The sequence below is a fragment of the Lycium ferocissimum genome, chromosome 4 (assembly GCF_029784015.1).
Source record: "Lycium ferocissimum isolate CSIRO_LF1 chromosome 4, AGI_CSIRO_Lferr_CH_V1, whole genome shotgun sequence".
NCBI lineage: Eukaryota > Viridiplantae > Streptophyta > Magnoliopsida > Solanales > Solanaceae > Lycium > Lycium ferocissimum.
This window is the reverse complement of record NC_081345.1, coordinates 36,049,600-36,110,547: the sequence shown is the minus strand read 5'-3', so window position 1 is coordinate 36,110,547 and position 60,948 is coordinate 36,049,600. Positions and strand designations below refer to the sequence as shown.

The window sequence follows — 60,948 nt, the reverse complement described above, 5'->3', positions numbered from 1 at the left end:
TGCGATCTTATATTGTTCAAGCTATAGTTAAATAGATTATCCAAATTCAAAAGATTGCTAAAAAATCGCTGTTAAAAATATCAAATTACTAGAGTAAAGATTTAGGAAGAATGAAAGATATTGGCAAGCAAAAATTTATCTTGAAATAGAATAAAATTTCAGTATTATTTTTATGATTATCCTCTTAAAGAAAGCATGCCTTTTTCTCTAGTATTTAAAATAAAAAACAATTAATTCGAAAAAATAAATTATTGACCATGACTTTTTTTTTTTTTTTTCATACATGAAATATAAGTCGAGGACAAAGTTATTCATGAGAGATTGAAACTCTGAGATATCTCGAAGTAATCTTACTCATTTTTATCTTATATATGTTTGGTTCATAGGATAAGGATTTTAAAAATTACAGTATGATAATTGTCACTGTTTAATTATATATTTATTTAACCAAGAATAATATTTTTTTTCCTTATCACAAGGTATATTAACAACTTCCGCCTATTTTCCTAGTCACAAATAATGAATACTCTGAATTACAAACTAAAAAGTAGTAACAACAATCTATAAGGATGATCGACATTTCTTTTTTGTTTAGTTTAAATCTGCAAATATAAAGATTATTTTATACGATTAAGTTATCCAAAAAATATTCATGCATAAGTATCCTTAAAATATGTTAAAGTATTTTTTAAGAGCTAAGTTATTGAAAGGTAAATTTAACCAAAGAATTGAAAAGTTAGAAAACTCTAGAGGACTTTATCCCTATGTTTATCTACCTTAATTACAATTAGAGATGTTTATTTGGGATAATATTCCTTAATTCAATAAATTAGATATTTTCATCTCTTCAACACAAAAAAATTGCCACTTTCTTCATCAAAGCCAGGTAACCCTTCTCCCATTTCTCTTTCTTTTCCTTATTCCTTATACTATTCTTCCATAAAATCACACCCTTTTTAACCCTTTTTTCTGTATACAATTAACCAGTATTAACTCCATTAAACTTATATTTCCTATTCATTTCTTGATGTAAATCTTGCACATAATCAATGACCATGTGGGGTTTAAGCTATTTGCAAAATCTTTGGCCTTTTTCTGTATTAAACCCTGATGATTTGAGAATTTCAGATGGGTTAGTTAGGAAATTATCAATACCCGAAAACACAAAACAGTTTGTTTATGCAATTCAAGAACCTGAATCGAAAGCTGTTATATATGTATTATGTGTTCAGAATTTATCTGAAAGATCTGCTTTAGATGCCCAATGTTTAATTAGGGGAGTTAAACCTGATGCTGTAGTTGTTCAAGTGGGTAATTCAGTAGATTATGATAGTCCTCAAAAAGATGAGATTTTGTTGAGTAATAGTGATGATTTGGGTGAGGATTCGGTACCAACTTCGTCGATTGAGGTGTTAAAGAGGTGTTTTGTGCATAAACTTAGTAAGGAGAAGTATGAGAATGTCGCGGGACGAGTTGTTTTAAGAGAGATATTTGGGGTTGGGTTTGATGGGCATTTGCCTGCTGCGAAAAAAGCAGCTGAAGAGGTTGGCTCGGCTTTCTTGTTGCTCGAATCGCCTTTTGTTAAATGCAGCACGTCTAGTGAGTGTTCGAATGTGGGGGATGAGGGGTTTGGGGATAAGTTTGGAGTGTTTGGTTTAGAGGGTGGTAATAGTTTGGTTCCTTTAAGAACGGGATTGATGGTGTCAGCGAATTCACGTGCATTTTGTGTTACGAATGATGTTCAGTCTCAGATGGTGAGGCTGTTGTCGTCGCATTTGGTTAATTCAGGTTCCTTACAGAAGAATATTGAATCTGAGGATATTCAGCAACAATTGAATTATCAAGTACCGCAGTTTGCACAGACAGTTTATCCGTTGCTTGTTGATCTTTATGATATTTTTGTTGATATTCCATCTATAGGAAGAGCTCTAGCTTGTGCTCAAAAGATGTTTCATGATGTTTGTAATGGAGATGCTGTTAATACAGATCTCCTTTCTGAGGTTTATGTCTTCAAGATTGCAGTTGAAGGGTTAAGAACAGCTTTGAACAATGCTGGTCGGGTCCCACTTAGCAAAACGAGGAATCATACAACTGATTTTTCTGAGCTTTCTATTGAGGATAAGTCCCATGCCCTTCTGGCACAGGCCCTTCGAAGCCAGACCGAGAAGTTCAAATCAATAGTTGCAGTAGTAGATGCCAGTGGATTAGCTGGACTAAGGAAGCATTGGAGTGCTAATGTACCTGAGGAAGTTAAGGAAATTGTTGAGCAGCTGGTTACTGACTCTGAACACGATGGGGAAAATTCGAGCCGAAATGACAAAAAGGGGTTACTAGGTGTTAAGCCAGTGGTAGCTGTTGGGGCTGGTGCAACTGCAGTTTTAGGAGCCTCTTCGTTTTCTAAAGTTGTTCCTGCATCTACAATATTGAAAGTTGTTACCTTTAAAGTCCCTGCTTCGCTAAAGATCATGATGACTCAAACCCAAAAGGCCCTTGCTCTTGCATTTGGAAAGTCAAACGTAGTAGGCCCTGCTGGAATGGCAAGTTCTGGTGTCAAATCATCTGTCCTTAAGGCAACTGCTTCTGCCGAGAAAATCCGTGCAGTGGCTCATGGCGTTATAGCCTCTGCAGAGAAAACTAGCATCTCTGCCATGAGAACAGCGTTCTATGAAATTATGAGGAAACGCCGAGTACGACCTGTTGGCGTTCTTCCATGGGCTACCTTTGGGTGCAGTGTGGCTACTTGTGCAAGCTTGCTTGCGTATGGAGATGGAATAGAATGTGCTGCTGAATCTCTTCCAGCAGCTCCTTCAATTGCCAGTTTGGGTCGTGGCATCCAAAGTTTGCATCAGGCTTCTCAGGCAGTGAAACAAACAGAAAACTCCAGGATACAAAAGTCAATAGAGTCTCTTGTGTACAGATTTAAAAAGATAAGTGTCTCATAAAAGTGTTCAGTTTCTTGCTTAAGTACTTTAGTTCGAAATTGAGTCCTAAATTTTTTGTGAAAATAGATTTTAGCAAAGAGGTTGTGCAATTTATGATGCCTGGGTTTTGTCTATATCACATGTTATGTCAAGAAATTCCAATAAGATGTGATTGAAGTTTGGAAGATTTTTCACCATGTTGATTATACTCCTTTAGTAATTTGTATCTAACATGAATTCTGAAATTTGACATCATTAGTTGGTGTTACTGTTAAGTTCCTTTTTTCTTGTTCTAAATTCTGTTTGCTGCCTAAATACTTAGCAAGTCGAGTATTTTTATACCATGTAATTCTTTTGTCTCCAATTAAAAGGAGGTTTTAAAATCTCTATGGGATATTACGACCAATTTTTGAAGTGTAAGGTCTCTGTTGAGGGGTACTTAGGATCCAAAAAAATTGCACAAGGCTATCGTATTAAGTTTGTTGGAAACTTTGTGAACTGAGATAGGAACCTTGCTGTCATTGTTCAGTTATGAAGGGCGCTGAATGAGGGCTCAGGCAAGAACCAAAGTGAAGGGATGAAACTAAAGTGGAGGACAAAACAATACATTGAGGACAAATGGATTTATAGAAACCAAAAAAAAGCTCTAAAAGCCTAAAAGTCTGATAGAAAAAGCTTTCTTAAATAATAGGACATAAATAATGTATGGAAAACTTCTTGTAGGATTTTCTTCTTTGTAGTATACTTCTTGTAATGGGCTAGTTAATGCCCTTTTCGTTAATAATATTCTTAATTCATAATTTAAAAAAAAAAAAAAAAAAAAAAAGATATGGAAGACATCCCACACCTGGCTCTGATTGCATTAATCCTGCCAGCTAAGAGAAATTTGTCCCTTTAGTTTTTTCCACAATATCTTTTGAGCCGAGGGTCTTTCGGAAACAGCCTCCCTACCTTCCAAGGTGGGGGTAAGGTCTGGGTACACTTTACCCTCCCCATTCAATGGGGTATGTTGTTGTAGTTTTTTCCACAATTAATTGGATGGCGTGTCAAACTTGTCCAACTTTTCTTTTCTGTTTCCAGAAAAGCGAAACTTCTGGTATGTTATAGGTTTTCGACGTTAATTTTTTTTTTTTTTTGATGACATGGGAACCCGCAGCCGCTACCCGCCCGGGTGCGCACGGGAATAAACCAAGCTCTGTGCAATAGCTTGCAAACCACAAGTTTTCGACGTTAATTATGAAGCCATATGCTTTGAAGTTGGAGAAAACTACCAGCTTCTCAGTAACTAACCAAACAGAAGAAAAAAAAAATAATAATGGAAAAAGAGTTACCAGCCTCTTAGTAAGGTTGTCATTGCATACAACATCCATCACGTGAACCTTCACGGCGTTCTTCCTTTTGTGACTTCTTTCTGAGGTTCACACTCAGCCTCAGATTATGGATCATGAGTATATATATCTTTAGGTGGATGGGAACGCTAGAAACTCATGATCCAGAGAAGTAGTAGAAGAAACGTCGTTGGGCTACTATCATTGTGTGGGATCATTTTAAACAATTTTACAGCTCGGTGTCTCGCCTTGGATAACTTTACAGCACTACTGTTTTCTGACACACAAATTAAATGACCTAAAGCGAGATCCTGACATCATTCACTGCCCATTCCAGGGTTGGAATATTATAGCTATGTTGTACATAAAGTTGCTCTTTTACTGAAGAGCAGGTTAATTTTTTTTTTTTTCCTCCTCCATATTATATTCTAACTTTTCAGCCGCTCTACCTGCCAAGGTAGGAGTAAGGTCTGCGTACACTCTACCCTCCCCAGCCCCACTTGTGGGATTACACTGGATATGTTGTTGTTGTAGTGGTCTGGATATTATCTGGAGAAATCTAAGCTAAGATAGTCTCAAAATCCTGGAACAACATCAAGCAGCCTCCTCATGGCTGGAAAACTCATTCTAAAAGCTGGTAAGGTGGTTCCTTATCAAGGAAAACCATGTGCTGTTTTAGTTATTATCAGAGGTTAATATCTTTATTGCATAGGTTGAAGGCCAAATTGATTTTAGCTCATGGTAAGTATCTTGATGCGTTACTTTTCAGGAAAACTTATTGTTAATATTATTGTCATTTGACCGTCATCATCGTTTTTGATTGTATTCTTGTTGTTCAAGAAGTTTGACCACCTCTATATTTTCTTTCTTTAATTCACCCACTAGTAGGAGAGGCATTGACTGCCTAATGCAATTCCAGTAACAGCGGTTATTGGGGTTTTAACGTGAAATATAGACCTTCTAGGTGAGGTCCGTTCAGGAAGGCTCTCTATTGCTGCGGACAGTATCGTCTATTACCTGTTACTGTCATTTGTTGTCGGCGAGACAATTCGTCATTAAGCATAGCAATGTCTGATTCGAGGGACTACATATTTGACGAATATTGTTTTCTTGTTTTTTGGAAAACAATGGCAATAGCTGGGCCAACTTGCGAGGATCTCGACTGCACCAGATTATGCATTTAAGTCCTGGTTAATTGAGCTCACCAAAAATTAGATAGATGGGAAGAAATCACATTGCTTTTTTTCTTCAGCTGAGATTCAAATCCTGTTTTCTTATTTATCTTCATTTTAGTTTTTATCAACAAGTAAACTACATCTTTGGGTCCTTAGGAACGCCATAATATTTTGAAAAGTTTACCTTGTCAATTCTAGTTATTTAATTGTTCATCCTAGCGGTTGTTGCTGCTTGTCCGTTATAGGATGCCTTGAAATTTTGCAGGTGCAGCAGCAAACAAGTATTACTATTTTAGGCATCACCACATATTATAACGGAGGTGTAGTTTAAAGTGTTAAGAAAGTTCATCAATCTATTGTCTATTTGCATTAGAATTGATGCCACATGATGTCTACAGTTCTTTCCTTTATTGTGCATCAGTATAAATGCGGTCTTATACACTTAAGATGCCTTCTCGTCTTTCACCAACCAAACCTATGAATTGTAACATGTACCTAGATTGCAGATTTTTATACCTTTTCAGGGTTTTAGTAATCAGTTAATCACTTCACGGGTCTTTGCTTGGGAAACAAGAGAACGGCTTGAAGCCATCCTTGGGAAAGGCGCACTTGCTTTTGGAGGCTTCATCTCTAGCTCACGTTCTCCCGGAGCTGCAGTCGGGATTTGTAATTTTACGCCTATTAGTTCAGTGTTGTCATTGATCATCTGTATCATCTGACTTTCCAAATGCTGCAGAAGCACAAGTACCATTATTTTTCTCTTTGCATCGTATGTTAAACTTGCCTTTGCAAGGGTGTTTGTGTTGCAGGAGATGCCGCCCGTAAGGGCCCAGCTTCTTATTTCCTGTCAAAGGAGCCTCAACCAATGGAAGAGAAGAAAAAGTTTGCACAATAAGCGCACTAAGGTGGTCTAGGTCAAGAAATGGGATGATAACCATATGAAGCTAGAGCGCAAATACCAACAAAGACAAAAAACTCTCATCTGCCTAAGCTTTGGTTGGTATAGTTGCTCGGTAGCTGTGCTGGTGGGAGATAACAATATCCGGTGAAATAGTCACAGTTCACTCAACCTAGTTTGAACTCCACCGTTATTTTAAAAAAGGTTTACAGAGAACCAACTTGTATATTGGTTTGGAGTGGGTAGTGGCCAGTGCCCACCCTTAAGTTTGATCAATCATAACCCGCCCTTTTAACTTTTCTCCTTTTTTTAACTTTCGGAAAAGGGTCAAATTTGCCTTGTACTCTCACCTATAAGCTATATTTATCCTTCGTTATACTTTTTTGATACATTTGCTTGTCATTCAACTTTAGGGCCATATAGCCCCGATACTTTATTTTCGGGTCATATTTACCTTTGTCCGACATATGTAGATAATCCCAATTTAAGAACAAAAATAAAAACAATTCCCCCCCCCTCCAAACCTCCATTGTCCTCTCATGATTTTATTGAACAGTCTTCTTCATCATGGCAAAAAAGCTAGTCTTGTGTGGGTTCTCAACTTCTACTTGCCAAAGTGCTACATATCCCAAAAATTCCAAATTCCAAAACGGAATTGAAGAACAATGATACATAGATAAAACAGGTACACCACTATAGAGATGCTTCCAAACAGTCACCATTACACCACTGATCAGCAATTACACTCACTACAAACATATCCGATCAACTGCTTCAAGAACTCTCATCACAATTAACTTTTTGCAAGTAGTGAAATCAAAACAGTGATTACTGCGAGAAATAAGACATTGTTGGATGGTTCTTCTCCAGAATCAGAAATAATCATATTTTAGGAAAATGAGACAAGCCCATTTACATTTTAAGGTGCATTTTAGTTCCCAGATTATCATCCGATCAAAGGAATTAGAGAGTTGTGCGCAAGTCTACTCGTGGTTTGTTTTCGAATTTGATTGTGAACTCTTTTTGTTAGTCCTATAGTACCTATAGAAACATCCAACAGACAAAATACTGCTAGTGTCTCCCTTGTTAAATTTATCAAGGATCCAAAGCCTAGGTTTCTTTCGTACTTCCTATTTTCTCTTCCACCTCTGAGCATTCTAATCTATAAAGCCATGATGTCTTATGAGTCAATCTGTATTTGGGTTTATTTTTAATTTGAATTGGAGAAAAAATTTCCATGTAGGCGCCACGTAGGAAAATAAAGGTGGAGGCAAGGAAATTTAACAGAGGAAGGGTAAATATAACTTATTTGTGAGAGTACAAGGGCAAATCTGACCCTTTTCCGTTTTACTTTCAACCAAGAAAAATGAACATCACCTATTTTATTTATCTTCGTCTTATGCAAGTGCAAGTGCAAGTGCAAACTCTTTTGCCCCTACTAAACATTGGGGTATGCTTAAAGGCTTTCAGTTTTAAGTCCCCCTCTTCTCAATCCAAACTAAAAATTCTTTCCACCTCAATCTCTCTTTTGAATAAGCAAAGTTTATAAAACACCTTTATGAATTTAATTTAACTTGTTATGTAGAAGTATTTCTCTCCAACTAAAACAGGTAAGCCCTTCTTTTGAGGGGTCGGGTGGGCGACGGGGGATGGGGGAAGGAAGGGACACAGATACGTCATGGCTTGTTAACAATCAACACATCTTTGCCCGTTGTGACAAGCAACTTTGCTAGTGTGTCATGAGAAAAATGACATATCTTTTTTTTACCTTTCAAGACTTCAAATCAAGTTGCAACAGTATATGTTTAAAGCAATTTTACTACTTTGTATGTTTTCATTCTATATCTCTAGTAATCAAATGTGATAGTCGTCGTTATTCATTTTCACGGGAATGGTCGAAGGGTTGGAATGACAATCTTGGAACAAGTATTTTAACTCATATAGAAGCGACGCTAGGTGATTTTTATCTGTCTAAATTTTGGTGAATAAAGTTATTTTAATAATTGTACTACTAGAAAAGAACATATGGAGAACAGGTCAGCTACGCGATAACTAGGTTAAAGCCTTGAACACTATCGCTATAAAAAGTTAAAACTCAGTTTCTTGCCCTCAAACTTTTGTGGAACATCTAAGTTGATTAGTTATTACTGAAAATGCATATTAATTTATCAGAGTTAGATGATAAATATAAGACATACTATGTCTTGTTATTATTGATTTGGTGTAAATATCGGGTACATATAAAATTTTGACCTTAGTTTTGTATCTCTTCTAATTTAGGACGACCGAAGTGTCCCTCAAATCAATATAAAACAAAACTTTTGATTTTATTTTGCAAAAGAGAAAACGAAAGTCTCATTGCTGAGGTAGGATTTTTAATTTTTGGTTTTTAAATTCTAAAATGAAATTGTAGAGTTTTTGAGAAATTATTTATATATATATTAAAAAACTAATTTTTAAATATAAATATAAAATTTGCACTAACAGTAATGACTTCTATTGAACATAAAGTAAACGAAATTAGAGCCCGTTTGGCGCGGCATAAGTTCTTTTTTGACTTATAAATTATTTTTAGTTTTTTTGAGTGTTTGACTTGCCAGCTTATAAGCTATTTTGTGATTAAAATAAACCTAAAAATATAAGTTAGGATAACCCAACTTATTTTTTTAACTTGTAAGCTGAAACAAAACTATTTTTTTTTAAGCTAAGCCAAACGGGCCTGCAGTTCCAGAGTAATAATTTTGGAAAACGAAAAGGAAACGACAGGAGTGAGAGAACAAAAAGGGTATAGCACAACAAAAGCTGCAGAATGTACCATACTTTGTCACCTAAACTCTATTAAAATCAGTCCACAGTTAGCGGAACTTCCAAGGTAGCAGCAGCAAACACCAATTCAAAGCTGCTGCTTCACCTCAGTAAACTTGTGCAAAATCAACCATTTTGTGTATCTATACATACACACACACACACATATATATATATATAGAGAGAGAAGGTGATAAGGATGATGTTGCTCATCATTCAACTTTAGGGCCATATTTGCCCCAGTACTTTATTTTCGGGTCATATTTACCTTTCGTCCGACATATGTGGAATGTCCCAATTTAAATTAAAAATAAAAACAATTCCACAACCCCCACCCCCGCAAACCTCCATTGTCCTCCCCACTTATTTTATTGAACAGTCTTCTTCATCATGGCAAAAAAAGCTAGTCTTGTGTGGGTTCTTAACTTCCCTGCCAAAGTACTCATTATCCCAAAAATTCAAATTCCAAAACAGAGAATTGAAGAACAATGATACATAGATAAAACAGGTACACCACTATGAAATGCTTCCAAACGATCACCATTACACCAACGATCGGCAATTACACTCACTACAAACATATCCAGATCAATTGCTTTAAGAACTCTCTGTGATTAACTTTTTAGTAGTGAAATCAAAATGATGATTACTGCGAAAATAAGACAATGTTGGATGGTTCTTCTCGAACCGAAATAATCATATTTTAGGAAAATGAGACAAGCCACGTTTACATTTTAAGGTGCATTTTAGTTCCCGGATTATCATCCGATCAAAGGAATTAGAGAGTTGTACGTAAGTCTACACAAGTAGTTTGTTTCGAATTTGATTGTGAACTCTTTTTTGTTAGTCTATAGTACCTATAGAAACATCAGCACGAGACAAAATATTGCTAGTGTCTCACTTGATTAAATTTATCAGGATCCAAAGCCTAGGTTTCTTTTCGTACTTCCTATTTTCTCTTCCACCTCTGAGCATTCTAATCTATAAAGCCATGATGTCTTATCAATCAATCTGTATTTGGGTTTATTTTTAATTTGAATTGGGAGAAAAAAATTCCATGTAGGCGCCACGTAGGAAAATAAAGGTGGAGGCAAGGAGATTTAACAGAGGAAGGGTAAATATAACTTATTTGTGAGAGTACAAGGGCAAATCTGACCCTTTTCCGTTTTACTTTCAACCAAGAAAAATGAACATCAACTATTTTATTTATCTTCCTCTTATGCGACTGCAAATGCAAACTCTTTTGCCCCTACTAAACATTGGGGTATGCTTAAAGGCTTTTGATTTCCGTCCCCTCTTCCTCGATCAAACTAAAAATTCTTTCAACCTCAATCTCTCTTTTGAATAAGCAAAGTTTATAAAACACCTTTATGAATTTAATTTACGGAGAAGGACCTAAAATACCCTCGAACTATTGGAATTGGTGCAAAAATACCCTCCATTCACCTTTGAGCCAAAATACCCCTGTCATCCCATTTGAGCCCTCGAAATACCCACTGTGACAATCCACCTTATGGGTCTAATATCTTTACTTATTTCCTAACGACCCCATGTTGACACCCATTTTTTCCATCCTTTCGTCCAATTTACATCGTTAAGCTTCTATTTTATTAGATTATTAATTATATTTTTTATCACAACTTGTAGTCAAATTTCTTGATGATATCTATTACTATTATTACTTTTATTATTACTATTACTACTACTACTACTACTACTACTACTACTACTACTACTACTACTATTATTATTATTATTAATCTTGAACTTGGGCGTATTTTTCAAATATATTCTGGTCCAAACTTCTGTCATTTTGTTTTTGGCATATTAGATGAAAAGAGGAAAGTTTCGATTTCGAAATTAAGGCGGATATTAAGCTATGATTTTTATGATTACTAGTAAGAAATTAAGGTGAATGAATTAAGGAAAAGTGGAATTGAAAAGAGAGAAGAAAAGAAAATCAAACTAGAATAAATGAAGGAATATAAACGGCACAAAGAAAGGGATTTTGTGGCGGGAATTTCGGCGAGAATCGGGGAACGTTTGATTTTAAGGAAATTTAGAGATGACGGGGTCTTAGGAATTTTGAGTAAATAACAATGAGTTATGGATATTTTGTTTTGGGGGTAACTTTGATGCCTTTGGGGATTTTTAGTTGGAAAGGGATTATGAAGTTTTGGTAGAAACTTTAGAAAATGGGTGAAAATTTTTATTTGGTTTATTTGGGGAATATAGTAATTTCAAATAAATTTTCTCGATTTTCATAATGATAATAAAAGTAGAGGGACAAATTATTTTGGTAAATAGTTTTATCACTTGTAATAGTAAAGTAATCATAGAAACATAACAACAACTATAAGTGTGATGCTAATACAAAAATATGTTTAAATAAATATTTATAGAGAATACAAATAGGATTAACTCTGCAATTAAGCCAGAAGGAGAATAAATGCATGAGTGATTTTTTTTTCTAGTAAAACGAAAAGGTAGTAGTAATAATAATAACAATAATAATAATAATAATAATAATAATAGTAATAGAGATCATCAATTTATTTAACTATAGGTTGTGATAAAAAAATATAATTAATATTCTAATAAAATAGAAGCTCAACGATGTAAATTGGATGAAAGGATGGACAAAATTGGGCGTCAACATGAGACTATTAGAAATAAGGGTATATTAGACCCCATAGGTGGATGGCAGGAGTATTTGGGGGCTCAAAGGTGGATGACAGGGGTATTTGGGGGCTCAAAGGTGAATGGAGGGTATTTTTGCACCAATTTCAATGGTTCGAGGGTATTTTAGGCCCTTCTCCGTTTAATTTAACTTGTTATGTTGAAGTATTTCTCTTCAACTAAAACAGGTAAGCCCTTCTTTTGAGGGGTCGCGTGGGCGACGGGGGATGGGGGAAGGAAGGGACACAGATACGTCATGGCATGTTAACAATCAACATCTTTTGCCCGATTTTGTGACAAACAACTTTTACTTTAGTGTGTCATGAGAAAAGTAACCTTATCTTTTTTATCTTTCAAGACTTCAAATCAAGTTGCAACAGTATATGTTTAAAGCAATTTTACTACTTTGTATGTTTTCATTCTATATCTCTAGTAAACTCAAATGTGATAGTCGTCGTTATTCATTTTCACGGGAATGGTCGAAGGGTTGGAATGACAATCTTGGAACAAGTATTTTAACTCAAATAGAAGTGACGCTAGGTGATTTTTATCTGTCTAAATTTTGGTGAATAAATTTATTTTAATAATGGGAGAATAACATATATATACGTAAGAATAGGATATATTTACAAAATATAACGATATTTTTCAGTTTACAAAATATAACTATAGATTTCTTACAAAACATATACGAAATTTTTCCCTCAAGGCTTAAAATCTTCGCTTAATTTTTTGTGTATGATAAGCTTATGAAATGTGTATATCTCGCTCAGGCTTTAAAATTATGCTCAAAACTTTATGTATGAAATATGTATATCTCGCTTAAGGCTTAAAAAGTTTCGCTCAAAATTTTGTGTATGAAAATTATATCAAATATGTATATCTCACTCAAGCCTTAGAATTCTCACATTTGTTTTTATATGAAAAGCTGTGTAAACGGTATGAAATATGTATATACCTGTGTAATTTATATAAAGTTCATGTTAGCTTTTTGGAAATTTAAACAACTATAATAACATTGTATTCAACATTCATACAATATTCATACGAATTTAATACAACAACAACAACGTAGAAAACTTAATATAAAATTTTCATATAAACTCGGCATACAATTATCATACAACTTTAATACAAATTTGAATCTCCTTATCATACGGACCCCCACTTCCCTATTCTCCGTATCATACGGATCCCTTTTTCCAATTAACATTATATTTAAAAATTTCACCTGTTTTTGCCGCTTCGCACTAGTTGAAGAACACGGATCTAGAAAGCTGAGATGGAAAAAAATACCAATTTCACAATTTTGTCAAATTACGGTCATGCAAATTCTCACTAAATTCTCACGGTTGAAGAACACGGATCATTGATCCTTTCTAAAGAAGCGATAGAGAGAGAAAAGAAATTCACACATGGCCCATCTATCAAAATCACCTCCCATGTTTTAAGGGAAGGATGTGGATCTGTAAGAAACAAAGAATAGGAAAAAGTGGGTGGGGTGGGATGGAGATCTGTATGATATGGAGAATAGGGAAAAGGAGGAAAGGGTGGGGATGCGGAGAAACGAGAAGGGTGGATTTTGGATGTGTATGAAACAAAGAATTGGAAAAAGGGGGTAGGGTGGGGGATCTATTAATACAGAGAACGAAAAAAAGTGGGGAAGGGTGGGTTTTTTATTTTTGCAAATTCGTTATGTTTTGTAATTAAGTTGGTATGTTTTGTAAATAAGAAAAAGTATACTTATGTTTTGTAATATAGAGTCTTAAATAGGTATTATTATGTCATTTTCCCTTTAATAATTGTACTACTAGCAAAGAACATATGGAGAACAGGTCAGCTCTGCGATAACTAGGTTAAAGCCTTGAATACTATGGCTAGAAAAAGTTAAAACATCTAAGTTGATTAGTGATTATTGAAAATGCACATTAATTTATCAGAGTTAGATGATAAGTATAAGACATGCTATGTCTTGTTATTATTGATTTGGTGTGAATATTGGGTACATATAAAATTTTGACCTTAGTTTCTATCTCTTCTAATTTAGGACAACTGAAGTGTCCCTCAAATCAATAAAAATTATTGACCGAGTTTTTGAGAAATTATTTATATATATATTAAGAAACTAATTTTTAAACATAAATATAAAATTTGCACTAACAGTAATGACTTCTATTGAACTGAGGAGTAGGATTTTTATTTTTTGGGTTTTTTTTTGATTCTATATAAATTGTTTTTAGAGTTTTTGAGAAATTATTTATATATATATTGTGAAAAACTAATTTTTAAAAATATAAATACAAAATTTTTTTAGCACTAAAAGTAATGAATTGTGTTGAACCCGTAAACAGAAGTAGTTCCGAGTGATTTTGGAAAACAAAGGAAAAGGAAACAAGAGAGAGAGAGAGAGAGAACAAAAAAGGAAGGGCACAACAAAAGATGCACAACGTACAATACTTTCCTACCTAAACTCTATTAAAATCAATTGACAAAGCAGCGGAACTTCCAAAGCAGCAACAGCAACTGAATTCAAAGCTGCTGCTTCAAAGCTGCTGTAAACTTGTGCAAAATCAACCATTTTGTGTATCTATACACACACACACACACACATATATATGATATATATATATATATATATATATATATAGAGAGAGAGAGAGAGAGAGAGAAGGTGATAAGGATGATGTTGGTTCGATCGATTAGAAGACCATTATCGTCGTTAGTTGTAGTGCAGTCGCGCGCGCCGAGTTATTCGTCATTGTCAGCTTCAGCGGCAGCAGTAGAAGCGGAGAGATATATAAAGGAAGGGCCGAGAAATAATTGGAGCAGAAATGAAATCAAGTCCATTTATGACTCTCCACTACTCGATCTCCTCTTTCACGGCGTTCGTATTCTCTTTTTTCCTCTTCCTCTTTCAATTATGTGCACATTTTGTGTCTGGATTTTCCTACAACGCTTTCTCTATACTTAATTACTTCTAATGCTGGTCAATTCAGTCTTTGACTCACATCAAAACAGCTTTTTTTTTCCTATTATGTTGTTCTTCTTCTTCTACTTCTATTTGCTACTAATGCTCTACTTTTTGGTGAATTGACTCTTTGACCGCACTTTTTTAATCAAAAATAAGCCATGAAAATATTTTTTTTTTTTTAAATTTTAAATCTACTGGTTTTGTTTTTATTTTGCATTAATTTGCTTCTGCTAATTTACAGTTGATTTTTAGTTTTTAAGAAAACGTTTACCCTCAAAATGGAAAATATTGGAAAACATTTTCGATTACCTTGAATTGTGGAGAACATGTTCTACCAGAAAGAGGGAAATGTCTTTCTTTATTTCTCTTTACAAATATCCCAATACCTGCTATAGGTGCGTTTCGTTTTGTGGATCATTTTTCAGTGTTTGGTTGGATATAAAGGTAGGTGACACATGAAAATTGTACAAGGTGTAGGATTGGGTAGAAAAATAGTGTTTTGATGATACTTTTAGGTATTAAACTTTTTAACAATGCCTAGGTGTTGATTGACAAAAATGAGATTGAATCAGTTAGAAATTTGTAAAAAAAAATGATTTTCTCCAAACCCTGCTAACGTGGGATGCTTTGTTGCACCCCTTGCCGCAAGTGTGGGGGAGTTATTTTCTCAATCGTGGTGGAAGACATCTTCCTCGAAGAAACATTCTCCTGTCATAGCAAATACACTGATGACAAATATCTAGGCTCTTACAACATATGAGTACTTCAATCAACACTTAGATGTTGTCAACCTTTGACTCAAAATACTAAACACTATCCTGATACTCAATAGTACTTCTGGGCTCTGGCACAACTACCCTGTGTCCTTTTACCTTTGGTCCAACCAAACTCGGGGAAAAGTTCATGGAAAACATTTTCATGCAACACTACCAAGTGACCTGAACTTTTTATAATTCACGCCAAAGAAAATATATGAAGAGTGCATTTTCTTTTAATTCTCATTTCTAATTACTTTGGAGCTTCTCCTTAATTGTTTTCTGTTAGTTCTTGTGAGACTTTTAATTTCTGGTTTAGGATATTTTCTCATCTTCATGAAAAACAAATTATTTTACAGGCTCAGGTACATAGACATTCTCATAACTTTAAAGAAGTGCAGCAGTGTACTTTGCTGTCTATTAAGACAGGAGGATGTAGTGAAGATTGTTCATATTGTCCTCAGTCATCTAGATACAACACAGGACTGAAAGCACAGAAACTTATGAACAAGGATGCCGTTCTGGAAGCAGCAAGAAAGGTGCTCTCTTTCTGTTTCTCTTTGTCTGACTTTATGGAATATTTCATCCTTAAGGATAAGTAGATATTCTTAACCCTTAGACTGAAATTGAGGTGACAGGAGTTCTTCCTGAAATATGTGTCGTTTAATCAAATACTACACATCCAAGAGAGTTATGTGTTCTCAAAACATTAAAATTACCTAGATATTTCCCCTTTTACCACTGTGGTCAACATAGTAACACGCTCTAGGCCAATCTCTAGATGTATAAACATGACAGTGAAATGCGGTAAAGGTTAATTGTCCCAATAGTAGATTTCATTTGGCTGTGTTATACATAACATGCAATGAGGTTCAATCTCATTTGTAATGCGCTTTTAGCTAATTTATGCGTTAACAGGCAAAAGAGGGAGGTAGTACTCGTTTTTGTATGGGTGCTGCATGGAGGGATACAATAGGAAGGAAAACCAATATGAACCAGATCGTCGAGTATGTCAAGGAAATAAGGTAATGGGCTATACTTATATTTTTCATTCCAGTACCTTCAGATGATCTTGACTGGTCTTTTCTTTTCTCAATGAGCTAAATATTTTTATTGATAATGGGAACCTCCTGTATGCAAGAAGTAGAGAACCTGTCTGATCATATATAGTGAAAGCCAAGTGATTGCTGTGTATGGTGTTATGCACCACTAGAATGTGGTGGACAAAGTAAGACAGCAATTTGATGAAGCTGTAGCTTTTCTCTGGGTGTCGCCTATTCACTGGATTTAATATTTCTGCATTTTAATATTTCTGCATTCCCTTATTCTTTTCATTTTCCTTTATATTCACTGTTTCCGAGGTGCCAAAGGGGTATCTGACTAGCTGGTCATAATACTAATTGAGAGACCAACTCGCTGACCAGAAGTTGAAGTTATTAGAATAACTCTATTTGATAGCCTTTTATCTGGTAAAAGAAGGGCAAATAAAATGGCCTATTTTGCTTGTTTTTATCGGGGTTTGGGTAAAGATTACAATGATACACACAATCTAGAAATAAATCTGTTGATGGTTTGTTAGTTTAAACTAATTCAAACTGTTTGAGTATGAGGTAACTGCAAGCTGGTTAGAGGTTGAGGTCAATATTGCAGAGCCTTGTTCTCTATTTTGTTTTTTCTTTGAAGCTCTGACGTTGAAAAGTGAGGAAACTGGAGTTACAATGATATCTGAAATTGCGAAGCATTTCTTCAGCTTCTTAGAATGACTACAGAAGCAGGACTAGATTTACTAATTAATTGGTTAAACCATCTGTTACCCATTCTAAAAGTGTTCTTCTCGTAAGAAGGTTTGATGGGCAATTTTGTGATTGTTCAACTTTTAAACCTAAAGCACACAACATTTTCTTCCTAGCTCCTTGTTTGTGGCAGTAGTGCATACCTAAATCTTGTTTATTAGAGTTAACCAAAAGTAACAGAAAAACCATAAGACTGTCAATCGGCATCATAGATACATGCAGACACACAAAAACTCACACACATACATGTTAAAAATATTACACTATGACGTGATAATAACTAAGGCACCCGTTGTTGGTTTCTTCTCAATTACTTAATGTTGTGCAAAATATTTTTAACATGAAGGGAAATGGGAATGGAGGTTTGCTGCACCTTGGGAATGCTTGAGAAGCAGCAAGCGTTAGAGCTCAAGAAAGCAGGTCTTACAGCATACAATCACAATCTTGACACCTCAAGAGAGTACTATCCTAATATTATAACCACGAGAACTTATGATGAGCGGCTGGAAACACTGAAGCATGTTCGTGAAGCAGGAATTAATGTTTGTTCAGGTATTCGTTTGAAGTATAAAACTTGTGATTACCCGCAAGGATGGCTCGGTTGGTTGAGCATGGGGCTTTCATAATGGAGGTCTCGGGTTCGAAACCCCCTAATGTTTGTCGCACCGGGCTTGCCTAGTGCGGGTTACCTCTCTGGTGTGGTTTGCGAGCTTCGAAGGGTAGCGGCTTGTCATCAAAAAAAAGTATAAAACTTGTGATTCACTTTGTTTTTTGCAATATTGTGTTTTTATATTGACACCTCTGACTCATTGGAATAGCGATATGTAGACGCATCTATCTCTATATTTAATGCGGACATGTTCATGTTTTATTTGGGTGCATACCACTACATATAGTGAGTTGAAACGATTTTGATTATAGCTAAATGTCATTGGCAACTTAAGATGTTTTGACCAACCTTAAAGCCTCTCGATAGTCTCCCACTTCAAGTATTTTGGTGTGAGTTCTAAATTGTCAATATAAGGTCTTTCAGACCTTTCAATTAGTACTTCTTCCTGCTTTTCTCCATTATGACTTCCTGTTCATAGATAGAAGAATCACTAACAATAGTCGGTAGGATATACTTAATTGTTATGTCATTATTGAAAGTCAAGGGAATGGTTAAAATCTTGTCAAACTTGTTTACTTTTGTTGAACAGTTATTGTCTTTGCTTTGACACAATCTTTCAGAGGTTGTGTGGTAAATTCTTCATGGCGTGCCAAACCTTATCAAAATCTTGCTAACCCTTTTTTTCTTGATCAGGTGGAATAATAGGGCTCGGTGAGGCTGAAGAGGATAGAATTGGTTTGTTGCATACCCTGGCTACTCTTCCGACTCACCCTGAGAGTGTGCCGATTAATGCACTTATTGCAGTAAAAGGCACACCATTGGAAGACCAGAAGGTAATCCATCATTCTTTCAGGAATGAAATTTTAAGTTTGTTGCAGTGCTTTCCATTAACTTCTGATTCTAAAATACTTGTCCTTCGTACACCCTCTTTCGGCAGCCAAAACAGGAATGAACACATGCCCATCGGCTTGGCCTAACCATACTATAGTACCAAAGTAATACCATCGTAGAAGAGCTCTTGGTAGAGAGCACCACATTAAGGAACTTTATCTTATTTAGTTTTTGCTTTGTTTGAGCTTTATTCTTTACCTTTCAACGTTGATAGTTTCACAAAACAGTATTTTTCTCTGCCAAGTAGCACACATGGTGAACGTAACTGGAAACCCAATCTCTTGTTCATCACAACTCTTCAAAAACCGTGATATTCATCGACTCCCAGTCCACCCCCTGACGAAATTCAATGCCTTTCTGTAAATAGGTTAATTGAAAGGATAAGACCTTAAATTTCTTTAATCCAGTGGAGACGGCTTTATGAAATGAATTCTAGGGAAAAGTGAATGTCATCACATGCTGAGCTTTTCATTATGTTTGCCTATCTTAAACTCATTTTTCATCTTCCAGCCAGTGGACATATGGGATATGATTCGGATGATTTCGACAGCCAGAATAACAATGCCAAGCGCAATGGTTAGGCTTTCTGCAGGAAGAGTTCGGTTTTCTATCCCTGAGCAGGCTCTTTGTTTCCTTGCTGGTGCAAATTCCATCTTTACAGGCGAGAAGTTGTTGACTACACCCAATAATGACTATGATGCTGATCAGAATATGTTCAAAATACTTGGACTTGTTCCTAAAGCTCCAAATTTCTCGGAGGATGAAAAAGATTCTGAAGATGAAAAGATGGAAGCATCTGTTTAGTTCAGTCTGAGATGGCTTGGTAATCCACCAGGGATCTTTTACCTTAACGTGTGACTTCTCTTTTAGAAACCTAGTAATGAAATTTTATCATAAACAAAGCTTTTAATGTACCATGTTGATGCTATTTGCTGATGTTCATTTATTAGCCTATTAGTCGCTGAAAAGGTTCTTTTATATTTTATTATCTTAGTTTCATTTTCTAAGATGCTCTTTAAGAAATTGGAGCCAGTAGGAAGTGGATTTGATCGCTTGAGATTGCATAAAACATACTCTATTGAGCACTTCGTGAGTTTAGAAAGAGTAAGAAAAGAAAACGCAGCTTCTGAATATTAATTAACCGAGACAACCAAAATTGTTATGATGAAGAAATTTACCAATTAAAGTTATTTCCGTTGCATTCGAGAAAAATGAGGTCAATTTCGATGATTGAGTGGCAGCTGAATGGCTGTTTACCAGCCCCTTTCTTCCCACTTTCCCTACCTCACCTTCCTCAGTCACTTCTAAGGAAAAAATGAAATTAATAAATATTCATTGTAAGATTTATATTAATATATTTAGAGTTTAAGTTTTATGTACCGACTGTAAAATTATCTCTTACCTTAGCCATTGGAGTCTAAATCCACCACGTCCATATGTGATAAATTTTCAACTGTGAGATATGACAATTATTCCTTTTCATAAATCTAATACTACTTTCAAACTCAACTTCATGATTAAAAAAATAACAATAAACAAATGACTCTTAAAGAATTTCTATATAGACACAAAATTCAAGCACGCACCGCGAACACTAGATGACTTTTTATGAGAAAATCTATACTTTTTTTTTTTTTTTTATAATTATAAAGATCTCTCTATTATTTTGGATATTCTTAATTTTTATGTTGGTTTCTAAAAAGCCACTATAAATTCAAGCAAGCATCATGTCCGTTTAGTCTATTTCTTTGCGGTTCAAGTGACATCGGAATAAGTATCTACACATTTACGGTGCTATGTCCACATGAAAGATTTATATAGTCGACCAAACAAACTTTTAATTGAGCATAAAAATTAAGGGTACGATAATAGCACCAATGAAATGTTATCATCAATGATTAACGTTAAGAGTGGAGATGAACACTAACGGTTTGTCTTTACAACCAAAGAAAAACAATAAGCAACAACAATTAAACAAATAAGTAAGGGTGAATGCTTTGATGGTAATGAGATTAATTTTTTCTTTTCTTTAAATTAATTCCTTCTATCAATTCACAAGAGTTAATTCCTTGGATGGTCACCCAAGTTTAGAGAATTTCTTACAAAAGTCACTTTTGTTTCATTAAGGACAATAAAGTCATTTAAGTATTCTATTTTCATCAAAAAATATCTTAAACAATCAAAAGCGTTCATTCTCTCTGTAGTTGGCATGCCACGTCATTAGAGCTTTTATTTTTTAATAATAGACATATTTAACTCATCAAACTAATTTAATCAGATTCATATTTCATATCTAATCAAATTTGACCCGGTTAAAAAGCGTCAATGGAACAAACTAGCATGTAATCTAATGAAGTAGAATTAAAGAGAGATTTTTTTTTTTTTTAATTCTATAGATAAGTGTTAAAAAAATTAAAATATAAAAAAATTGTTTAGAGCTTTAGTTTAATATATTGCTAGGTATTAACATGATTAACATGACAAGTTGGAATATCTATATCATAACATGAAATAAATTAAGAATATTTTATATTTCATATAAGACTAATAATATAATATTTCAAAATAAAAAATAAGAGTTATAATATAATATTTTAAAATAAGTATTATAGTAATGAAAATTCTATACCTTTTGCATGAGAAATAAAAAGACCTTGATGGTATGAAAATGGAAATGCCAAAAATTTCACACTACATATATAAGAATAGATAACTAAAAATAAAGAGAAAAAATTTACACTAACTTTATTTTTTAGATATATGATTTTATTAAATTTTTTTAAAAGTTAAACCAGTACGAATGTAATTTTTGTGTTATCTATGTAATTATATTTTAGTGTGGAAAGAATAAGTTGTTTATTGTGGAAAAAAAATATGCTATTTAATAAAACTTGAATTTCAATAGAAAGATTAAATTACTTGAACTTTAATTTAAATTGACAGATAATATATTTGAATCGAGATTAAAAAGAATTTAAATTTGAAAAAGTGGCTTAATAAAAAGTATGGTTTGATTCTTTTGCCTCTTTTTAACCATGTGATATTTGATTGGATATAAAATATAAATTTGGTTAAATGAGTTTGATGAGTTAAATATGTCTATTATTAAAATAAAAAAATGGGGCTTTAGTGACATGGCATGCCAACTAAGAGAGAAGGAGGTTTTTGAGGAAAATAGTGATACTTGAATGAGCTTATTGTACTAAATGAAACAAAAGTGACCTTTGTAGGAAATTCTCTAAACTTGGGTGACCATTCAAGAAATTAACTCCAATTCACAACGTCCTCTTTTCTTTTCTTTTTCTTTTTCTTTTTTGTCTTTGAAAAAGCTAAATTTCATGTGCCTATTTGGATGCTTCTCAAATCTCAATCTTTATTTCGTCATGCGAATTCCTTAGATTTTGACCCAAACCTTTAAGTAATACACATTTGTACAATTTGTTACAAAGATTTTGTGTAAATACTATGTCAATAATGTAGAGAGATGTCAGATGTGAATAAAACTGTTGCTTAATTAAAGGCACTTGATTGGGGTTTTAATAGCTACCTAAACACCTACTATTGGAAAGGAAAATAAAGATTCTTGAAAGGCAGTGTTGGTTCGATCTAAAAAAAAAAAAAAAAGTTTTGGTTCGATCTTAAAAAGATGCCTGGGACAACAAGGGAGAATCCAAAAGGGGATATTTCTTAGAAGCCTTTATTACATAATAATACATTGTCATCACTTACACCTTTTACTTTGATTACCTTCCTGTATATTGGGTGGATTTCATAAAAAGCCATCGAACTTATGTTACTATTGTAGAAAGCCATCAAACCAATTTTTCTAATCATTATAATAGTCATCTAACTTATGTTTTTTTCATTTTATTTTAAAAAAAAGTTGTAGATTTTTGAAGCCATCAATCAAAAACACTTTTTTAAAAAGTCCCTTCCTATAATAAATTAGATCTAAAAACTTCTTATAAAAATAAAAAGATCAAAATAAATTGATTTTAGCTGCCAACTATAACTCAACTCTAACAGATTCTATCTGGTAATCACCATCCCTTCCTATAATAAATTAGATCCCATCTGCCAACTATAACTCAACTCTAACAGTGACCTGACCCAGCTTGCCCTCCCTCCAAGTGACTTCAAAATACTTCGAGTGCTAATTGTTTCTCGTGATAAATGAAACATGCATGTGTCCATTTTAAGGGAAAGATTCATGTATGGTCCATGGATCCTTTTCAATAAATTGGTTATGGGACTCCCATTTTACTTTAAATGAAAACAAAATCATGTCTATGGAGAGAAAAAGCAGATAGACAAACAATAATAAAAGAAAAAGAACAACTGAATAGATAATAAACCAAAAAATCGCCAATCTAACCGCTTAAATTAAAAAAAATAGTCAGCAAATGTATAATATATGTATAATTCATCTATCATATATGCCTAATCGTGTATAACTATTTATATTAGCTAAAAAAAAATAACTAATAAATCCGTCAACAACAACAACATACCCGGTATAATCCCACCAAGTGAGGTCTGGGAAGGGTAAAGTATACGCAGACCTTACCTTTATCTTTTGACGGGCAGAGAGGTTGTTTCGTCCAGCTATTTATATAAAGATAAAATGCCTAAAACACATAAATTTGAACATAAAAAATAGTCAACTAATATTAAGGTTCATGACCAACAAAAAAAACTAAAATTAAGTTTGAGTATTTACTTTTTAGTACGCGTTTGGACATGCGATTTAATCTCATGAGATTAAATTTAAATCATCTAAAAAGGCATGATTCAAATCATGATTTCAATTTTTTTAAATGTAAAAGTTGACTCATAAGTTTATATTTTGTAAAAATAGATTCATAAGTTGGTAAATAAATTACCAATCATGTTTACTAACCATTTATATCAAATATTAAAAGGTCTACAACTTGGTAATATATTTATAACAAATTTACTCTTACCAACCATGTGAGATGATTATATTAAAGTGTAGTTACACTACAATTCATGTTCAATTTTTCATTTTATTAAACTAAAGTTTGATCATTAGTGTTGTATTTTTGAGAAAGAACTTCTGTAACATATTAATTTTATTATGAATTATGACTTGCTCATTTGGTAAGATTGTATAAGAATTGGAAAATTTTGATGGTTTTCGCAACTTATGAAATTTTTGATTTATAAGATATTGTGTAAAGAAAGTGAAATTGCATGTCAATCGGCTCCTTTGGTCTTATTTTTACAGCTTATACACAGTTCAAATTTCACCAAAAACTGGACCAAAAAATCTTTTTATATTCACATCTGCCTCACTAGTCAGCAAACAGTTCATAATTTCACATGGCAGAACCAACTACCAAAATTAAGAGCTCATTTTCCATATCAAATCAACTAATTATTAGAGTAATAAATTTCACTTTCTTTACACAATATCTTATTGGATTTCCTTCTTTGACTACCCCATCATCTCTTTTTGGCTATATATGCATAGAGTAGGCAAAACAAGAAGATGGATTTGCAAAGTTTCACCAATTTGACAGCTCCCTTGTTCTTTGTTCTTGGTTTGTACTTGGTCTATAGATACCCAACTTTTTCTTCTCCTCAAAAAAATATGGCTGAAGGATCCCCCAAATCTATTTATGATTTCACTGTCAAGGTACACACTTTTGGGTTTCTTAATTCTTTAGCATTCAAGTTTTGGTTTTGATTTTTTATCCTGAAAGTTGAAGAAAGATTCAATTTTTATTGCATATGACTTTTAAAATTTGTGAAAGATTCAATTTTTATTGCATATTGCTTTTGAAATTTGTATTTTATTGTTCTTTGGTTTCATCTCTGTAATACCTACTTGTTACTATATATTTCATCTTTTCTCAAAATTTTGCAGATACTGATATTCACTTTGAAATACTGTTTGCTTTTCTCTTTTTATTTCTCAATTTTGTGATCCACTTATCTTGAGTTTAATTTGGATTTAGTGAAGTTTAATTCAAATTTCTGCTATTTGGTACTATATATAACTTGGATCTTCAGTCACTTATTGTGAATTTGAGATGAAATGTTAAACTAGTTCAGAACACAATTAAAACTATTGGGCATAATGATTGGATTACTATTTCAGAAATTTTACTATTGTTGGAATTCAAAAGGTTTGAACTATTGAAAGATTAACAAATTATGGAAGAATTAAGCAGCTTCTGACTGAAAGTTTTTTTCTTTTCTCTATTAGAACATGGTTTTTTAAGCTTGCTAATGAGATTGAAAATGCAGGATATATCGGGAAATGAGGTACCTTTGAGCAATTATAGGGGAAAGGTTCTTCTTATTGTCAATGTCGCATCAAAATGGTAAGTGAAGTGATGTAGTTTCTGTCCTGGATTCTTGCTTGATCGCTGCGATCAGGTGTAAACTTGGTTTCCTTTTAGAAGAGTGTCAACTGCTTCACTAATTAGACTTATAAGTTATAACAACGTGGGAATAAGTGTGACTAAGATTTAGTTACTCATCGAAAGAGAATATGTCAAACATTGTGCCAGTCGAGGCATTTACGTTTTACTGTACAATGATAGTGTTAATTGCCGCAAACTAGATGTACTCCTTTTGGGGGTTATTTCTGTTATTCTAATTAATATTGTTTTTGCTAGTTTGCAAATTCCTTCAGGGTATCTTTCTATTTTAATTTACTTTTGTCCTTGTGCATCCTTTTCTTGGCTTCCCTGACTAGAAAACTTGCTAGCTGGTTCTTTAAACTTCTTGAAGCTATTTAACTTATAGTTGACTTGCAAAAGAATGCCGTAACAAAAAATTGAGATTAGTGTTCAGATAGTTTTTTTTGACTGTCTTAGTTGTTCATGCTGATTGGTGACGACATATCACAATATCTATAACTAAATGCTCAAGAATAGCTTAAATTTATGGGAACCAGCTGCCTTATATTGTTGAATAGGAGAATTATAGTATTTGTAAATTTCTCGCATGCTGAAACTGGTAAGTGCCTGTATTTCTTTATTTTTGATAAGTGATAAGTGCCTCTATTTCTTAGGTCAATGGTATACTTTATTCGATCCACACCTTTTGAAATTTTAGAATAATAAGACATACAAATCTTAATTGTTTTTTGCTAGCTTTGTTGCTCTATTGAAGTTTAAAAACACCTGTTAATTTATGCCTAAATAGAGGATAAAACATAAATATTATTGAAGGCAATCTTTCCAGTCTTCACCTATTTTGAGTTATCTATTTTCGTTGCAGTGGGTTAACAGATTCAAACTACAAGGAGCTGAATGTTTTGTATGAGAAGTACAAAGATCAAGGTTGGTAATTCATTTTTACAAGTTTATTTCTTCAATTTCAGTCTGTAGTGAATTTATCTGATATTAAACCATATTACGTGGTCACAAGAATAATTATATAAGTTTTATTTCAGGTTTTGAAATTTTGGCATTTCCTTGTAACCAGTTTCTGTGGCAAGAGCCCGGAACTAATGAGGAGATTCAGCAAACTGTATGCTCCAGGTTCAAAGCTGAATTCCCTGTATTTGAAAAGGTAACAGCTATTATATGATAACGCAAAAGTGTATAACTCAAATCATTTTCTAGATCACAGATACTTTTCTTGAATATTTTGCGATACTGCACACAAGAACTTCCTCTTTTTTCCCAAAAATATTAACCTGTGAAGAGTCAACAATCAATTTTTCTTTAAAGGTTGTCTTGGAACCTCTGAACTCTATGATAAGTAGATGCACACTACTTTTCAGTAGCTCAGTGAACAGTCCAAACTTTAGATGTGTCATGCAAAAGTTGGTTATGTCATCTTGTTCGGCACTGTTAGGTGATGAAATAAGCATTTTCTGAGTATGTATCTAACTCAGGATATGCCTTGTCCCATATTTTTGTTTTTTCTCGAACAATTAGATAAGTATTTAATCCCTCTGTCCCAATTTATGTGACACTCTTTCCTTTTTAGTCCGTCCCAAAAGAATGACACCTTTCTATATTTAGTACCCCTCTGTTTCAATTTGTTTATCTTACTTTCCTTTTTAGTCTATTTCAAAAAGAATGTCACTTTCTATATTTAATGACTTTTTACACCCAACATCCACATGACTATTTAAGACAACAAAATTCAAAGGGCATTTTGGTACGTTGTACACATCTTTTTTTTTACACATCTTTTGTTGACCACAAGATTAAAAAGTTTTCTTTATTTTTTTAAGCTCCGTGCCAAGTCAAACTAAGACAAACAAACTGAAACAGAGGGAATAAGAACCTAACTTTAAAATATCCATTTTCCCCTTAATCATATGATTAATAGCCACACAAATATTTATAGCTTATTTTAATCACAAGTTTCAAAAGTCTTCCATTATTTTTAAAAATTTGTGCCCAGTCAAATACCTTCACATAAATTAGGAAGGAGGGAGTATTTCATAACTGGAGAACTGCACTAATGTTGTGCCTTGTCTCTCTGTCTCTTATCACCCCATTCTTCTATATGATTTCCTCAGGTAATAAGCTATGGAACATAAGATGAAATTCAAGACGATCTCCCTTTCTATTCTCAGTTACTTGTACTATGTTATATGTATTCAACTATGCATAACGCACACACACACACACACACACACACACTCTCTCTTTAAGATGAATGTGGTATATAATGTCAATTGTCAACTCAACATCGTTTAAGGAAGTTCTTTCATTCCACAGGTTGATGTGAACGGGGATAATGCTGCACCACTTTACAAGTTCTTAAAATCAGAGAAAGGTGGTTTCCTTGGAAATGCTGTCAAGTGGAACTTCACCAAATTCCTTGTGAACAAAGAAGGGAAGGTTGTGGAACGATATGCACCCAAGACACCACCTCTTCAGTTTGAGGTAAACTTTAACTGTCTTTCCTTCGTTCATTCACATTCTACCTTTTCCTTAAAGGTTCATGAAATAAACGGAAAAACTTTCTGGTCTCAAATGGAAGATTGCTGATATGGAGTAAATTTTTCTCTTCATTTTGCTCAATTTTCCATCATGTTTATGATGATATGCTGCAGAAGGAACATAAAGATTACCAGTCGATACGTATTATTGCTCATCAGATAGGAAAAATAAATACTGGTGAAGCTTATTACTAATTTTCCTTTTTCTTGTTCTTTTACAGAAAGATATACAAAATCTGCTGGGTTCGTCTTGAGCACCCAGGTTTGGCAGTTTCTCTCTCTCTTTCTTCTTTATATTTCTTATTATTGCTTCATCTATTCCTTTTCTTAGTTTTACACTTCATCAAAAATGAAAAGGTTAAACGAACACCTTGGTGATGGATACACTGTGAATAGCATCATAAACCTCGTAGCAATGAGATGACAAACTAACCACACTTCATACTATTAGATACGAGTAAATACAAGTGATGGAAGTAAATCCAATTTACTATTCTCATAAATCCAATTTACTATTCTCATCATTATTTCCATACTATTCTATCGTTTTCCACCTAATCTTTACAAATTTAGCAGAAGCAAAAATAATTCTAATGATTTGTTTTTACTTTTTCAGAGATTGACATTTAATAGTTTCTTTGAAATGTCTCTGGACTTCCCTCTCAAAAATTACCCAGAAAATTATTTACTGATCAACCAATTTTCAAATTCTCAATTGCACACTGGATTATCAAAACACCTAATTACATATGTTTAAGTATCATGTTTGTAGTGTAATCATCATGTATCATAGTTCACCTAAGCTAGATATGGCATCTGAACAGGATTGAAGTTTGAAAGAATGTGTCTGCACTAAGCACCTTCATAGAATGATGATGATCTTCAATAATATTGATCTTCATCTGCATTAAGCGCTATTGATTTTACCTAAGCTAATGAATAAATTCTGTTTTTACCTTTCAGGACTACTGAAAGATTCTATAAGGCAAGTCTTAGAGTCCAGCATATCTACACCTTTAGTTGGAAGCTTTACATTGTTCTGTCTTTTTCCTTCTTCCCTGCCTATGAAACAAGCGAGCTTGTCCTCCGCCCCCTTCTTTTTTCCTCGTTGATGTACTTTGGTTGTGTAAACTCGTTCCTCTCAACAAATATGTAAAAATAAAAGTAGATTGATATATAAGCATGTTGTCATCTCAATTAAAATAGATTGTCTGTAAAAGCTATGAACGGCATTATACATATGCTTGTTTCAAATATGCTGGTACGCCATTGGTCATGCTCACCAATCTTGGAGGATTAACTTTGAAGGTTGAGTTATAGTTGTGGAAATTCTGAGTTGTGCATACAAGACCCTTTATATGTAAAGACCAATCGCACGAGGTGATTATTACACTCATCGCGCATGATCTTTTTCAAGAAACTGTTGTTATTTAGCGGGAGGAAAAAGGGAAAGGAGGAATATGACATATCGGGATACAATTTCTCCATCGAATATTTAAGGATGAGGCGCTCATACTATGTGGCTATCATCAAACACGACTTGCAGAATCGGAATATGCTTTTTATCTTTTAGAGTAAGACTCTTTGCGTGTTTCTTTCTATTAGCTCAAAGGTCTCACCTTTACTTTCAAGTTGTAAACAATATTCCACTCAAACCTTCATTTTAGATTCCTCTTTCTGCAGGCTTAAAAAGGCATCGACAGGTGTAGAACAGTTTGCCATAGGCATATAAAGTGTGATCAAATTGAATTTATAGAGAATCATTTGGAAAAGGATATTACTTAAATATGTTACACGTTTCAAGGATATTGTAAGAAGAGTAGTTAACATAACAGAAGTGGATCTGACATGTAAGGAGATTGATTGATTGTTTGATTGTTCTATCCCTCGGGAAAAAAAGAATATCTTCCGGACTAATGTTAAAAACATTTTTTGGTAAAGATAATTCAAACACAGTACGCATTAGGCAATTCGTTCTAACATGATCTTAATCTTCAAGCATCATTGCCACCACGCCCCAACACAAATCAAACATTAAGAGAATTAATTGCTGATTGAACTATGAAGATTCAAGAACTTGATTACTAACAACCAAAACTAGTTGCTCAGCTGCATAACATGAGTAAGCAAAAAAAGAAAGAATTTTATCAACAAACTCAGCTGATGCATAGTCACGAAGTTGTTCACAAAGATCCTAAACGAGTTCTTGGTACTCAAGACGGATCAAAATTTAGACTTTGTGGGTTCTAAAACGTATATCTCGTGTTTTTCACACATACAAAAGGTTCAAAACCAAAGCACTGAGTTCTGCCAAACCCATAGACTTTACAGTTGGATCCGAAACTCGCACTCAAAAAGACATAGCAGAAAAAAGAATTGATTTCTAATCTAACCAAGAACAGTGTTGGATCAGCAATACATAAGCAAAATTAAAACATGAAGAACAATGAGATTGATTTTATGTAAATGGTTTCACTTCAATCTTCCATTCACTGATACAACAATGGTACACACAGTTATATCTTGGGGGTCAGATTTATTCCATGTGTTGTGGGTTAATCTTAGACCTTAAAACATCATCTCCTTCCTCTTCATGTACATTCTTCTTCTACTTGGGGAATAAAGTATACCCATCATGGACAAAATTCTTTTTGAATATGTCTCCAGGTAAAACATGAGAAGAACTTGGCCCTGTGTGGCCACAGCCTTACAGGATCAGGCAGAGCAACAAGTGCTCTTCCAAACGAAGATAAAGACCACTCAATTTCCATCTCTCTGCTTTTTTGCATAAAGCTTTTCTTGGCTTCCTTCATCTTCTCTTCTAATTACACAATTTTACGGTGCACGCGACAGCTTGAGCCCAATATTTCAGCCTTGCTTTGACATCTTCAGGATCATCACCTGAGGTAGATAAAATATTGAGGATTAGTGCCAAGAAACAAAGACAATTGAGCAAACAAATTGATCAAACTGAGTGATATTCATAGCTGTATACAAAATCTATACTCCATTTGAAGTCTTTCAGGTCTTCAAAGGCCAAAAGAAACACACGTTAAAAAGATGATTTTTCGTCCGTTTGGGTTTAGTCTTTGTTCCAGAAAGATGATGATCAGGCCACACAGAAAGCTTAAAGTAAGGTACAAAGCGTTCCAGAATATGATTCAAAGACTGCACCTTTTCTTTAAAAATGGAATCATTAACAAAATTTCATCTTGTAATTCAAGTATACGCATCAATCTAACTAGGAAAAAAAAAATTCATGTTTCCAGTGACAAATCAGATTAACAGACAAATTGAAGTCATTTCATTCAAGATTTTCAAAAGCCCTTTGCAAAAGTACTACTACATCACATAATTCTAAACAGAATATCAAGATTCAAAGCCCTTAAGAAGAAATCTAACTGAAATTTAAAGGTTTTTTCCAGAAAAATAACTCACCAGGACTAGAGATCTTCCAATTAGCAACAGGACCAGATCCTGATGACCCAGTATCAGACATAGCATCAGGACACTTCTGTTGTTCATCAAGGTACTTTTGGCTCATTGAATAACAAAGTTCAAGCGCTGGCAAAGTATTACAAAGCTCAGGAATTTCATCATAACTGAAACCAAAACCAAGATCCAAACACCCCTTAAGCTCTTCCAAATCATCATCAGTTAAACTCTTTGTTCTTCCCAATTCATCTTCATCTGAATTTTCTACATACCCTTCAAGAAAGACTTGATTTTTCTTCTTTTGGGATCTACAATTAAGCCATGGTTCCTCAATATTCTTGAACCAACCATTTTGTGGGGTGTTTGTATTATTCTCATTTTCTTCTTCTTCTTGAATCCAACAAACTTCTTGTTCCATTTGATCTTGTTCTCCATTTTGTATTGGCTCAACACCCTCATGGAAAAAGCTTTCAAATGACCTAGATCTTGTTGATGATAATTGAGAGAGAGTTTCCATTTTTTTTTAGCTTATGCACTTTAGTGTTTTTTTTTTTCCTCTCTTTGTAAGAGTACTGGTTTGAGAAGGAAGACTCGGCTTATATATAAAGAAGAGAACCAATAATGGCCAGCTGTTGATGGGGTGGATGTTACATAGGTCATCATGAAAGTTATGTACATATATAAGAGAAAAGACATCATTTCCCCCTAATTGAAGAAAACTTTTAGTGTAAAATTCCAGTAATTATTTTAAACAACTTAACAAGCGATAATTATTTACCCCCCCTTAGGACGGCAAAGTACTCTCAATCTCTCTTGGGAGGAAAAAATAAACATCCTTAATCATCTTCTAATTGGATGATATATTAAGATTTTCTTAATATTTTATTTTCTATTTTAAATTAACTTTTTCCTTTTCTTTCTTATTCTTTTCCCTTCTCTTTCTGCGTTCTACTTATTCCCACTATTTTTTCTTCTTTTGTTTCTTTGTATATAGATTTAATTTATGGGTTTGATTTGACACAAATAAAGAGATTAAATTTGTTGAGTTAACAAACCCAAATTTCAAATTCAGCACCAGAAAACCTTGCGTATTCAAATGCATAAAGTTGACATTTGCATAAAATTGACATTTGCTTTGTTGTTGTGTTGGTTTCTCTCTCTAGTGTTGTTCTGGGTTTTGTTATTAAGCTCTAGTTACTTTAATTTCTTATTACATATTCAAGGAACAATCTTCATGCGAAATTACAATTCTTGTCTTCCAAAGAAAATATTATTATTATCAATTGAATTTAGTTATGAGGGCGGGACGAAATTTCTTACTATTGTTATTTGTGTTAACAATAACAATGACAATTGTTATTGTTATTCAAACGGTGGATTTGGAATTATGGGTTGCATTGTCTCAAGTCAATTCATACTTATGTTAATTGTTGTTAATTTGTAAACCGAGATTAAGCATGTGAGTTGGAACATTATCTGCATAAGAAGATTAAAATGCAAGCTCGATCGAGGCATACTTTCTTAGAAATGCAAGCAAGTGAATATCTTTGGAGGGCGATACTTTTAGTTATATTTAGTTATGTGGATCAAGCATACTTTTAGTTAGTTTAACTAAAAAATTCGGAGAAACACACTTTTAGTTATGTTTAGTTATGCGGTCCGAGAGACTTTTAGTTGTGTTTAACTAAAAGTTTGGAAAGGAAGTTATGTTTAGTTATGCGTCCGTTCTCATATCGTTTCTTATATTCTTTGTATTGTCTGGTTATTAGTATTAGGAAAACTTAATACATTGATCCGTATGTGGTGATTTTCGAAAAGTATATTTTGGAAAGGAAAGCATCACTGATAGAGGAAATAACAAAAGAAAATATGAAAATGCAGGAGTTAGCCAGATATCCTTGAATGCTTATTGTTTGGGCTCCTTCTACTGAAAGTTAATTATTTATTAGATTAGCTCATTGGTGGAGGAGAAATGAATCTACTCACTCCCCCTATACTTCCTAAAGAACAAATGTAATGGAAGTCAGACAATGAAACGTGCTTTCACCACAAGGATAGTTGTATTTACGTTCTTTCACCAATTTATGGCATTGCTAAAGAAGACAGTTAATGTACTTGCCTCGATATCCTAATGAAATTGTGTGTATATGAAGGCTTCAATCTAATCAATTTCTTGTTTGACACCTTAAGCAGTGAAGTTCCTGTGATGTAATACAGTGGACTTCGACTTCAATATGGTGGTGGTGGTGTTCTTCAATAATGAAGAAATCACAATGCGGTGAGGTGGGGGTGGAGGGCGGAAGAAGGTGGGGCGGCGGCGGTGTTGGTGGCGGGCGGCGGTGTTGGTGAGAATGAGGAGAAAGTAGAAGAAAGAGAAAAAATAATAAAAGAAAAATAAAAAATGAAGAGTTGGTAATTTTTGACGTGGCAATGACACTGATGATGTGGCGATGACGTGGCGCGAGTGTAATACACTCAACTGGTCCAGGCCGCTAAGGGGGTAAATAATTATCAGTTAAGTTGTTTAGGGGGTAAATAATTACGGGTTAAGTTTAGTTCTTTAAAAGTGAGTTTCTTTAAGGATTCAGGGGGAAATGATGTCTTTTCTCAATTGAATTTATAGAGAATCATTTGGAAAAGGATATTACTTAAATATGTTACACGTTTCAAGGATATTGTAAGAAGAGTAGTTAACATAACAGAAGTGGATCTGACATGTAAGGAGATTGATTGATTGTTTGATTGTTCTATCCCTCGGGAAAAAAGAATATCTTCCGGACTAATGTTAAAAACATTTTTTGGTAAAGATAATTCAAACACAGTACGCATTAGGCAATTCGTTCTAACATGATCTTAATCTTCAAGCATCATTGCCACCACGCCCCAACACAAATCAAACATTAAGAGAATTAATTGCTGATTGAACTATGAAGATTCAAGAACTTGATTACTAACAACCAAAACTAGTTGCTCAGCTGCATAACATGAGTAAGCAAAAAAAGAAAGAATTTTATCAACAAACTCAGCTGATGCATAGTCACCAAGTTGTTCACAAAGATCCTAAACGAGTTCTTGGTACTCAAGACGGATCAAAATTTAGACTTTGTGGGTTCTAAAACGTATATCTCGTGTTTTTCACACATACAAAAGGTTCAAAACCAAAGCACTGAGCTCTGCCAAACCCATAGACTTTACAGTTGGATCCGAAACTCGCACTCAAAAGACATAGCAGAAAAAAGAATTGATTTCTAATCTAACCAAGAACAGTGTTGGATCAGCAATACATAAGCAAAATTAAAACATGAAGAACAATGAGATTGGTTTTATGTAAATGGTTTCACTTCAATCTTCCATTCACTGATACAACAATGGTACACACAGTTATATCTTGGGGGTCAGATTTATTCCATGTGTTGTGGGTTAATCTTAGACCTTAAAACATCATCTCCTTCCTCTTCATGTACATTCTTCTTCTACTTGGGGAATAAAGTAGCCTACCCATCATGGACAAAATTCTTTTTGAATATGTCTCCAGGTAAAACATGAGAAGAACTTGGCCCTGTGTGGCCACAGCCTTACAGGATCAGGCAGAGCAAGAAGTGCTCTTCCATACGAAGATAAAGACCACTCAATTTCCATCTCTCTGCTTTTTTGCATAAAGCTTTTCTTGGCTTCCTTCATCTTCTCTTCTAATTACACAATTTTACGGTGCACGCGACAGCTTGAGCCCAATATTTCAGCCTTGCTTTGACATCTTCAGGATCATCACCTGAGGTAGATAAAATATTGAGGATTAGTGCCAAGAAACAAAGACAATTGAGCAAACAAATTGATCAAACTGAGTGATATTCATAGCTGTATACAAAATCTATACTCCATTTGAAGTCTTTCAGGTCTTCAAAGGCCAAAAAAACACACGTTAAAAAGATGATTTTTCGTCCGTTTGGGTTTAGTCTTTGTTCCAGAAAGATGATGATCAGGCCACACAGAAAGCTTAAAGTAAGGTACAAAGCGTTCCAGAATATGATTCAAAGACTGCACCTTTTCTTTAAAAATGGAATCATTAACAAAATTTCATCTTGTAATTCAAGTATACGCATCAATCTAACTAGGAAAAAAAAAATCATGTTTCCAGTGACAAATCAGATTAACAGACAAATTGAAGTCATTTCATTTCAAGATTTTCAAAAGCCCTTTGCAAAAGTACTACTACATCACATAACTCTAAACAGAATATCAAGATTCAAAGCCCTTAAGAAGAAATCTAACTGAAATTTAAAGGTTTTTTCCAGAAAAATAACTCACCAGGACTAGAGATCTTCCAATTAGCAACAGGACCAGATCCTGATGACCCAGTATCAGACATAGCATCAGGACACTTCTGTTGTTCATCAAGGTACTTTTGGCTCATTGAATAACAAAGTTCAAGCGCTGGCAAAGTATTACAAAGCTCAGGAATTTCATCATAACTGAAACCAAAACCAAGATCCAAACACCCCTTAAGCTCTTCCAAATCATCATCAGTTAAACTCTTTGTTCTTCCCAATTCATCTTCATCTGAATTTTCTACATACCCTTCAAGAAAGACTTGATTTTTCTTCTTTTGGGATCTACAATTAAGCCATGGTTCCTCAATATTCTTGAACCAACCATTTTGTGGGGTGTTTGTATTATTCTCATTTTCTTCTTCTTCTTGAATCCAACAAACTTCTTGTTCCATTTGATCTTGTTCTCCATTTTGTATTGGCTCAACACCCTCATGGAAAAAGCTTTCAAATGACCTAGATCTTGTTGATGATAATTGAGAGAGAGTTTCCATTTTTTTTTAGCTTATGCACTTTAGTGTTTTTTTTTTCCTTCTCTTTGTAAGAGTACTGGTTTGAGAAGGAAGACTCAGCTTATATATAAAGAAGAGAACCAATAATGGCCAGCTGTTGATGGGGTGGATGTTACATAGGTCATCATGAAAGTTATGGACATATACTGCACGAATTATAGACCAATATGAACATGCACATCACTTTAACATTATTGTGTTTTATTATTTTCCACATTTAACATTATTGTGTCTAAGTATGTATTACTCCCTCTATACCATTTAATGTGACATCATTTACTTTTCAATCAGTCTTAAAAAGAATATCACATCGATAATTAAAATTAAAAATAATTGAACTTTAAAATTTCTGTTTTATCCATAATGAAATGATTTATAATTATAAAATTATCTAAGATTTATTTTAGATCACACATTTTAAAAGTCAATCTTTATTTTTAAAATTTTATTCTGAGTTAAATGATGTAACATAAATTGGGACAGAGAGAGTAGTTATCACTCCCTCCACCCACTTTATGTAGTGTTTGGGGAGTCACATAATGTTTCTTTTTGACTAAATGTTTTTTGATTTTTTAAAAATATTTTGAATCATTAGCTATATTGATTTATAGTACTTTTGATGTAATTTTTAAATATATAAATTTTATTTTAAAAAGAAACTATTCTGAATTTATAATCAAAATTAGTATTTTGATCATTGTACTTCAAACCTCTTTATATGAACCGGGACAAAGGGGGTAATAATATTATTTGTCGGATTTTTAATGACAAAATCTATAATTTCATCTTAAACTTATTGTAATGTAAATAATAGCAAGAAGGTTCTCGAGCTTTATGTATCTTTCATTTTATAATTTTCTCAATTTTCAGCATTCTAAATTAGACAAATCGATAATGAACTCTTACATTGCTTGTATTAATTATAAACTTAACATTTGATTCGTAATTATTGCATCAAATCAATCTTCAAACATTTCTTAAAGAATTATAGAAATAATTGTGTGAAATATAGAATATGTTTACCTACTTTATTTTAAACATAGTATGTGCTACTCCTGGCATTCCATGTTATGTAATAGTGTTTAAAATAAAAAGAATCAAGTCTTCAAATATTTTACCGTATTTAAACGTAATTGCTAAAATAAAATTTTCATATAAAAAAGTTACATAAAACAAGTATTATAATTCCCAATTAATATAACTTTTCTGGAGAAAAGATATTTGAAAGGGTCGCAATCAACTAAAAATTGAGTATTTGATTATATCTTTTTTACTTGGACAAATAAAATTGAAAGAGCTAGTATCAAACAAAGATAGTTTCTTGTACTTACGGAAAATGATTTGAGTTAGTTGAAAATTAAAAGATGGTTCTTTCCTAATGTTTGGTTGAATTAGTCAAAACAGTTTTTTCTAAATTTTTGACTGAGACGCCAACTAATAAATACCTTCCCTTCCTTGCTTTGACAAATCATCAAATAATGAGATTCCTAAATCTTTTCAGTTGGACATAAGATGATTTCAGATTAAAAATATGATTAATAAATAAGAGGTGTATATGTGGTCCATAAAGAAATGGCCAGCTGTTCAATAACAAGAAAGTGACAGAAATTAAAAAACTGATTACACGTTGGTGGTTGACGGGACCACAAGACCTAAATGTTGGTGCCTTACTTTTGGTAATACTTTATTCACATAATATGACTGTGTGGATCGGTAAGTATCAATTCATTCTTAATTAGGGTCTGTTTGGAAAGCCACTCAGGTAATTAAAATTGGGTATAATTAAATATAATTATACAATTTTACCTATTTATTTAATCAAATAATTATACAGTTAGGTGAGAATTAGATGTAATTGAGAGGGTGTAATTACACTCTCCAATTCTCAAAGGAGTTGAGAATTGAGTGTAATTACGGGGTTACTTTTTAGCTTGTTTCTTTTTTGTTTATTTTAATTTCTTTTTATTTTTTATTCTATTATTTTAATTTCTTTTGATATTTTATTTATTTTTTATTTCTATTATTTTGATTTCTTTTTTATTTTTACTTTTTAATTATTTTTATTTTTATATTATTTATTTTCATTTCCTTTCTTTTCATTCCCAACCTTTACTTCTCGTGGTTCCGTGTAATTGCTCGTATTGTTTTTATTATTTTATTTTATTCATTTAGCATAACTATGTTATTATTCTAATTTCTGAAACTACACCTCTTAATATTGGAAGGAATGAGTCATTAACAAACTTTTGATCTAACGAAAGCGTTATTAAAGTAGAATTTCATCGTGAATGAGGTTATAGACTTATGTTTTCCTTTCTTTTGAATTATTTACTTAAGCTCGCGTTGGAACTTACTTATGTAATGTTGGAATTTGACATAAGAGTATTATGTTAAACTTTTTCTTTTGGATTTTGAATCTAGGTTATATTTTTGATTTTAAGTTATTTGCTTTCACATTGCATGTTGTTTATTTTTCACTTACATTTGATGAATTTTTTGTATCAAACTTTTGAATAATGTTATGGCATTATATTTATAAATATTATTTTTTTTATCAAACATCCAATCCATGACGTTCTCACAAAAAAAGTCTTCTTTTAAGTTTTATAATTAATTAAAATTAAATATTATTAATTTGAAAAATATATATCAATTATTTTTTACTATATTAGTTACAAATAAATGATTATTAATTAATATATTTTCAAGAAACAATGTGTTATTAAATAACTAATTACTATCATTTATAAAAGCAAATATTTTTTAAATATTAATTTTAATTTTTTTATAATTAAATTTTATTTTTAAATTAAAATAATTGTGTAATTAAACTTATACAACCAAACAGCATGCTTGTAATTACATTGTGATTTCGTTATGACAAACAAACAGGTCGCTATAATTATACAGTTTACTAAGTTGTGTAATTACTACCCTAGTAACCTAGTAATTACACCAATTCCAATTACCAGGTGGCTTTCCAAACAGGCCCTTAAAGATTTTGAATTTGAGAGCGTGAAATCACTTAAGATAGAGAGCGATTTAACTCTCAAAGTGAACTTTTTTTGAAGTAAAAGTGATTAGTCAAATCTTAAAAGTGATTAGTCGAATTTTAAAACGGATTCTAAATAATAGTGGGACAAAAAGATTAAAGTACTTTTTACATAGAATATGGTTGGATTGTGGGGCCCAAGATAAAAAGGAATGTGGGACCTACCCATGTTATGGTGGTGTTGTTGCATTTGTCACCATCTGTTGTGATTTGCAGACACCAATTAATTGTGGTACCTGTTATGATTCTTTGATTTTGTGGTAAATGTTTGTTTCTTTCTCTTTTTATTTGTAATAGGTATCGTGGTAGATGACCCTGTAAGAATTGACAGGTCCCCAACTCGTGGGGAAAAGTATTATACTCCTAATTCTACTTGTTTGGAAACTACTGTAGTTAGTGAATAGAGAAAGGAATTGAGAGAACTTTTGCACTTTTGTTTGGTCTTACAAAAGAAAAGAGTAAAACAGATCTTTTGGGAGTAAAAAGATAGTACACTTACTCGCACACAATGTATATATCAAATTACATAAATGTATGACGTAAACATGATTAAATGATGTGTATTTTTAAGATATCTTTCAACTGTTAAAGTTTAATTGATTAATTCAAGATTAATTCAACTTTCAGTCCCAGTTGCCGCTTTCCTTGTAAAAACTTACATGAAGCCTTATTTACAATAAATCATTCTAATTTACTATGGTTAAGTCATACCTTAAGGCAATAATGGCCATTAATGAGTTGTGGTTGTATTGTAGTATATGTAAAACTATGTGTCAAATATTTATTGGATTATGCAAACACCAGGAGGAAGTATTTACCCCTTTTCATTTTCCTCTTCCACCAATAAGTATCCTTCAATTGAGGGGCATTTGGTTCAAAAACATTATTAAAAATTGCAAAAAAGTTCATCCAAACACCAAGAATAGCATAATATATATATATATATATATATATAAAAAAAAAAAAAAAAAAAAAGAGGAACATATTACATGTATTTCGTGAATTTGGTTAAAACAAAAAATTCTTAGCGTTCATATGATTTGCAAGGCAAAGTTCAGTTTTTGCATATACTGAATCATCATAGTTTGCTTCCTTATCTAGTTTCCAAATAAGGGAATTTTTTTACCGAAAAGGCTTCCTTGGACATATAATGAAGTCAATTGCATGTCAAAAACAGAAAAGAATCGAAGGGTTCAATTTAGAAAAAAAAAAGCTAGTACTAATTATTCCACAGCATTTTCTTTCTATCGTGAAATAGTATCTTGTTTTATCTTTTTATAACCTTTCACTAAACTAATGAAAGCCATTAAATAATTTTCGAATACCACTTTTTCGCATTTATGCCAGCATGATAGATTACCTAGCATTTAAAACTATCATGTTTTTACGAAGCATTTAAATTATTAGGCTTCTCAACGGCGTGATTCATTTATTATTTTTGAACGTTATATATAAACATTTTTAAAAAACCACTCTTAATGGTATTATTCGATTACCAATTAATTGTGAAGTAAATACGCAAAAAAAACTAACCGTTTGAATTTTGATAAATCATTGTGTATCTTGCATGTTCTAATTTAAGGTGTAGATCATTCAATTTTTTAGTACTTTGATAATTAATAACAAGCCAAACTTTGTTATAACCTACATAGTTCAAAGGAAAAAACTATAAATTCTATACTTATTTTCATTAGAACGAAATGTGCATTCGGTTAAAAGCTTTTATTGTGATAATTTAATATTTTGAAATTTAAGAAAATCTCATTCAAATATATTTAATTTTAAAATTCAGTTTCGAAAGGAAAAATCATTCATGTTTGGAAAATAAAATTTGAACAAGAAAAAATTATGTTAGGAATTTTAGCGGATATTTATCTCTGAAATTTACACCATAACTGCTACTAATTTTTATAATATTGGATTGAAACGGTCTTAAAATTAAACAACATGAATCATGAGGAGTTTTTACAATCGTCCACAACTTAGTTAAGATTAAGACTAGTTATACGTGTTGTTGTTATCATAGCAGTGTTATCAAACTACATAGATTTATTGCTATAAATTATCAAATTATAACGAGACACAGGCATATCTTGAGCACAATATATGAGTTTACAAGAATTTAGTAGCTTTTGCTCAGACTTTACATATATATATATATTAAAAAACCAGTTAAATGCTTTAAATATTTCACATCACAAGGAATACAATAATTACTACTCGTAATATATACTAACTTAAGATTGTTGTAAAAGTCCATAAACTTTAAATTTCATAATTGTCTCGGACTCTCGGGAGAGTAAATAATTGGGAACAAGATTATCCTTTTTCTGGTTTCATCTCGATCCAAAAGAAAATATAGGAGTCTAAGATAATGAGTTGAAACTTGGGAGTAAATGTGTGGTTCCTAAGAGGATAAAATAGCCTATAAACTTTTCTATCTAACCTATAGCTGTAAATCGCTTTCTAAAAGTTTAAGAGGATAAAAAGGCATAGAAGCTTTTCTACGGTTTTTTCATGTCAAACATATCCAAATGTAAGGTTGCTGTCTATGTACCTCTGGAGAGATGCATGTGGGTCTTATGTATTCACTTTGGCAAGATCACATTTATATGTGTTGAATAAAAAAGAAATAAAAAGAACATAAAGTTAATAATATACGATTTTGTAGTGGTTTAGAACGTAACAAAGGTTTTGGTTGGAATTATTTGGTAAAGTAATGACTATCCAGCCTTTCGTGATCAATAAACTAGTGGCCACCACATGAGGGATGTGATTGAATGGACGAAAGAGATTTACCATTAAAAGTTGGATGTGAAATATATTTTCATCCTTAATTAGAGATTTTGAGTTTGAGTCGTGAAAATGAAATCGTTTTGATAGGAAGCATTTTACTTTTAAAGTGAAATTTTTTAGTGCGAATCCAAATGAGTCAGGTTTTCAATCACCATAGTGGAAACCAAAAAAGAGTGGATGAGATTTATTTTCCTTTAATCAGAGGTCAACGCGAATTAAATTAGTTGGACCAGTAGATTTTGTATACTAGATGCTTATACGGATCAAAATTAGAGACTTGAGAAAACTTTCTCAAATAATGAATATAAGTGTTTAGACATAAATTTGTAAGGTTTTGATTCTAACGTGGTTTCATGAATGCAGATTACTTTAATTAAAATATATTTTTGCCATTTTTAACATGATAGGTGACTTGTAATTACATCATTCTAGCTATCAAGGAAAGCAAGAAAATTAAACATAATATCTTGACATGATATGGAAAACGGCTTCATAGATTTTAGTCAATGCAGAAGAGTATTATACACTTTCAGAAAAGTATTCAACAAGTGGATAACATTAACTGTCCATGCATGTGTTTCTTAATATTGTAGTTGCATCGGTTACAAGCTGAATGAATTAAAACGCTACACCATATGCCAATAACTATATTATCACGATATGATATGCTAATACAAATTTTCGAGTTGCGAAATTGTAAGGCCCGTAATGTTTCGTAACCAATTTGGAAATCAATTATTCAGAAAAGTAGTAGTAGAAGTTTTAAATATAATTGATTTTAACATGGTTTCATCACTTCATGATCAATACAGATTTACCATATGATAGGTGACTTGTAGACTTGTAGTTACATCATTCTATCAGGAAAATCAAGAAAAGAAAGAAAGAAAAAACTTCCACGTACTATAGAAAACGGTTTCTTATATTTAGTTAAAGAGACGAGTATTGCATATACTTTCAGAAAAGTACTCAACCAGTGGATGATATTAACTGTCGATGCATGTGTTTCTTGCTATATTAGTTGCATACACTACAAGCTGAATGAATTAAAACTCTACACCATAAATCAATAACTATTTCATCAACAAATATGATATGCTAATACGAAAGTTAGGGTTGCGGAATGTCCTGACCCTAAACTTATAAGGGGTTGTTTGGTTTGGGAGCAAGTTATACTAGGCTATAATATAGAAATCATAATATGTGAACTAAATTAAACAATAACGTGACTATTGAACGGATATATTCCTTTCGATAAATTTGTTCATTGAATTAAAAATGAGATATACACGAAATAAAATAAAATATGTGTTTGATTTTACACAAAATTTAAATAAACATTTATTTTCAATAGCATTCTTTAAGGGCGTTTGTCATTTGGTTGTTTTATCTAAGGATTATCCAATCTCGAGATTATTATACCACATTGAATATGATTATTTTTAATATAACATAAAAATAATATTAAATTGTTTTATAATAATCACGAATTACTTATATACCATAATTAAAAATTTGAACCAAACACGAGATAAAATAATTTACATTTGATCCCCATATTGTTTTATTTATCTGTCTGTGATACCAATGCCCCTAAGGCCAAAACTCACGGCTATCCAAAAAGAAAAATAAAAGAAAGAATAGATCAGATAACTAAGTGTCTATGTCAATCGTGACTTGGTGGTGATAGGTCCGTTTATATTGAATCAAGGCTAATATGTGTAATATACAATTTTTTCTGATGCCCTCTACTCTAAGCAACTTAATTAATGGTGACCATCCAGTGTCTTTTAGGGTAAGACTTGGACTTAAAAAAACTATAAATAAATATTTATCTGTACTGAGTGCTTATGATAAAAAAAAATCAAAATATATATAAAGATTATGCACATTTTCACATAACTCATATTATAGAGATTTGAGAATATACTGTCTTTCACGAAGACAATATTTTTGCAGGTCTTTGAATTATTCTCCCTCTACTTATTCCATTTAATTTCCTTTTCTACTTTTATTAATAAAAAAATATTAGTCACTTCTTGGTTGTTTTGTTTAGCACAAAGCCCAACAACAAAACAACAACAAAAGTATTTTGTTTGGCACAAAGTATAGAGTGTTAAAACATATTACTACTATTTTGGTTAGGAGCAAGTTTTAGACACGTATATCAATGTAAACACATGCGATAAGCCCAACAACAAAACAACAACAAAAGTATTTTGTTTGGCACAACATAAAAAAAATATTAAATTTTGGTTAATAATCACGAATTTTATATATACCATAATTAAAAAGTTTGAACCAAACATGAGATAAAATAATTTACATTTGATCCCATATTACTTTATTTAAATCTGTATATATATCCAATGCCCCTAAGGCCAAAACTCTCTTTATATTTTTAATTTGATATGGGTTGAAAGAAAGATCAAATAACCAAGTGTCTATGTATCAATGTAAACTCATGAGATAGATATTTATATAATTCAACAATTGTGATATGCCCTTAAATGTTACTCCACATATATGACATAGAAAATCGTATTGTTTAATCAGCCATTTTCCGAGTATCGTGCAGAATCCATGCGATTCTCAGAGCTAGAGATCTACTCTACCCCTTTAATTCCTTTCACATTTCATAAAAAAATATTTATCTATATATAATATATAATGATATATAAAAAATCATAAACTATATATAAAGAAAATAAATAATTTAAAACCATAAACTTATAGTAACTAATTGCTTATATCTTAAGGAAAAACACTGGCTAACACGGAAATATAAATCAATGGTCTGTGTAACAAATTGATCTACAATAATACGTAAAAAATAATTTCCAGGTAGAGAATAAAAAAATTGAGGTTTTGTTTTGTTTAGCACAAAGCCCAACAATTTGTTAAAACATTTAACTTTTTGGGTTTACTTTTATTATTTGTGGTGTAGGTGACCAGCAATTAACAGAAATAAGCTTCATATATAGTCAATTAGTATTCATACCTCGAGATAAATTGTCTAAATGAAAACTTGGTGTTCAGTTTAAGGGGCCCGTTTACATATATTTAACCTATAAAATATACTGTAATAACATTTTCTGCCCCACTTTTTCTTCTTCCAAATTAGAAGTATATGTTTCTTTCATTTTCTTTTTCCTTTTATCTCTAATTTCAATTATTATATAGAATCTATAATGATCCGCATATTCAGGGAAAAATATATTTCATCAAATCCTTTTGTTGGCTGTTGTTATGTGCAGATGAAGAAATCAAGTAGCCAATGATTGAGTATATAATATGATTTTATAGCAGTAGTATAGCTATATATTATTCGGACATAATCAGATTCTTTCTCGAATATGTAAACCACTTAAATCATTCTTTTTAGGTAAATATTCTCTTTCCACCCTGTCAAGATTATTGACCTCCCAGCTCAGTTTTGCTGTTATTTATTTCAACAGCCATTTACAACCAATTTTCTTCCCAAAAAAAGAGCATAAACTGTCCTTTTCCAGAGAAGCTTTTTGTTTTCTTAATTTCCTATTTGGTTTTCTTGGATTATGAGATAAAAAGTTCAGTTGTTAATATAAGTAGATACTTACTGTGTTTCTTTCTTATTGGTGCGAAAAACACTGCCATCATAGTTAAACTGCATTTTATTCATATGGAATTTCTAACATGTCGCACTACAACCAAAAAAAAAAAAAAAAAAAAAAAAACTTTTAATTGATGTCACGAGCTGCACTATGAGAGGCTTTACCTTTTATTAAAAAATTCATCGAAAATTAACTTGATGATAAGTGATTCATGGCTCATGAGATTTGAACCATATCCTGAAAATATTACTAAAAGAAGAAGAGACAGTGACGATTTCTAATCCAAAACTCATTTTTTTAAAGGTGTTCAGTTTAAGGGGCCGTTTACAATAAGGGAACACCTGCAAGCCTGCTCCATTTAACAACCTATAAAATTTATAGTAGTAACTAAAGAACAATTTTGTGTTTTCGTTTTTTTTTTCTCCTTCATCTTCCTCCTCCCCCTACCACTTTCTTCACCATATCCACCATATCTCTCAAAGCCACTAAATGGGCCATAAAAGTACAAGGATTCTCAAGATTCTTTTTTCCTTTTATCTCTAAATCTCCCAAAGAATCATAAATCTCCATCCTTCTAATTCAGAGAAAATATGGGTTAAGATTCAAAAAATTCAGACATGTTCTCTAGCTGTTGTTGGTGGCACATGTAGATGCAATGATCTATATAAAGAGGATTGAGCTGTATAAATCACTTTTCAAGAAAAATTATCAGTAGGATGGCCACCACTATATTCAAGAAATGAAACCTTTCAATTAAAGAGAAAACATAATATTATCTCTTTTTGGCCACCACTATATTCAAGAAATGAAAACCCAGTTAAAGAGAAAACATAATTTCACCTTTCCATAATTCAAAATCAATTGAAGGAGCCATCAAAATCATTATTTTGTTAGTTTGGATTGAAGAAATTGATATGACTCCATTAAAGCTCATTTAAAGATGGAAAATCATAATTGAAGGAAAGATTTTTAGTTTCATAAATTGTAGTCAATTGAAAGATTCGAAGTAGTGGTTATGGCAGAGGGGAATGGAGGTTGAAGAAAATGGGAGGTGGATCGACTGGTTTCTTGGAAAATTAGGATTTTTCTTTTCTTTATTTTTTGTTTTTTAATTAACTAAATAGTGTAAAAATATTTCTTCTAGTCATATTTTATTTTTAATAATTATTTTGAATACATATGCCAGGTCTTTATTTTATTAAAAAATTCATCGAAAATTAACTTGATGATAAGTGATTCATGGCTCAAGATATTTGAACCATATCCTGAAAATATTACTAAAAGAAGAAGAGGCGGTGACGATTTCTAATCCAAAACTCATTTTTTTTAAATGAATTGAAGTTACAAAGAAGTTCTATCGTTGTGAAAGGAAGGCGACAGGTTTACATTTTTTTCTTGACTACTAACTACTCTTTTTGATAATAAAAAAATTGTATTACATAGAGCTTTTTGACAATTTGACTTTTACGTCAGAGAAAGGAACACAATAGTATTATAATTTGAGCCTAAAATAATTGATTATACGTGTCATTCAAGTTATGGCTCTTGACAAATTTCTAATCCAAAACTTATTTTTCTAATGAAGTTAGGAAGAAGTGATATTATCGTTCTAGAGGACGGCAGGTTTTCATTTCTTTTTGATTACTAACTGCTCTTTTTTTTATTAAAAATATAGAGCTTTTTGGTAAAATGACTTTTACGAAAGAGAAAGACACGTAGTGGTATTACAATTTGAGCCTTAAATAATCGTATAATTACATTAAAATTCTGCTTTGTATTATATTTAGATCCAACTCCTATGGAACAAAAGAACAAAAACACAAAAAGGACAACCAATATGGCAACCAAGTTTGATTGAATCACAAAGTAAATTTAGTTTAAAGAGAAAAAGAAGATATGTGGGTCAATCTCAAAGTCTTCTCAATCCATAATACCTACATATCACATCCATGGTCATCATCATTCATCATGCATGGTTGATGATGATGATGCATGTTAATAGCTATCCACATGGAGGGGTGAGGTGACATGGCAACATAAATGTGGGTCCCATATTGATGGCCACATTTGACAACAATAATTAGCATATGGGGTTCACTAGAAGACAATTAGTGTCCAACAACCCACGTGGCTAGTCTTAATCAGACCAATAATTCAGTAGAGAAAAACTTATACGACTCAGCAAAGTGCTTCAAATCCACAAGTCCAATCGGGCCCCCCTCTAAAAGACCTGCTCGGTATATACTATTACTCCTCCGTCTCAATTTATAGTTTTATACAATGTATTTAATTGGACATGAAAAAAAAAAAAAGTTTATGGTATAAAATAATACATAATATTTGTGTCATATAAATTATTTCATTACAAATACATATTTGAAACTTAAAATATTAATAAATATAGAAATGTCGTTTTTTTAAAACTATTAAAAAAAAATATCACATAAATTGAAACAATGAGAATATTATACACCAATTTTGGGAAATAAGACAGAAGACGAAAAAATAACATTAATAGTACTAATTTTTTTTACATTAAACTAAAAATGACATGCTGAAAATGATATGAAATTTATCTTCTTTTAGGGATAAAGCACAGAAGGTAGTCTAATGTTACTGCAAAAAGATCTTTTTTTTTTTTTCGTTTGTAATAATCATTAGTTATACGATGTTATAAAGGTGAATTGCACTTTTGGTTCTTCAAGTGTTGGTAATTTTTTGTTTTAATCCTTGTAATTTTTGGTCACGCATCTTTAACATTTAATTAATTAAAATATTTTTTTGGTCCCTTTATATAGGAAAGATGTTATATTTAAATTATTTTTAGAATTATATTACCTCAAATATGGAGTAATAATGCAAATTCAACATAATAAATAATAATTAAATAATTAACACTTAATAATACGCTAAATTGTTAAAATTCACAGTTAAAAAGACATATATAAATTTATTGAAGTTTGAGATGTCCTTAATCATAAATTTCAAGGAGATAAGGACCAAAATTAAAATTTGTCAAAATATGAAGAAGAGTGAAGTGTAAACGAAGGCTTTAAAACACTTTAAATTGTTGGAATAAATTAAGACATAGCAAATATTACTAACAACAACAATAAAGATCCTTCAATTTGATGACTAAAAATGAAAAAGTTGAAGGAAATATTAACAAGATAACTCAACAGAAATAATATTGGATTAACATCTTAATTAAAGTTCAAGGCACAATATAAATATTGTGTATTTTGGGTTAGAAAATAAAATAAAATATGAAAATGCGCCGTATGAAATAAGCCATTATGTCAAAGTCACATATGAGAATGGTATTAATTTCTTGAAAAAGACTTTCTTTTGGACTTGATTTGTGGAGAAGACATGTGATTTGTATTGGGAACAAATTGCTCCTGTGGTTCTGCTGTTTGCAACTATTTGATAATTTTGGTCCACATGATGTACACATTTGTGGTAATGTGAATCCAACTTCTCTCTCTCTCAATTGCCCTACATGCCACAACTTTGTCTAAATACAGTAATACTCCTATTTTTCTCAAGTTTATCATTTGTTTTTCTGGATATGAGTAAAGACTTCTAATTATGATGTTTATTACTTTTGAGTTTGGTGTATTCATTTAATGAAAATTATGATTTCTTTTTCTGTTTGTTAGACCATATTCATCGAAATTCAGCCATTTTTGGATTGACACAATATTTAGTGCGATGCCAAGATGTGTATATTTTTTACATCAATCAACTTCAAGACATCTAGTAGGCGTTTGGACATGCAATTTTATCTCATAAGATGAAATTAGCGTTTGAATATGCGATTTCGTCTCTAATTTCATCTCATGAGATGAAATCCCAAATCATCCAAAAAGGCATGATTTGGAATTTGAAATCATGATTTCAAAAAATATAAATGTAAAAGTTAACCCATAAGTTTATATTTTGTAAAAATAGATCCATAAGTTGGTAGATATATTTACTAATCATGTTTACCAACCATTTATATCAAATATTAAAATATCTACAAGTTGGTAGTATATTTATAACAAATTTACTCTTACCAATCATGTGGGAGAATTATATTAAAGATTAGTTACACTATAACTCACGTTCCAATTTTCATTTTATTAAACTAAAGTTTGATCGATTAATGTTGTATTTTTTAGAAAGGTCTTCTAGTAGGGTATTAATTTGTTATGAACTATGACTTGCTCATTTGGTAAGATTGTATAAGAATTGAAAAAAATTTGATGGTTTTCACAACTTGTGCGAGTTTTATGTCTGTAAGAAAAAATACAACTTCGATATCCAATCGTAAAACGTGATTTAATCTCGCAATTTCATCGCGATTTCAAATCGTATCGATCCGCTTCTCAAGTATCACAAGTTGTGTTCGTATTTTGAGGTTATTAAAAATAGAATATTATAATTGGGGTGGTGAAAATTCATTCCTAGTTTGATGATATTGGCAAAAGTGAAACTATAACAATCCAAGGAGAATTCAAAATTTAAAGTTAGCGAATTCAGGATAATTTCAAGAATTCGGAATAATTTCATTCTTTTTTTCTTATAATCATGGTGTATGATTTAGCTTGGGTGCATCTTAATGTATTTTATACCAGCATAGATATTGAATAACTCTATTCATCAAGATTTTAACAGATAAAAGAAATTACCTAATATTTACTCACATATATACATGATGCGAAACTAAAACATCAGGTCTAATCGAATTCACTGCAAGTGGCTAGGTGTCATAATTGTAGTAACCTTTAGGGCCACAAAGAATCAAGTGATGGAACTTTTCTGTTTTTTCACGTAATCACTGGATGAGTATGGATTATGCTCAACCAGTCAGCAATATCCCCTTTGTAACAAGGGAATACTATACAAGTTGAGAATGATCTCAATTGTTTTTGTCTTATTGATGTCAACTAAGTATACAAACAGAGACCTTAAGAATTGGTTTTATGGATAATTACTATTCCCCAAAATTGACTATTCTTTAAAGAAAACAAATTCCCCAAATTCTTATCCTATTGTACAAAATACAAAACTACAAATGGAGATTTTAAACTTGCAATGAAAGAACCATTGTCGCTCCATTTGACTGAAATTAACTATCAAAACCTGTACAGATTAAAAGGCTGATTTATGCAAATGTTTCTTTTTAGTCTATTTTAGATTTTATTTCTATGTTTAAAAGTTATGCATATTATGCATATATAGCACTTGAAAAATTACTCTTCTGGACAATGTTAGACTTAAGTATAATGTTTGTTCATGTATTGCTGATCAACATTACGGACTAAATATTACGCCGTCGTAACATATGTGCAATAATTTACCAAATTTTAAACTGTGATTTTCAGTTTGCTAAAATATAAACTACGATCATTTTTTTAAAGCAAAAGTTCACTCAAGGTGGATTGCAGGGTTTTGGTCTAAAAGATCTATAAGTTGCAAAGAAACAAAAGCGTGTCATTTAATAAATAATTTTCCCAAAAAGGGACAGTTGGTGAATTTTTCATAATTAAAAGGACACTAATCCTTCTCCAGGTACATAAAATGGTGAATACCAAAAACCAAAAAAAAAAAAAATTACTTTTTTCAACAAGTTATGATATTTCAAAGAAAGTGACACATTCAAGAATCCCTGCAAAATAGAATACTCAACTTTCTAAATTCAATGGAAATGTACATTATACAAATTCAAGCATCAAAATAGAATACTCAACTTTCTAAACTCAATGGAAATGTACATTATACAAATTCAAGCATGAGTGAGATGTAGCAAAAAGAGAAAAGGAAAGAACATACGAAAACATAATATGACTAATGATTACCAAATTGAAGACAGTAAACACACAAAGAATTTAATGAAACTTCATGAATCACAATAATACATGTGGTTAGAGATTGTTTGACCAATGAATAATAATAAAATATTATTATGCAATGATTAATTATGAGTGAACTATTATGTGATGATTAATAATGAAAAATTATTACGCAGAAATTATTAACTATAAGGGTGTTTTTTTCGAATAATTGGATTCTCATATTTTTATGCATTCTTATTTTCACATTCTATCGCGACAAGAGTACATAAAATCTCGTGTACATAGCACGATTATCATTTGAAACCAAAAGATGCATCAGTGACGCGTAGATTATATTATTTTTCTTAAGCGACTAACCAAAATTTACTTTAGTTATACGGCAAATAATTTTTCTTTGTGTGAGCTGACCACATATTGTATTATTCTATACAGATTGAGATTAATTATACTAATACCATCAACCAACCCATCCTTTTGCAACGTGTATACTTTTCCTTTTGGCTGAATACTGCGGGCCCTTAAACTTGTCCATTTCATCCATTTAAATATCTCAACTAAGACAATTACTTAGTAGGCACTCAAACTCCCTTGAAGTGCGTCTATTAAACACATAGTGATGACATGTCTCATAGAGTGCGTTTCACTGATCTTTAGCGCGTAGTATGATTTTCTTCATCCTTTTTCTCTTCCATTATTTCTGTCCAATTCTTTATTCGCTTACCACCGGAAAAAATTGTCCCCTTAGCACTATTAGAATTTTCATCAATCTCCCCACCCTTCCCATTAGCAATCATTGTTGCAGCAACAATGAATGTGAACTTTACACCGTTGAACACAAAGTTGCAAAAGCATTTCGGTTATATTATGTTTACAAAATACAAAGTGTAAATGTATATACATCCACAGTAATCAAACTTCAAATATAAGCTAGGATAGAGTTCTAAAGATTTCGTATATAAATTAGTAAAACTAAATTTGAATTCAAACTAAACAGCCATGGAGCTTTTGAGCTTCGCCGGAGATGGAAATTTCCGATCAAGGTGAGGAGGATGGTCGGGGAGGGATGTGGTAGCTGGTCATGGTCCAAGTCTAATAGGTCCATTATTGAATTTAACCTACACTCTATCGTGTAGCTGAGGGTGGATTATTGAATCTGGTTGTGGAACTCCGGCCAACATATGTGTGTTGTTAGCTGAAAAAAAGTGGTAAGAGGCTGGATTGGTAGGATCTGGTTGTGGAGGAGATCGGCCAACATATGTGTGTTTTTCTTTAAAAATAAAAATATCTCATGCAACTGTTTGGTGGCAACTTTTCAGTAGTTAAGAGACTTGGCCTAATTTGGACCAGTACTTCTTGACCCTGCCTGTATATTCTTGTTTGAGTGATTCTCCTCTGAGCCACGGAGGGGGATCTAGAACTTAAATTTTTTAGGTTTGAGATAGTAATTCTACAATTACTTATTTGATTATTGGTCAAGAATTTATTATTTATTGAATTCTTTTTATACATGTAAGGATTCAGGTCAAAACTATTGGTTCGGATTAACCCTGTGAAACACATTGCATCCGCTCCTACTGCGATGTTCTTTATTCTAATAGGTGTGTGTGAACAAAATCCCACATGAAATGAAGAAAAGAGAGAGGAAAAAAAAACTACTTATAAAGTATTGCATATTCGTAATGATGTGAAACTTTGAGAAAAACTGTGCAGGTTTGACTTAAAACGGACAATATATATGTATACCATATTAGGAATATCTTAGAGTTGTTTTAACCGGCTTTATTCCACATCTTGTTTGGTTTTGGTTTTGGCCTGGGATATTTCTAAAGACTGCCGTAAGATCCCAAATGATTAAAACATGCATCATATATTGAGTATTCTAAGTACAGGCAGTCCTTGAGCATTTTTTTATTAAAATGTACAATGCATCGTTGAAAATTCTACTTTCCAGGACCTTGAATTATTTGGCAAAGGAAAAAATGGAATCCTCTGAACTCAGTGCATGATTACTTTTCTCATCTTTAAGACTTTTCTGCCAATTAATTTTTAAACCATTCATATATGTGCCATATTGTTATTATCATCAATGTATTCTTATTCTTAGAGGTGAAAATGCGATGAAAACTGTGACGATTTTCAATTTCTGTCATAATCAAACTGTTGATATGCGTCCCACGATCGATTATTCAAAGATTTTTTTTAAAGGAGTTTATAGTGATTCTAGCTTGTCCTATTCAGTGGCGAATTTAGGGCCTTTTTTTGAAGCACGTGAACACATGGTCTCGCCAAAAAACTAGGTATTTTATGTATATATTTTCTAAAATTAGTATAATACTATCTACGGGAACACATACTACAAAAGACTAAATGGTGCACTTGGTTAAAAATTAAGTGTTGAACCCATACTCCGAAAATCCTAGATTCGCCTCTGGTCCAATTTAATTTAATCTAAAAGTATGTTGAGATCTCTGTCTCATGGAATTTTCAAAGTAGTTTATAATAGTAGTTTTGAGGTAGAGGTGGCAGCCACAATTTGTAAATTCATCAGTCCAGGTCATCTTTCCTGGACTAAAGCAAACAGAGATAGCAGCTCAACTAAATTTGTTTAAATTTGCTAATGCTATTAGCTATTATTTAAATTTTAACTTCTCGCTTTATTAATCATTTTCTTCTCTTTTCTGCAGTTGAGAATATTCCTTAAGTAATTTTTATGTTGTTGTAGGTGATAGGTCAGGTGCTAGATCAATATCATACAATTGTGTGATGGCAGCCTATCAGACTTTGCCTAATTTGGACTAAATCTGTCTCTTTTCTTTTCATTCCACATTTTTCCTTTGGTTGGGATATTTCTAAAGAGTACTGCCGTAAGATCAATTATTTAGGGCAAAAGGGCCAAATTTACATTTTTATATGCAAAGATGAGTAATTATCACCACCTATTGTACAAATGGATAAGAAAAAGGACAATAATTGTACATACCACTAATCCTTCTTCAAGTACATAAAATGGTGTTTACCAAGAAAGTCTAGTTTTTCTCCAACAAGCTATTAAAATTTCAAAGAGAATATATTCTAGAACCCATTCAATGTAGAGTACTCAACTTTCCAAATTCAATGGATATATACATAAAAACAAATTCAAAAATGGGTGAGAAATGTAGCAAAACAAAACAAACAAAAAAGAACACCTGAAAACCTATTATGAATAATGATTACCAAATTGAAGACATTAACACACAAGGAATTCAATGAAACTCCATGAATTGGAATAATAAATATTGTTAGAGGTTGTTTGAGCAATGATTAATACTTAATAAAGAAGATTGTTATGCAATGATTAATTATGAAGCAATTATTATGCAGTGATCAATAATTGAAAAATTATTATGCAAGAATTATTTACTATAACAACATTTTTTTTGTCTTTAAATAGTTTAATCCTCATACTTCCATTACATGTGTTCCTATTCTCACACTCTATACTTACTGAAATTAATTGTACTAATACAATGAACCAAACCATCCCTTGTGCAACGTGTATATTTTTATTTTTTCTACAGTTCAGAATATTTCTAAAGTTTTTTTTTAAAATAAAATAAAATTGTGTAGGTGATATAGGTCAGGTGCTTGATCAATAATATCTCATACAACTGTGTGATGGCCGTTAAAATTTACTTTCCTTCCGCTTCATGATTTAATTAGTGGTAGAAATATTTACTTTTTTTTTATTGCTAGAAATATTCTAGAACATTTAGTTTCCTTCTAAATCTAGTTACTACTTAATTATATAATATTTAGTTTCCTTTTAGTTTAGTATCTATATTTTTTTTTATTTTTTTTCTTTATTTCTCTATAAATAGAGATGTAGTCTTTTATTTTTCAACACAAGAAACAATTCAAGAATCAATACAAAGAGTTATAGTTTATTCTCTCTTCAATTTTCTCTCTCGTTTTTTTCATTCCATAACAGTAGTATCAGAGTCAGATTCATTCATCTCAATGGATTTGTGATTTCATTGAAGAGGAAGAAGAACTATTTTCAACTACTTTTAACCCATTTTCAACCAAATTTTAACCCTTGCTTTTATTTTTAACGCAGGGCTACTTTAAACCAATTTTAACCATTGTTTTTATTTTTAACACGGGGCTATTTTAAACCAGTTTTAACTAATTTTTTAACCCATACTATTTTTAACCGTATTTCAAATCATGGCAAGCAATAATCTCTCTTTCAATGCCTCACAAACCTTCACTGGTGAAAACTATCAAATTTGGTCAGTTAAGATGAAGTCTTATCTTGAAGCTTATGATTTGTGGGAAGTTGTAAAGGAAGATAAACCCATAGACCCACTTCCTGAAAATTCTACTCAGCGCCCAAATCAAAGCTCACTCAGAAGAGAAAACCAAAAAGTACAAAGCCAAAATTGTGATTTAAAATTATGTTGCTGATTCAATTTTTTCTAAAATTATTGCATGTGAAACAACAAAAGAAGCTTGGGAAAAACTTGAAAAGGAATATCAAGGAAGTGAACGAGACAGACAAAATCAAAATTTGAATCTTTTAGAATGCAAGAGGGTGAGACAATCACTTAATATATTAACGGAATTTCTTTGATTGTCAATAGAATCAGGTTGCTTGGCGAGAATTTCAATGATAACAGAATAGTTGAAAAAATCCTTGTGACTATTCCTGAGAGATTTAAGGCTAAAATCTCCGCTCTAGAAAAGTCTAAAGATCTCTCTACTATCTCTCTTGCAAAATTAATAAGTGTTCTTCAAGCACAAGAGCAAAGAAGAGCTTTCAGATAAGATAAAGTTGTTGAAGGTATTTTTTATGCAAAACACCAAAAGGAAAAGTCAACTATCCTCCTTGCAAATATTGCAAAAAGAAAACACACTTAGAAAATTTTTGTTGGTGGAGATCAGATGCAATATGTGAAAATTACAAACAAACCGGTCATGTTATAAAAGTGTGCAAGTTCAAAGACACCCTAGACAACTCACAAGCATTACTGGTAGAAACAGAAGATGAAGAGGATCAACTCTTTTAGATTGCCACAACAGAAGCAAGGAATAGTGCGTTTTTCTAGAACAATCAAGTCTTCAAACTCAAATTGGATACACCAGCTTGAGTTTGAAGGGGAATGTTAAAATTTACTTTTTGGAAAAAATAAAACCAAATATGGTAAACCCTTTGCCCTTCCTTCAAGAAAAGATAAAATCCAAATATTGTAAGAAAATCAGGGCAAAACCCTAACAAATGGTATCAGAGCCTTGTTGGGGTTGAAATAATCAAAGCGTCACGCGGAAGCTTGCAATTGCAAACCTTCAACGATGATAAATCAGACAACAAAGAACATATACTAAAAGGCATAATATTTTAATATGATTTGGTCAAGAGACCTACATATTGAAAAACTAATTTAAAGAAGCATAAACTCTATTGGGAGAATAATCTCTCTCCTAAACAAGATTCTTTAATGACTACATTGTGGATGCTATTGTGTTTGTTGTATGAGAGAGATTCTTCAATTTATACAGGTCCAAAAACCTTTTCCCTCAAGAAAGAGGTTACCCAAATATGAAATATTAAAAAAAAAAATTGGGAAAAATAAAACCAAATATGGTAAACCCTTTGCCCTTCCTTCAAGAAAAGGTAAAATCCAAATATGATAAGAAAATCAGGGCAAAACCATAACAAATCTCCCCTTTTGGCCTGGATTTTCTTGCCAAAGCTTGATCGATCTTCATCACTGCTGCTTACTATGATTAAAAAATTTGTTAAAATATTATGATTAAAAATGGTTTAAAAATATTTTATTTTTATTTTAAAGATGCAGCAGCAGCAGAGATGTTGAAAATATGGTTGAAACTTTTTCTCCATATGTAGCCGGATAAAATCTTCATTATCATGAACTTGGGTTGCAGCTTAACCGTCTTCAACCTAGCTTGTTGAATCATTGCTAAACCATTTGCGTTGTTACCACTAGTTGGGGTCGAAATAATCAGGGCGTCATGCGGAAGTTTACAATTGCAAACCTTCAATGGCAATAAATCAGACAACAAAGAACATATACTAAAAAGCATAATTTTATAATATGATTTGATCATAAAAAAGCATAAACTCTCCTCATTGCAAATATTGCAAAAAGAAAACACACTTAGAAAAAAAAATTGTTGGTGGAGATCAGATGCAATATGTGAAAATTGCAAACAAGTCGGTCATTTTACAAAAGTGTGCAAGTTCAATGACACCCTAGACAACTCACAAGCATTACTGGTAGAAACAGAAGATGAGGAGGATCAACTCTTTTAGATTGCCGCAACAAAAGCAAGGAAGAGTGCGTTTTTCTAGAACAATCAAGTCTTCAAACTCAAATTGGATACACCAACTTGAGTTTGAGGGGAATGTTAAAATTTACTTTCCTTCCGCTTCATGATTTAATTAGTGGTAAAAATATTTACTTCCTTTTTTGCTAGGAATATTCTAAAACATTTAGTTTCCTTCTAAGTCTAGTTACTACATTAATTATAGAATATTTAATTTCCTTTTAGTTTAGTATCTATAAGGAAATATTATATTTTCTTTTTATTTTAATCTCTTTACTTCTCTATAAATAGATATGTAGTCTTTTGTTTTTCAATGCAAGAAACAATTCAAGAATCAATAAAAAGAGATATAGTTTATTCTCTCTTCAATTTTCTCTCTGATTTTTTCCATTCCATAACAACGACAACCTATCTGTAGGCTGAGACTTGGCCTAATTTGGACCAGTTGTTGAATCTGTCGTATTTTGTTGGGGGGGGGGGTGTCATTTTTAATCAATAGATAGGATTCAGAATTGGCTAAAGTCATCGATGGACCCCTGAACTTGTCCTGATTTTTCATTTAGACCCCCCAACTGAGATTCCTACCATCTAAACCCTTCAAGAAGAGGTTTACTGTGCCATTTAGACACAAAATTAATATGCAGCCCAACATCAAAGGTGCGTGTAATTCACACACAAAAATGACAAATAAACTGCTCACACGTGGATTTAACTAAAACAAATAAGAAAAATATTTTACACAAAAAAGAAAAAAAAAACTGTATCTCTTTCTTCCAAAACAGCCCCCCGCCATCCCCTCCCCTCCCCTTCATCTTCTCCGATGAAACGTTCGAAGTGTAGGCGAAATTAAAGATCCCTGATGGAGTGAGGAATGAGAACATCTTCTGGGAAATCAGTGAATGATAAGGAAACGGTGTGAATTTCATCTGTTTTTGCCATTTGGGTACATGGGTTGTTCTTTGAAATTGGTGATTTAGGGGTTTCATTTAGTGTTTGTAGGAGAAGATTGGATTTATTAAAGGAAATAATTTTGGTTGAGTGAAGATACAGAGGATAAAAAAGTAGGAGAAGACTTCCATCTTTTGCTCGCCGGAGATGGCGACTCAGACATGCCCGGAAAAGCTCTGACCACCGACTCAATTTGAAATGTTTTTAATCGATTTATGCTTCAAAGACCTCTTCAATGGCTTCCATTTTGCTTTCTAAATTCTTCATATTATTAAAGACCCCTTTGAAATGCTTTTATTCTTCACATTATAAGCTCCGACCAAGTTTAATTAGTTAAATAGATTTGAAATGTTTTTTTTTTCTGGTGGAGGAGAGAGGGACGATGAAGGTAGGGGATGGAGCTGCTGGTTGGCATCATTGGTGGCTGCCGGAGCTCCGTTGAGCTCGCCGGAGAGGAAAGGGCCTTATAATTGGCAATAGAGTAGAAGAAAAGAAAGGAAAAAAAATTTAAAAAAATTGGCACCTCACACTCTCTGGAGGAGTGTAATACACGCACTATGCCACCTCAGCAAACTGTGTCTAAATGGCACAGTAAACCTCTTCTTGAAGGATTCAGATGGTAGAAACCTCAGTTGGGGGGTCTAAATGATTTTTATGGACAAGTTCGAAGGTTTGTCGATGACTTAAGCCTTCAGAATTTGATTTTTATGGGTTCGAGTTAGGAGTTTTATTATAATTTATTTAATTTACTGGATTCGAAACTTATTACTTGTATTTCGTAACTTTTAAATATATATATATATACAAAATCTGTGTCAAAGTTACTGTATGTTGTTCGTTCCACATCTTTTCTTTGGTTTTTGGCTGGAGATATTTCTAAAGGCTGTAAGGTTACTTACCTCATGCAGTACCAAATGATTAAAATATCTAATCATCAAATCTGCATCTACATGCAATCTTTGAGCCTGTTTTATTGACATGAACAATGTATAGTTGAAATTTTTTACTTTCTAGATCCTTCCAATTATTTGACAAAAAGAAATTTGGAATCCTGTCAACTCCGTGTCTGCCAATTGATTAATAGAATATTCATCTATGAGTCAATATCTTATAATTATCATCGATATATTTTGATTCTTAGAGGTGACACTGTGATGAAAAACTAAGATGAACTTTCAATTGAAAAGAAAGTTGAAGAAACGTCTATCATACACGAAGAGACAGCGCAAAGAAATAGTAGAAATATCTACGGTAGAATGGCAAACTAACCCGTTTGGCCATAAGAATTATTCACTTTTTCTAGAATTTTTTTTCACTTTTTTCAAAAATTAATGTTTGGCCATGAAAATTTCAAATACAACTTCAAGTTGTATTTGAAATTTAAAAAACAAGTAAATACTTTTTTCACAATCAAAACCTTGTTGAAAAAGTACATTTCAACAAAAAAATACTATTTGCAAAAACTATAGCCAAACACAACTCTAACTCCAAAATTTTGAAAAAAAGTGATTTTTTTTTTTTAATTTCTATGACCACACGCCTACTTAGTAGAAATATACTTTCTCTCTCAATTGCCCTACATGCCACAACTTTGTCTAAATGCATTAATACTCCTATTTTTCTCAAGTTTTTCATTTGTTTTTCTGAATATGAGTAAGACTTCGAATTATGATGTTTATTACTTTTGAGTTTGGTGAATTCATTTAATGAAAATTATGATTTCTTTTTCAATTTTTTAGACCATATTCATCGAAATTCAGTCATTTTTGGATTGACACAATATTTAGTGCGATGACAAGATGTGTATTTTTTTTACATCAATCAACTTTAAGACCTCTAGTATCACAAATTGTGTTCGTATTTTGAGGTTATTAAAAGTAGAATATTATAACTGGGTGGTGAAAATTCATTCCTAGTTTGATGATATTGGCAAAAGTGAAACTATTACAATCCAAGGAGAATTCAAACTTTAAAGTTAGTGAATTCAGAATAATTTTAATTTTTTTTTTTTTTAATAATCGATGGTGTCTAGATTAGCTTGCGTGCATCTAGATTTATTTCGTATTAGCATAGATATCGAATAATTCTATCCATCAAGATTTTGACAGACAAAAGAAATTACCTAATATTTACTCACATATATACATGATACAAAACTAAAACAGCAGGTCTGATCGAATTCACTGCAAGTGGCTAGGTGTCATAATTGTAGTACCCTTTAAGGCCACAAAGAATCAAGTGGTGGAACTTTTCTATTTTTCACATAATCACTGGATGAGTATGGATTATGCTCAACCAGTCAGCAATATCCCCTTTGTAACAAGGGAATATTATACAAATTGAGACTTGA

The 60,948-nt window shown here is 32.2% G+C and overlaps 5 protein-coding genes across 5 annotated transcripts; 3 read left to right on the top strand and 2 right to left on the bottom strand.

Annotated features, from left to right (window-relative positions):
• The first annotated feature begins 727 nt into the window (after positions 1-727).
• Positions 728-3,196, top strand: LOC132052621 (uncharacterized). Its single transcript, XM_059444236.1, has one exon. The coding sequence runs from the start codon at positions 1,050-1,052 to the stop codon at positions 2,940-2,942; it is 1,893 nt and encodes a 630-aa protein (XP_059300219.1). The 5' UTR covers positions 728-1,049; the 3' UTR covers positions 2,943-3,196.
• Positions 3,197-14,380: 11,184 nt separating this feature from the next.
• LOC132052620 (biotin synthase, mitochondrial) lies at positions 14,381-19,811 on the top strand. The gene is made up of 6 exons (XM_059444235.1): positions 14,381-14,690; positions 15,892-16,071; positions 16,451-16,557; positions 17,672-17,877; positions 18,629-18,768; positions 19,337-19,811. Exons 1-6 carry the CDS (start codon positions 14,487-14,489, stop codon positions 19,628-19,630), a joined length of 1,131 nt encoding a protein of 376 aa, XP_059300218.1. The 5' UTR covers positions 14,381-14,486; the 3' UTR covers positions 19,631-19,811.
• A 4,359-nt stretch (positions 19,812-24,170) lies between these two features.
• Positions 24,171-28,944, top strand: LOC132052618 (probable glutathione peroxidase 2). Its single transcript, XM_059444233.1, has 7 exons — positions 24,171-24,485; positions 25,100-25,176; positions 26,081-26,142; positions 26,256-26,374; positions 27,541-27,708; positions 27,986-28,026; positions 28,728-28,944. Exons 1-6 carry the CDS (start codon positions 24,339-24,341, stop codon positions 28,016-28,018), a joined length of 606 nt encoding a protein of 201 aa, XP_059300216.1. The 5' UTR covers positions 24,171-24,338; the 3' UTR covers positions 28,019-28,026; positions 28,728-28,944.
• Positions 28,945-29,943: 999 nt separating this feature from the next.
• Positions 29,944-31,777, bottom strand: LOC132052619 (uncharacterized). The gene is made up of 2 exons (XM_059444234.1): positions 31,203-31,777; positions 29,944-30,665 (listed from the first exon to the last, which is right to left on the bottom strand). Exons 1-2 carry the CDS (start codon positions 31,714-31,716, stop codon positions 30,586-30,588), a joined length of 594 nt encoding a protein of 197 aa, XP_059300217.1. The 5' UTR covers positions 31,717-31,777; the 3' UTR covers positions 29,944-30,585.
• A 2,322-nt stretch (positions 31,778-34,099) lies between these two features.
• On the bottom strand, positions 34,100-36,075 carry LOC132052617 (uncharacterized). The gene is made up of 2 exons (XM_059444232.1): positions 35,505-36,075; positions 34,100-34,968 (listed from the first exon to the last, which is right to left on the bottom strand). The coding sequence occupies exons 1-2, from the start codon at positions 36,016-36,018 to the stop codon at positions 34,889-34,891; spliced, it is 594 nt and encodes a 197-aa protein (XP_059300215.1). The 5' UTR covers positions 36,019-36,075; the 3' UTR covers positions 34,100-34,888.
• Between the last annotated feature and the right edge of the window lie 24,873 nt (positions 36,076-60,948).

What these genes read in the sequence shown, in the direction of transcription:
- LOC132052621 (XM_059444236.1), top strand. Translation starts at nt 1,050, where the DNA reads ATGACCATGTGGGGTTTAAGCTATTTGCAAAATCTTTGGCCTTTTTCT.
- LOC132052618 (XM_059444233.1), top strand. Translation starts at nt 24,339, where the DNA reads ATGGATTTGCAAAGTTTCACCAATTTGACAGCTCCCTTGTTCTTTGTT. An exon ending in TTTATGATTTCACTGTCAAG is followed by an intron (nt 24,486 to 25,099) that starts GTACACACTTTT and finishes TTGAAAATGCAG; the next exon opens with GATATATCGGGAAATGAGGT. An exon ending in TGAGAAGTACAAAGATCAAG is followed by an intron (nt 26,143 to 26,255) that starts GTTGGTAATTCA and finishes GTTTTATTTCAG; the next exon opens with GTTTTGAAATTTTGGCATTT.
- LOC132052619 (XM_059444234.1), bottom strand. Translation starts at nt 31,716, where the DNA reads ATGGAAACTCTCTCTCAATTATCATCAACAAGATCTAGGTCATTTGAA. An exon ending in TTGGAAGATCTCTAGTCCTG is followed by an intron (nt 30,666 to 31,202) that starts GTGAGTTATTTT and finishes TATCTACCTCAG; the next exon opens with GTGATGATCCTGAAGATGTC.
- LOC132052620 (XM_059444235.1), top strand. Translation starts at nt 14,487, where the DNA reads ATGATGTTGGTTCGATCGATTAGAAGACCATTATCGTCGTTAGTTGTA. An exon ending in TCGATCTCCTCTTTCACGGC is followed by an intron (nt 14,691 to 15,891) that starts GTTCGTATTCTC and finishes ATTATTTTACAG; the next exon opens with GCTCAGGTACATAGACATTC. An exon ending in CACCATTGGAAGACCAGAAG is followed by an intron (nt 18,769 to 19,336) that starts GTAATCCATCAT and finishes TTCATCTTCCAG; the next exon opens with CCAGTGGACATATGGGATAT.
- LOC132052617 (XM_059444232.1), bottom strand. Translation starts at nt 36,018, where the DNA reads ATGGAAACTCTCTCTCAATTATCATCAACAAGATCTAGGTCATTTGAA. An exon ending in TTGGAAGATCTCTAGTCCTG is followed by an intron (nt 34,969 to 35,504) that starts GTGAGTTATTTT and finishes TATCTACCTCAG; the next exon opens with GTGATGATCCTGAAGATGTC.